The following is a 61,208-nucleotide window of genomic DNA, read 5'->3' on the forward strand; positions in this document are numbered from 1 at the left end:
AACACACTTACAATTTCATTACAACGAACAGAAGACATCGGGCTGTAAATTCTACGTGATCGAAATTCTCTTTCACTCAGAACTCTAATTGTTCTTCCTTTATCTCTGTCAAACTTCAATTACCGGGTCTCTTCTGCCCAGACGTCAACGAGTGTGAGCTTGATGCTCACGGGTGCAGCCATTACTGTGGGAATAATATTGGTGGATATCACTGCTACTGCCCAATTGGATTTGTGATTCAGAGCGACAAGCGGAACTGTAAAAGTAAGTTTGGGTGCATTTTGGATTAAATAAACCAAATCCGCAATTGTTTTTCACTTCTAATTCATGGCATTGTCAATCATAACACCCCTCGCATTAACTGACAGTACCCTATGATAAAATCTCTATTATCTGGATTTGAGAAGGATTAAAAAGGATTAGTTGTCACCTCCAACTATAACTTGTTTCCCATTGCCGCACTCCTCTTTAAGGACACTGGATGAAGCTGGGATACAGTTAGATGGGCATCAGCGTAAATCGCCCTCTAGATATGTAATTTTGCAGAAGTGACTTTAAAAAAAACAATAATTCTTTTTTATGGAATGTGGCCATCGCTGGCAAGGCCCAGCATTTATTGTCCATCCCTAATTGCCCTTGAGAAGGTGGTGGTGAGCCGCCTTCTTCAACCGCTGCAGTCCGTGTGGTGAAGGTGCTCGCTCCCACAGTGCTGTTAGGGAGGGAGGTCCAGGATTTTGACCCAGCGACGATGAAGGATCGGCGATATACTTCTAAGTCAGGATGGTGTGTGACTTGGAGGGGAACTTGGAGGTGGTGGTGTTCCCATGTGCCTGCTGCCCTTGTCCTTCTAGGTGGTAGAGGTCGCGGGTTTGGGAGGTGCTGCCGAAGAAGCCTTGGCGAGTTGCTGTAGTACATCTTGTAGATGGTGCACACTGCAGCCACGGTGCGCCGGTGATGGAGGGAGTGAATGTATAAGGTGGTGGATGGGGTGCCGATCAAGCGGGACTGCTTTGTCCTGGATGGTGTCAAACTGCTTGACACACCCCCACCTCCCCACACCCCTCTTCATCGCACCCCATCAACATATCCTTCTATTCCTTTCTCCCTCATGTGTTTATCTACTATTCGCCTCAACTACTCACTGTGGTAGCGAGTTCCACATTCTCACCACTCTCCTGAAGTCCCTATCGGATTTATTACTGAATTTACTGGCTAATGCTCCATTATCTTTTAAAATTATCTTTTAGAATCCCTACGTCAGGAGCATTGAAGCCAATTGTAACCCTGTTGGTCTTCCTGAAGTTATCCAGTTCAGCTTCACACTGACTTTTGACTTTACACAGTGAGGCAATGGCAGTGGCCTTTATTTCTTCCTTCCTTCCCTCTATCCTTCCTTTCTCACATAGATCTACTTAGCCTTCTGAGAACAATCATCTTATTAGGTCTTTCATTTCCCCTGTATCCGGACAAAGTGATTTTAAATATTCAATCATTTGTTTCCATTGCGTGGCACCGTGTTGAAATTCCCTATGATTTTAGTGTTGCGGTAAAAGTCCTAGGGGGTGATTTTGCCAGCCTTGGGGAGGCGGATTTGAAGGCGGGACTACTGGTAAAATGGCAGAATCTGGGGGACGGGTACTCATCCCACCCCGAATCCGCCTCCATGCCATCTTCCCAGGAGGTGGGTAGCCGACTTGCGCCAGGTCCTATCTCCTGAGGTGGGAAGGGGATTACAGTCACTTAACTGCTTGTTAACAGGTTGTTAACAGGCAGTTAAGAGGATTATCCCCATTTTTCCAAACATCGGGAAACCCCGCCAGGGTCACCGAGGTGAGCCGTGGGTCTGCGGGGGTCAGAGGGGTACAAAAGTGCGCTGTGGAGGTAAGTGGTGGGTGCAAGTGTGGAGCGGTAAGTGTGTGAGGTAAGTGCAAAGTGATAGAAAATGTTTGCTTACCTTTGTTTCTTCCTGCAGGCTTCAACAGTTGGGGATGCGGAGAGTCTCACATCTCACTGGCAGAGATGACAGATGGCCGCTGCATTCTCCGATGCAACAACCATCTAATTTCTGCTCACAAAAGTGGTTTGATGAGGTCTTGAATACAAGAACTCATCAAACTACAGAGACTGTCAGTATTTGACAGCTTCACAGAGCTGTCAAATGATGACAATTCATCTGTCAAAAGGTTTTGACAGATGAAACGTCACTCACTGACGTTCTCTGTAACCGGCTTCCCCTTAATTGGCCTGCTAAGCCTGCTGGGCGGGCTTAACAAGGTCAATCAAGGGAAAATAGCGCGGGTTGGCCTCAAGTCGATGGAGGCGGGACTAAAACCCGACAAGTGGGAGTCCCGCTTCCAAAAGTTCCCCATTGACAAAATTCAGCCCATAGTAAATGAGTAAATGAGTATTCTTTTGAGCAAAGCATGAAAATTCTATTTAATCGTATGAGGACTGCCTTTGCCTGTTAATCAGCACCAGCAAAACAGCTTTTAAAATTGAAAGAATGAATCATTTTAGCCAAGAGCTCTGTTGATTATATTTGGGTTTGCCTACAGAAGTGGAAACAACTTGCTCCAATCGAGTCTTACCGAAGAGCCTTCTGGAGCCTTCGTGGCTGAAATTCAATTTTAAAGACACAGTAAAGGTGACTTGTGTCCGAGGATATGAAATAGTTGAGGTGAGCATTTAACGTCGTCCTTTTATCGGGTTGATGCTGTATTCTGGGACAGCTGTGGCGCAGTGGGGAGCGCCCTCGCCTCTGAGTCAGAAGGTTGTGGGTTCACAGTCCCACTCCAGGGACTTGAGCACAAAAATCTAGACTGACACTCCCAGTGCAGTACTGAGGGAGTGCCACACTGTTGATGAGAGGTAAGTGATCCCATGGCACTATTCCAAAGGACAGCAGGGGGAGCTTATCCTCAGTGTCCTGGGGCCAATATTTATCCCTCAATCAACATCACTAAAAAGCAGATGATCTGGTCATTATCACATTGCTGTTTGTGGGAGCTTGCTGTGCACAGATGGCTGCTGCGTTTCCTACATTTCAAATTCATTGGCTGTAAAGCGCTTTGGGACGTCCAGTGGTCGTTGAAAGGCACTGTATAAATGGAAGTGTTTCAACTGAATGGTGTTTCTCAATAATCTGATGGGGTTGTCACTAAGCTGAGACGAATGCACAGCCAGTATCCCTGATCATGTGGATCAGAAAATGAGACACATACAGTAATGGGCCAGAACTTCGGGTCTCCACAGGTGAGTACGCGCGGGGTACTCACGCGTAGGCCCAACGAAAGTGCCGGTTTTGTGCATGCACTGCGCATGCGCGGGAAACCGGAACTTCCGTTCCCTTAAAGGAAGGGGTTCACAGGTCGAACGCGTGCGCTGGAGAGGCAGCGCGTACGCCTGGATCTTCCGTTTTTTTTTCCAGGTTTCTCCGGTAGGTTAAGTCTCCAGGAGCTACACTTCTAAAAAGCAGTCACAAGGCCTTATTTTTAACAAGGTAAGTGCTGAATTAAGTAAAATTAAAACATTTTTTCCACAGGTTTATTATTTTTAAATACTTTAAAGAAAGGTGGCCTAGAAATTGGGTTGGTAGCGCCAGCGCTGAGCGCCTAAAGAGACCTAGAATTGGGGCGAAGCACTATGTTGGGGCGGACGCTATGATGATAGCGCCAACTCAGATATTGACTATACATTTAGCGCCTGCGCTAAGTGTTTGCGCGCGCCCGCGAGCGCAAGCAGCTCATGAAGTCATTTCAGTGTGCAACGCCTTTCAGGAGCGCCTGAGCGCATATTGGGTGGCGCCCGGAGCCTTAGCACCCAGCACTATTAGTGACAGTTTGAGGGAGGGCTAACAGGCCCTTCTCGGAGTAGGGGGGCGCTATTTAAAGTGGACAGCTCCACTGCAGAATCTTCTGCCACTTGGCCTGCTCATTGCGATCGCTGCTAAAGAGAGTTGGTGAGCTAATGTGGAGCGGAGTTCTGGGAATTTAGCTTTACAGTACTTGGGACCTTCAACCCTGTCCGAAGCACTTGCAGCACTACACCTAAAAGCCTTTTGACCAACTGGCATCGGAATGGGAGCTTGTTGGGAGGGCGACGGCCTCATTGCCCAACACTGTGAAGGGGCAGAGAGATGGCGGGAGAGAGGGCCGGGATTGGCCAGAAGGAGGAGGGGCAATGGAGGTCGGCCAATGCGATGGGATGCTGCGAGGGTCTTTAGGCAGCAGGTGACAAGCCTTGACATGTCGGAGGAGCAGTGTTTGGAAAGGATCCGAATCTGGAGGGACATTGTTACTGATCTGTGCCACCTGCTTGGTCAGGATCTGCAGCCGCGTGAACGCTGCAGAACCTCTCTGTCCGTGATGGCTAAACTGACTGATGGCCTCCAGTTTTATGCCAACGGATCCTTTCAGTCAGCCATTGGGGACAATGTGACTGTCACTCAGGCTGCAGTCCACTGTTGCATCCGGCAAGTGACAGATGGCCTTTATAGGCGAACGCGTCATTTCATTACCTTCCCTTGGACGCTGCACAAGCAGGCGGAGGAGGAGGAGTATGAGGAGGAGGAGGATGAGGAGGAGGAAGAGCAGGTGGAGGAGGAGGAGGAGGAGGAGGAAGATGGAAGGGCTGCTGAAAGTGGAAGGCCCATACGTCAGAGGCTCCTCTGGACTCCTGTCGACACCCCTGTGGCGGAATGATGAGAGTCTTAACTCATGCGCACTTTGGATGTTTGAGGGCCTCTGAATGCCAGCATCACTGAAAGTGGTCACATGCACCATGCCACATTGAAACTTCTGTTTATTGGTACAAAATTCTTTCATTACAGCTAAACAACGTCATGTCAGCAGAAAGCATAACTTTCAAAATAACTGTTCGGCAAAGCCGCAAAACTCAACAAACCTTCTGCAAATATAACAGCATGTGAGGGTGTCCTTGAATTTGGACAAACAAACGTCTCAGCACCTCCCTCTACAACTGGCCCCTTGAGGGAGAATGACTTCTCTTTCGCGCCTGGCCCCTTTGCTCCCTGCTGCTTCTACGTAAGTGGACCCCAGTGGCGGGCTCAAGGCTGGGGGATGCATCCTGACTGTCTGGAAGCGCAGAAGCCCCTGAGGGACGGGCTAGCCGACCTCTGGGCTTGGAGGGTGCAGACGCAGGATGCTTGCTGTGACCATGGCTGGAAGCAGTGTGGCCTGCAGGTGGTGGCAGCTGCAATGCAGGCGTCCCAGCGCTGGCATGTGCAATGGTCTCCTGCCGAGAGAGGACACCTGCACCATGGTCGGACGACACACTGGCTATCTGAGGGGAGCGGCTCGGCTCATCCGCCACAGTCGCATGCTCCACTGATTCCTGGCCTTGTACGGGAGTGGAAGGGCCCGGGGTGATCCTGTCTGATGCAGAGAGGGTGGCTGCAGTGAGAGATCGCATTGCGTCAATCTGGCTGTGGAGGAGCCCAGCAAGTGACTGCGTGGCAACAGTGAGGACCTGTGTGCCAGGTGCCAGTGCATCGGAGAAGGCCTGGACAGTTCTTCCCATTGCTTCGGACAAGGCAGGTGCCAACCGCTCCACTGCCTCGGACAAGCCCTGCACAGACCTTTCCAGGGATTGTCCGAAACCCTGAACAGTCCTTTCCATGACCGACTCAAAGCCGTGGACAGTCCTCTCCATTGTTGGGCCGAAGCCCTGGATAGTCCTGTCCATTGTTTCCCCGAACACCTGGAGAGACCTCGCCATTGCTGCCCCAAAGCCCTGCAGAGTCCACTCCATTGTTGCCCCGAAGTCCAACATACTCCTAGCCAATGAATCTATTGACTCAGGCATCTTCTCCACTGCAGCCATCAGCTCCGTGTGTCTGAGCCGTGCCTGTTTGCTCATCTCAGCCAGGCGACGGACCTCATCTGCACTCTGTGCAGCAGTCATGACGACCTGCCTTGCCCTGCGGGGAGACGGTGGCCGCACTTGCCTATCCCCCGTGCGTGGCTGCATGCCGCTTGGTCCGGCAACTGCGTCATCCTCAGAGCCCCCCCCTCCCCTCCAGGGGACTACTATCCCCAGACTGTAGATGTGTCAGCTCCCCGGATTCTGCAACGGCTGGTCCGGATTCCTCCTGGTCCTCGCCTCCGGTGGCACTGGCACTGGCAGCTTCAACGCGTTGAGCCTGAGTTGGTGCTGCTTCATCTGAAAGTGGGAGGTGGAAGAGTGGCTTTAGCAAAAGGACAGCTTTGCTGAAAGGCATGCCAGATTGCGGCAAGGCTCTGACATGGCTGCACACTGAGGATGCATGCTGGCGGGGGGACCAAGTGAAAGGCAACAGGTGAAAAAGGTGAGAGTCTTACCCTCGCTGTCGGTAATGGGGTCGGCAGATGCAGTGGTCACAGGACCAGACAGACGTCCTCCAAGTATCTGGTGCACTCTCTCCTCCAGATCCGTGAGAGTGACCACTTGTGGAGGTCCGCCACCGGTTCGACACTGCTCCTTTCGAATCATCGCCAGCTTGGACTGCAGGGGAAAGAAGGGGAAGTTCTGTAACATGATGCCTTGAGATCTCATCGCATGCCCCCCATGGTGCAAGAGCCCTTACATGAGGCCTGGAGACCTCTTCGCATGCCCGCCATGGTGCAAGAGACCTTACTTAACGCCTTGAGACCTCTTCACATGCCCCCATGGTGCAAGAGCCCTTACATGAGGCCTTGAGACATCTGTCCATGTGTGTGGCCAGAAAGGGTCATGGGTGCTTGCTGACAGATGGCCATTGGGGCATCATGGCAACAGGGTGCCCGAAGTCAGCTGCAGATGGAGGGAAGCACAAGTTTGGTAAACCATCACTCACCCTAACGATCCGTGTGAGGTCGTTGAATTTCTTCCTGCACTGAACAGGGGTCCTGGTCGCCATGCTGCTGGAGTTGACCCTCACAGCAACCTCCCTCCAAGATCATCGGTAAGCCTTCTGATTCGGCCTCATGCCATTATCCGGATACAGGACCTCTCGACGGTATTCAACTGCAGCCACCAAGCGGTCCAGAGCCTAAGTGCTGAAGCACTCTGCTCTCTGTCTAACCTTCTCCATGATGAACAAGTTTGTACCGCCAGACAAGGGCGAGCGCCGAATCTGAGGCCTACAGGGCGTTAGGTGTTGATGCTCAGGCTGACTGACCCACCCCTTTAAGAGCCGGCCGGCGCCTGGAGGTCTCGTGCTTTCCCGTCATTGAGTTCACCTGCGCTGCGCCCGTCCGCGTCGATATTGAGTAGCGCCTGACCTTTTGCACCTTAAGAGCACCGTGCAACGGCTGATTTAGCGCCTGAATCCCCTCTGGGGGCGATGCAACCCAATATCGCGCCAGGCAGCGATAAGTTTCGTCTGGCTATAAACTTTGCGCATCACCAGTTCTAATGCCTCAAGCAGGGCTATACCCAATTTCTAGGCCGGTAAGTTTATTTTTAGCCCCATTAGAAACTGTAATTAATTTTTTCAAAAATTTAAATTATTGTTTAAAATAGTTATTTTATGTAATTTATGGTTATTTTAAAAATGTGATTTAAAAAAAAATTATTTGAAGTTTTAGTTATGTTTTGGGGCTGATCTCTAATTCATGGATTTGACAGGTCTTCCTGTCAAATCTATGACTAAAGATTCCCTGCTACCATTGGCTCCCCATGGCCCACGTGATACCAGGGGACGGTTTGAAATAACTGCGCCCCTGGGATATGCAAGCACTGCGTACCGGCAGTTGGAGCAGGCCCAGGATCGGAATTCCACGTGGGCCCACAGCACAACGGCCGGCGCGCTAGGTAAGTGCAGGACGGAAGCTTGCACCCGCGGGAAGCCCCCGACCCGAATTTCTGGGCCAATGTTTTCTGTACAACATGAAACTGAGCACTACAGGTCAGATAAACACAGGTTAGATACAAGCATAGCTCCCTTTGCAGTATACATGATGCTATCAAACACTGCCAGGCAGGTACAATACAACAGACACAAAGATAAATTCCCTCTGTACTGTCCATCACATCAAATACTTCCTCACTTTCCTGTGAAGTTTCTTCTTTCTGTCTTTTCAACCATTATATTTTCCTTCCTGCTATCCTTGCTCTTTGAGTGTCAGCTGTGGCTCAGTGGGTAGCACATTTGCCTTTGAGTCCAGATGCTTGAGGGTCCAAATCCCACTCCAAGGAACTTGAGCATATAAAGCGAGGCTGACACTCCCAGTGCAGTGCTAAGGAAGCGCTGCACTGTCGGAGTGTAACTTGAGCATATAAAGCTAGGCTGACACTCCCAGTGCAGTGCTGAGGGAGCGCTGCACTGTCGGAGGTGCTGTCTTCTGGATGAGACATTAAACCAAGGCCCTGTCTGCTCTCTCAAGTGGACGTAAAAGATCCCGTGGCACTATTTCGATGAAGAGTAGGGGAGTTCTTCCTGGGGCCAATATTTATCCCTCAATCAACATCACTAAAACAGATTATCTGATCATTATCACATTGCTGTTTGTTGGAGCTTACTATGTGCAAATTGGCTGCCATGTTTCCCACATTACAACAGTGACTCCACTTCATTGGCTGTAAAGCGCTTTCGGACATCCAGTGGTCATGAGAGGCGCTGTAGAGACGCAAGTCTTTCTTTCTTTCTCTTCCTCCCTCCATTTCTCCTTTTTCTTTTTCATCGATGTCAGGCCTCAGCTGGAGTATTGAGGACAATTCTGGACACCACATTTCAGGAAAGATGTAAAAGGCCTTAGAAAGGGTACAGAGGAGGTTTACCAGGGATGTCACCAGGGATGAGGGGCTTCAGTTATGAGGAGAGGTTGGAGAAGTTTGGACTGTTCTCCTTGGAACAGAGAAGGTTAAGAGGTGACCTAATAGAGGTTTTCAAGATGGTGAGAGGTTTGGCTCGATAAATAGAGAAAAATTTCCATCAGGTGAGTGAGTCGATAACCAGAGGTCACAGATTCAAAACCATTGGAAAAAGATCTGGAGGGGAGATGAGGAGAATTGTTTTCACTCAGAAAGTTGTGAGGATCTGGAACGCTGGATCTGGAAAGGCGGTGGAAGCTGATTCCATAAATCATTTTAAAGCAGAGTCGGACAGGCCCTCGAGATTGAGCAACTTACAGGGTTACGGACAGAATGCGGGGAGGGCGAGACTAAGCGTGACTGCTCTTTCAACGAGCCAGCACAGGCACGACGGGCCGAATGGCCTCCTTCTGTGCTGTAAGTTTATCTGCTTCGATGATGTTCTTTTATTTTTTTCTTCCCTTCTTTACATTTTTATTTTCCTCACCCACCCTCACAGTTCAGGAAAGCCAGTTACAAAGCAGGTCTGGGAGGAACAAGTCCAAATATGACTAAGATTGCAGAGTGGGGAGAAGTAGGCTGTATCAAAGGGAAAACGAAGTTAGCAGCAACTGCATTTGCCCATATAACATCTCAAGCTAGCCACTGAATCACAATACTAATGAGGCACAAAGGGTTAAAGAGTGCAAATATACAATAACAGCAACTTGTATTGACACAGCACCTTTAACATAGCAAAATCTCCCAAGGCGCTTCAAAGGAGCGATTATCAAACAAAATTTGACACCGAGCCACATAAAAAGGTAATGGCCCAGAAATTCTTGTCCCCACGGGTGAGTACGCACGGGGTACTCACGCGTAGGCCCAACGAAAGTGCCAGTTTCGTGCATGCACTGCGCATGCGCGGGAAACCGGAACTTCCGTTCCCCTGAAAGAAGCGGTTGAGAGGTGGAACATGTGCGCCGGAGAGGCAGTGCGTGCGCATCGAACTTACGGTTTTTTTTGCAAGTTTCTCCGGGAGGATAAGTCTCCAGGAGTTACACATATAAAAAGCAGGCGCAAGGCCTGCTTTTAACAAGGTAAGTGGTGAATTAATTAAAATTAAAACATTTTTTCCACAGATTTATTATTTTTAAATATTTAAAGAAAGTTAAGTTTATTTTTAGCCCCATTAGAAGATATAATTAATTTTTTCAAAAATTTAAATTATTGTTTAAAATAGTTATCTCATGTAATTTATAGTTATTATAAAATGTGATTTTTAAAAAAATTATTTGAAGATTTAGTGATGTTTTGCAGCTTATAGTATTTATAGGTTTGACAGCCCTTCCTGTCAAACTTATGAATGAAGCATTCCCTGCTACCATTGGCTCTCCATGGCCCACGTGATCAAAGGGGATGCATCGAACTAACTGCGCCCCTGGGATACGCAAGCACCGCGCGCCGGCAGTTGGAGTAGGCCCAGGATCGGAATCTCATGCGGGCCCACAGATCAATGGCCTGTGCGCGAGGTAAGTGCAGGTCGGGGGCTTGCACCCGCGGGAAGCCCCAGGCTCGAATTTCAGGGCCACGAGGTTAGGTGCTCAGTAAAAGAGGTAGGTTTTAAGGAGAGTCTTAAAGGACAAGAGAGAGCGAGTGAGATCGAGAGGTTTATGGAAGGAATTCCAGAGCTTAGGGCCCAGGTAGCTGAAGGCACGGCTGCCAATGGCGGAGCGATGAAAATCGGGGGTGCTCAAGAGGCCAGAATTGGAGGAGCGCAGAGATCTCGGAGGGTTGGAGGAGGTTACAGAGATAGGGAGAGGACGAGGCCGCGGATGGATTTGATAACAAGGATGAGAATCTGAATTAACATGGGTCATAAGGTGACTAATATGCGACAGATAGTTGTCGTGTAAAAATTATAACTCTGTTGTAACGTCTCTCTTAGCGCTTCAAGACAATCCCATATTTTTTTGCTGAATGTCAACAGGATGGGGCTTGGAAGACCCCCGCGTACAGATGTCAGCGTAAGTGGTATTACGCATTATTGGAACATTTTCTTTCTTAGTATTGAAATTGAATAGTGCGTAGCCGCGGTAGCATTGGAAAAATACCCGTTTAGAAATACTCTTTGCTTCCTGTCTGCCCACCCAGCTTTGTGTCGTCTGCAAACTTGGAGTTATTATATCTAGTTCAACCTTCTAGATCATTAATATATATTGTGAGTAGCTGGGGTCCTAGCACTTATCCCTGCCCTACCCCACGAGTAACTGCCTGCCACTTGGAAAAATACCCGTTTAGACATACTCTTTGCTTCCTGTCTGCCAACCAGTTGTCTATCCAAGTCATTACCTTACCCCCGATCCCATCTGCTTTAACTTTGCACACCAATCTCTTATGTGGGACCTTATCGAAAGCCTTCTGAAAGTCCAAATACACCACATCCACTGGTTCTCCCTTATCTATTCTACCAGTTACATCCTCAAAAAATTTTAACATTTCCATCTGACCTGGTACTGAAAGTGGAGACGGTTCCACAGTGTAGCTGTTATCACGTTTGCGGAACCATTTGGTTGGAACTTGCTCCTTCTGCTTGTCCAGGGGCGAGATTGCTCTCCTGTGTGAGGAAATAACAACTAAGAACAAACGAATTAGGAGCTGGAGTAGCCCATATATTGTGCAAAATGAGATATGGGTAACAGTTAACAGTTAACATGCAAAGCACAAAACCTGCTGACAAGGGTGGTGCTGTTGCTGTTTGGTGAACCGACCGCTACCTAGCAGAAGCTGTACGCCAACTCTCCAACACCTCCTCCTACCTCCACCTGGACCATGACCCCACTACCGAATATCAAGTCACCATTTGCAAGACTGTCACTGACCTCGTATGAGAAGAGATTGAGTAAATTAGGACTGCAGTCTCTTGAATTCGGAAGAATGAGAGGGGATCTCATTAAGCATGCAAAATTATTACAGGGTTTGATCGGTTGGATGCTGGGAGAATGTTTCCCTTGGCTGGGAAGTCTAGAACCAGGGGCCACAGCCTCAGGATAAAGGTTAGGCCATTCAGGACTGAGAGGAGAAGAAATTTCTTCACACAGAGGGTGGTGAATCTTTGGAATTCTCTACCCCAGAGGGCTGTGGAGGCTCAGTCATTGCGTATGTTCAAAACAGAAGTCGGTAGATTTCTGACTGGTAAGGGCATCAAGAGATATGGCAATAGGGCCGGTGAATGGAATTGAGGCAGGAGATCAGCCATGATCTCATAGAATCCCCTACAGTTGCTTAAAAATCTGTTCCATTACCTCTTTTTTCCAGTTCTGACGAAAGGTTATCGACCTGAAACGTTAACTCTGTTTCTCTCTTCGCAGAAGCTGCCTGACCTGCTGAGTATCTCCAGCATTTTCTGTTTCAATTCAGATTTCCAGCTTCTGCAGTATTTTCTCAGTTCGCATTTCTTTCATTGTGCAAAACAAGGTTATCGCTCAATTAATGACGCATTGAAAGCAACATAAAAGTTTAACAAATTAAATACCGCTCAACCTGGGAGCTCGAACCCACGTACTCTAAGATTAAGAGTCTCATGCTTTACCGACTGAGCTAGCCGGGCCTGTTAAAACTGCATTCCATTGTCGCTGATTGCAGTCAGGTACCTGATGGCTCCGGCCCGGTCACAACAGCATGTCTGAGCCGCATTTCTGCAAACTACGAAACAAGTTCTCCAGAAGCCCAAGGCTTATAAGGAACTCAAGCAGCAATAATCCCTTTCATTAACCACAGGGGTTCAGGCAATTTTCTGATCGCAAAACGCTTTAGTCCTTGTCAATATATCTTGTCTATTTCCCGGAGATTCCCGATTCTGTCTTTCTCTCTGGCTCTGTTTATTGTGTCTGTGGCCACCTGCGGGTTGATTTTGAAGGAATACCTGTGTTTGTGTCTGCTTGTTACGTTAAACAAATGAGGGCATCAGGCGCCTCTGTGCATGACACTGAGGAATCAGGAGAAGGCAGGAGGAATGAAACAGTGTTTGTGGAACGTGTGTATATAAAAACAGCGCGCTTTTGATTGTAGGACCTCGTGGCGCAACGGTAGCGCGTCTGACTCCAGATCAGAAGGCTGCGTGTTCAAATCACGTCGGGGGTCACTGTTTTTCCGGGTAATTCCAGAATTATTGTTTTCTTTGCCGTTTCACAATAACCAGACACTTGCTCCAAAGACTGTCTCACTCTTTCCCCAGTGTCAGGGAGAGAAGCGCCACAATTCCTCATTTATTTAATGTGACAAAACACAAGCACAGGTATTCGCTCAAAATCAACCTGCAGGTGGTCACACAGAATAAACAGAGCCAGAGAGACAGGCAGAATCGGGAAACACCGGCAAATAGACGAGAGATATTGACAAGGTGAGAAAGCGCTTTGCGATCAGAAAATTGCCTGAATCCCTGTGGTTAATGAAAGGGCTTTTGAAGCTTGATTTCCTGACACACCTTGGAATTCAGGTGAACCTGGTTCATGGTTTGCAGAACAAGTTAAACGCCTGGGTTAAACCAGAGGGAAGGAAATTCGACAGTTTAATGAGTTTGAAAGGAACATTTTTGACTTGTGCAGTTCGGTCAGAGAAATGCCAGTGAAAAGAAATCATTGCAGAAAGAGCGATTCTGTAGTGTCCCTTCTGTCTGAACAGTGCTTTCTCGATGCTCAATTCAGCAGAGGTTTCCGTAGTGTAGCGGTTATCACGTTCGCCTTACACGCGAAAGGTCCCCGGTTCGAGCCCGGGCGGAAACATTATCTTTCTGTGAAATAAATTTAACAGATTTCTTGTGTCAAAAGCAACGAACAATTTAAAGCAGACTCCAAAAATACACAGTGCGTAAATTCTGATAGGGTATAAATCTTCGTCAATGAATAAACTTTCACAAATTATTAACGTTAAATTACTCAACTTTCGACTGTCCCTTACTGTGAGCATTTATTTCATTCTGCAAAACAACGCTTTCGGTTAATGAATGTTGATTAAAACAATTAAACCACTAAACTGCCAGAACACACATTAAAGAGTTGATCACAATTGCTGATATTTCTTATCTTTTTTCTGGTGTTTTTTCAGCTCTTGGTCCTTTTCAGCTCCTGACTGCGGATATTCCTCTGATTAAACGTGAACAAACTGAAATATCGCACAGCCCCGGCCTCGGTTAATACCAACAGATCTAAGCCGCATTACAGCCCCGAAAACAAACCCATTAATTATTCGCTTCTTCCCAGCTCCAGAGCTCAGATTGATACTGCCCATCCCTGGAGCTGCAAGATAATAGGGACCCGGGACAAACCTCCCCATACACCGAGCACAAGCTCAGGAAAACCCCGGGGGAGATAATATCCCGGTCACTGAGCCTTCAACAGCATTGAACAAGCACCCGGACGGAAACGTTCTTCATGTGGAAGTGATGAGATGCAGAAACTAATGGAGCAAGTCAGGATGGCCGAGCGGTCTAAGGCGCTGCGTTCAGGTCGCAGTTTCCTCTGGAGGCGTGGCTTCGAATCCTACTTCTGACAGTCTTTACTTTTAATTACCAAGCGGAACTCATTTATTTTCACACCACTGTCAAGCACTTTGGGACATCCCTTAAAAGTGGGATTCAGCAGTTCACCTGCTCCATTCACATAGAAACATAGAAGATAGGAGCAGGAGTAGGCCATTCGGCCCCTCGAGCCTGCTCCGCCATTTAATGAGATCATGGCTGATCATCCACATTCAGTACCCTGTCCCTGCTTTCTCCCCATATCCCTTTATCTCTTTAGCCTTAAGAAATATATCTAACTCCTTCTTGAATATATTTAATGAATTGGCCTCAACTGCCTTCTGTGGTACAGAATTCAACAGGTTCACCACTCTCTGGGTGAAGAAATTCCTCCTCATCTCAGCCCTAAGTGGCTTACCCCTTATCCTTAGACTGTGGCCGCTGGTTCTGGATTCCCGCACCATCGGGATCATTCTTCCTGCATCTAGTGTGTCTAGTCCTGTTAGAATTTTGTAAGTTTCAATGAGATCCCCTCTCGTTCTTCTAAACTCTAGCGAATATAAGCCTAATCATCTCAATCTGTCTTCATACGTCATTCCTGCCATCCCATGTATCAGTCTGGTGAATCTTCGCTGCACTCCCACCATGGCAAGAACATCCTTCCTCAGCTAAGGTGACCAAAGCTGCTCAGAATACTCAAGGTATGGTCTCACCAAGGCCTTGTACAACTGCAGCAAGACACCCTTGCTCCTGTACTCGAAACCTCTCACTATAAAGGCCAACATTTGCCTTCTTAACCACCTGCTGCACCTGCATGCTTACCTTCAGCGATTGGTGCACACGGACACCCAGGTCTCATTGCAGTTCCCCTTTTCCCAATCTATTGACATTCTGATAATAAGCTGTCTTCCTGTTTTTGCCACCAAAGTTGATAACCTCACATTTATCCACATTACACTGCATCTGCCATGCTTCTGCTAAATCACCTAACCTGTCCATATCATAGTGGAGTTTCTCTGCATCCTCCTCACAGCACACGTGCCCACCCAGCTTTGTGTCGTCTGCAAACTTGGAGTTATTACATCTAGTACAACCTTCTAGATCATTAATATATATTGTGAGTAGCTGGGGTCCTAGCACTTGTCCCTGCCCTACCCCACTAGTAACTGCCTGCCACTTGGAAAAAGACCCGTTTAGACATACTCTTTACTTCCTGCCCGCCAACCAGCTCTCTATCCAAGTCAGTACCTTACCCCCGATCCCATGTGCTTTAACTTTGCACCGCAATCTCTTATGTGGGACCTTATCGAAAGCCTTCTGAAAGTCCAAATACACACATCCACTGGTTCCCCCTTATCTATTCTACCAGTTACATCCTCAAAAAATTTTGACATTTCCATCTGACCTGGTGCTGAAAGTGGAGACGGTTCCACAGTGTAGCAGTTACCACGTTTGCGGAATCATTTTGCTGGAAATTGCTCCTTCTGCTTGTCCAGGGGCGAGATTGCTCTCCTGTGTGAGGAAATAACAACTAAGAACAAAAGAATTGGAGCTGGAGTAGCCCATATATTGTGTAAAATGAGATATGGGTAACAGTTAACATGCAAAGCACAAAACCTGCTGACAAGGGTGGTGCTGTTGCTGTTTGGCGAACCGACCTCTGCCTAGCGGAAGCTGTACGCCAACTCTCCAACACCTCCTCCTACCTCCGCCTGGATCATGATCCCACTACCGAATATCAAGTCACCATTTGCAAGACTGTCACTGACCTCGTATGAGAAGAGATTGTGTAAACTAGGCCTGCAATCTCTTGAATTCGGAAGAATGAGAGGGAATCTCATTAAGCATGCAAAATTATTACAGGGTTTGATCGGTTGGATGCTGGGAGAAAGTTTCCCTTGGCTGGGCAGTCTAGAACCAGGGGCCACAGCCTCAGGATAAAGGTTAGGCCATTCAGGACTGAGAGGAGAAGAAATTTCTGCACACAGAGGGTGGTGAATATTTTGAATTCTCTACTCCAGAGGGCTGTGGAGGCTCAGTCATTGGGTATGTTCAAAACAGAAGTCGGTAGATTTCTGACTGGTAAGGGCATCAAGGGATATGGCGATGGGGCCGGTGAATGGAATTGAGGCAGGAGATCAGCCATGATCTCATAGAATCCCCTACACTTGCTTAAAAATCTGTTCAATTACCTCTTTCTTCCAGTTCTGACGAAAGGTTATCGACCTGAAACGTTAACTCTGTTTGTCTCTTCGCAGAAGCGGCCTGACCTGCTGAGTATCTCCAGCATTTTCTGTTTCAATTCAGATTCCCAGCATCTGCAGTATTTTCTCAGTTCGCATTTCTTTCATTGTGCAAAACAAGGTTATCGCTCAATTAATGACGCTTTGAAAGCAACATATAAGTTTAACAAAGTAAATACCGCCCAACGTGGGGCTCGAACCCCCAACCTGGAAATTAAGAGTCTCACCGCTTTATCGACTGAGCTAGCCGAGCCAGTTGGAGCTACATTTCATTGTCGCTGATTGCAGTCAGGTGCCTGGTGGCTCCGGCCCGGTCACAACAGCATGTCTGAGCCGCGTTTCTGCAAACTACGAAACAAGTTCTCCAGAAGCCCAAGGCGTATCAGGAACTCAAGCAGCAAAATCCCTTTCATTAACCACAGGGGTTCAGGCAATTTTCTGATCGCAAAGCGCTTTAGTCCTTGTCAATATCTCTTGTCTATTTCCCGGAGATTCCCGATTCTGTCTTTCTCTCTGGCTCTGTTTATTGTGTCTGTGCCCACCTGCCGGTTGATTTTGAAGGAATACCTGTGTTTGCTTGTTACGATTGCATAGTTACGGTGGCATCGTGGTTAGAACTGTTGCCTCACAGCACAAGGGTCGCGGGTTCGAATCCGGTCTCGGGCGACTGTCTGTTTGCACATTCTCCCCGTGTTTGCGTGGGTTTCCTCCGGGTGCTCCGGTTTCCTCCCACAGTCCAAAGATGTGTGGGTTGGGTTGATTGGCTATCATAAATTGATCCTTAGTGTTAGGGGGATTAAATACGTGGGGTTACGGGGATAGGGTGGGATATGTGTCGGTGCAGGCTCGATGGGCCGAAATGGCCTCTATCTGCTCTGTGGGATTTCTGTGAAATGAGGGCATCAGGCGCTTCTGTGCATGACACTGAGAAGGCAGGAGGAATGAAACAGTGTTTGTGGAACGTGTGTATATAAAAACAGCGCGATTTAGATTGTTGGAGCTCGTGGCGCAACGGTAGCGCGTCTGACTCCCAGATCAGAAGGCTGCGTGTTCAAATCACGTCGGGGTCACTGTTTTTCCGGGTAATTCCAGAATTATTGTTTTCTTTGCCGTTTCACAATAACCAGACACTTGCTCCAAAGACTGTCTCACTCTTTCCCCAGTGTCAGGGAGAGAAGCGCCACAATTCCTCATGTATTTAATGTGACAAGACACAAGCACAGGTATTCGCTCAAAATCAACCTGCAGGTGTTCACATAGAATAAACAGAGCCAGAGAGACATGCAGAATCGGGAAACACCGGCAAATAGACGAGAGATATTGACAAGGTGAGAAAGCGCTTTGCGATCAGAAAATTGCCTGAATCCCTGTGGTTAATGAAAGGGCTTTTGATGCTTGATTTCCTTACACACCTTGGAATTAAGGAGAACCTGGTTCGTGGTTTAGCCTGGGGCCGAGCCACTAGGCGCCTGGCTGCAATCAAAGACAAGAACGTATCAGCTTCTCCAGCCCGGCTAGCTCAGTCGGTCGGCACTCTTAATTGTAGGGTCGTGGGTTCGAGCCCCGTGTTGGGAGAATGATTTTTGTTCAACTTTTATGTTGCTTTCACGGAAAAGCATAATTAATTAACCGATAAAATTCTTTTGCACAATGAAAGAAATGACAACTGAGCGAGAGTCGATACTTCAATCACTTTATTTGTGCTTTGCATGTTAACTGTTACCCATATCTCATTTTACACACTGTGCTTTAGGAGTCTGGGTTAAAGTGCTCATTGCTGATGACACCAGGAATCTGGGACAGCATTTGTCATATTGCAGAGGAAAATAGAATCAGCAGTGAACATCAAACCGCATGGTGCTGATTTTCAGCTTCTACGCAGCTCGAATTGGAATAAAGTGATATAATTTTAACAGTGAAGATTTGGAAGTAAGTGTTCCTCGTATTTGTGCTTTTAATTAAAGTTTGTGGCGTCTGACTCCCGTTCATGTCACTGAATAAGAAAGGAGGGGCTTCTCGTTGCCCAGACTGCCCTGCGCCTGGTGTTTGTGAGCTCATCCTTTATATTGAGCGGTTTCTCGTTCTTTAACCGGTGTCAGCTTTCGATCAGCGGTTACTTCACAGCACCAACTGTTTTGTAAGTTCGAACTCTGTCTCACCGAGGGCGCAATCTGGGCTTATTATTGTCATTTTCAATCCCCTTCTTCAACACCGAAACACATTACAGCAGTGATTTTAATTTAGTTGTGTGACATTTTTCGAGGGCATCATTGAATGATTCAATAACTTATTCCTATCAGCGCTGCGAGATGGGTTCGATTCGCGGTTAGGGAAGAAATTTTGATATCACCGTTTTTTATTCATGAATGCGATGTAACTTTATTAAATTAATTACATGCATCTAATGTGAATAAATAAGAACTGCTTTAATCACCATTAATTAACCGGTAACTTTATTTTGCAGAATGAAAGACATGATAATATGGTTACTGAGGGACAGTCGAAACTTCATTCATTTATTTTGCTCTTTGCATCTCCTGAACTGTTAACCCATATCTCATTTTACACATTGCATTTTATGAGAATGGTTTAAAATGTTCATTGCTTGAGAGAGCAGCGATCTGGGGCAACATTTGTTAAATTTAACGGGACCGGCTATTTCACAGAAAAAAAACCTATTCTCTCACATGATGTTTTCAGACCACACACTGACTGATCTTTGCTCGGCCCCAAGTGGATGATCTGACACTTGCCCGCGTTGAACTCCATTAATCACTGGTCAGGGGAGATTTAATAGAGGTGATCAAAATTATGGGGGAAACAGTTTCCACTGGCAGGAGTGTCAGCAGGGCTATGGGGGAAGAGCAGCGGAGTGGGACTGATTGGATAGCTCTTTCAAAGATGCAACATCAATTGCTCATTTTAACCTGCGATTGATAGATTTTAGTTAACCAACGGTATTAAGGGATCATTGAAGTCTGTGAGACACTTCATAATTGTTTCTATTATCATTAATCAACCCACAACATTTTGTTGCGCACTGCAGGAATTGCTAACATGTATACCGGATGACAGACAAACTTTAATAGCATTTTATAGAATCATAGAAAATTGCCTGAACTCCTGTGGTTAATGAAAGGGATTTTAATGGTTGAGTTCCTTATACACCTTGGAATTCTGGAAAACATGGTTCGTAGTTTGCAGAAACGCGGCTTAGATCTGCTGTTGTGAACCGAGGTAAAGCTGCAGGATCCTTGAATAATCTTTCACAATTCAACTGAAAGCAGCCGGAATGTGCAGCTTTGAGAGGGGCTGTCTGCACGGTCAGGGCTGGAAACGGGAGTGAGCGAGCGAAACCGTAGTGTTTTGAGTGAGTGCAGAACTGTACAGAGAAACACAAATGTAACAGGACTTTGTTACATTGCATTAGAAATGCGAATTGTTCCATTTTTCCGAATATTTAAATGAACATGGTTTACAAAATGTTTGCGCCCGGTTTCGAACTGGGGTCTTTTCACGTGTTAATCGAACGTGATAACCAGTACACTACGGAAACGCTGGGTTGTATAATCGGCTTCTGTGGTAAATCTCTGATTCTATTAAAAAGTCGGCTTCTGTAATAAATCTCTGATTCTTTAAAAAAGTTATTAAAGTTTGACTGTCACCCGGCAAACATGTTAGCATTTCCTTCAGTGTGAAACACAATTCTTTGTCGGTTGATTAACACAATTATTAAGAGTCTCACAGACTTCAATTGTCTTTGTCAGAACTGAATTCCCTGACTGGGAATCAAACCTGATTGATTTCAATGATGATAGGGTTGTCCTATCAGGAGAGATTGAGTAGATTGGGCCTACATTCTCTGGAGTTCAGAAGAACGAGAGGTGTTCTAATTGAAAGGTCAAATTTTCTTGGAGGGCTTGAAAGGGTAGAAGCTGCGAGGTTGTTTCCCCTGGCTGGAGAGTCTAGAACTAGGGGGCAGAGTCTCAGGATAAGGGGCCGGCCATTTGAGACTGAGATGAGGAGACGTTTCTTCACTCAGAGGCTTGTGAATCTTTGGAATTCCCAACCTCAGAGGGCAGTGGAGGCTCAGTCATTGGGTATATTCAAAACAGAAGTCGATAGATTTCTGACTAGTAAGGGCATCAAGGGATATGGTGATAAGGCTGGTGAATGGAATTGAGGTAGAAGATCAGCCATGATCTCATTGAATGGCAGAGTAGGCTCGAAGGGCAGAATGGCCTACTCCTGCTCCTGCTCCTGTTTCTTTTGTTCTTATTTTTAAATGTCCTATTAATGCTCCTGATTCTTATGTAACTTATGTAACAGGGTTAGGGATTTGGGGTTAATTGGGGTAGGGCTTCCAGACGTCATTGGGACCCCGTTTTAAAGTCCCCACATTGTGGTTTGGGTAATATGCAAGGTAGCTACAGTGGGTCGAACCGGAGACTGGTGCACACTGAGAAGTTGGGGCAGGTAAACCTGTGCTGCTGCAGCGGCACCAAGTGGTGACATAAAGAGTTGCCATTATTATTACGGACAGACCAATTTATTACAGAAAAGTTGGCACAGAAGTGTGAAAAAAAAGTGAGAGGAAGTTTTGTAGTAAGGAACTGACGCAGATATAATGTTTTTATTACATTTTATTGAATCGATAAATATATGGAATGAGTGATAGAGTAATTTGATACAGTTCAACATTAATAAAGTGCAGGTGGGGACATTGAGAGTATTTGGATATTGTAGGAACGGAGGTTCCTATCGAAAAGACTGAGTTCGAATCAGGTAATTAAAACAATGAACTTTAATTGAACAAAACAGGTTTTAACTAGAAACTGCTGGAATACATCAAATACAGGTCTACTTTCCTTGAAGGCTCCATGAGGACTCATCCCCTGGCCTCAAGGCAGACGTCATGACGTCATCGTGATCTTCGCGCCATTGGGCAATCACGTGACTAACGGCATTACATCATCACGTTGAAACCGCGCTGTAAAGGTAACTGGACATTGCACAGTCAAACAGTGTAATTAAAGGTACAGGCACAGACAGTAACTACATTGCTGTTAAAGGAATTATGTACAACCGCTCTGAGTTCTTTGGTGGCTCCGCCACGATATAATCATTCTTGCATATTCCAGACTTTGTGCCCGGGTACGAGAACTAAATCAAGCAGTTTATAGTTCCTCAACATGTCAAGGAATTCTAATCTAATTAGTACTGCCTCTCGTCAGAAGTCAATTCAAAGTGGATATGTGTCATATACACGTGTGTATATATAAATCAATTAAATATTTACTTAATAGATGTTTCAAGCCCAGCAAAACACAGAAAACTGAGCAAAATGGCATGAGAACATGGGGCAACCTTATCTTACAGGATATAGTAGTTAACCCATCCTGGGAACACAGCCATCCAACATCTCTGCCCAGAACTGAATACAATACTCCAACTGAGGCCTAATCAGGGGTTTGTATAGCTGCAGCATAACTTCTACCCCCTTGTAGTCTAGTTTTCTAGATATAAAGGCCAGCATTCCATTAAACATTTTGATTATATTCTGTACCTGTTCATGATATTTTAATCATCTATGTACATAGACCACCCAAGTGTCTTTGGACAGCAATGGGATTTAAAGAACTTTGTAGGAAGGGAATACGAGAATATCCCTGTGAAAAGTTTTTACAAGTATATTATGGTAAAGAGGGAGGTGAAGGAGAATATGGGCCCCTTAAAGACAGAGCCATGTGTTACTGTAATTGGAAATAAGAACACGATAGGCATGCTTAATAATTACTTTGCATCGGTCTTCATAGTAGAGGATAATCCACCAGAGAAACGAGGAAAAGTGAAACTGAATCAAGGGGAGGGATTATCTAGATTTAATATGATGACTTCTAGCAGGCATCTGATAAGGTTTCGCACAAGATACTGTTAGCAAAAATGTAATACAGTGTTAAATCAGCAACTGTTAATAATATATTACATTAATAAATGTAATTAGGTACACCTTAGTCTTAATTTTCTGTAAAGTTAGTTAAGAGTCAAACAAATAAAGGCATGGCAGGGCAGCTCAGTGCCACGGAATGTGCATCCTGTGCCATGTGGGAAATCCAGGTGCTTCCCATGTCCTGGACAACCACCTGCGCAGGAAGTGTCATCAGCTGGAGGAGCTCGAGCTCTGGGTTTTGGAACTTGAGCAGCAGCTGGCGTCACTGCGGTGCATCCGCGAGGCTGAGAGCTACGGGAACAGCACTGTGGTGTATGTGCCTTTAAGAGCCCCTGTGTACTGTAATGCCGGTAATGGCCACTCGGGCTATATAAGCCTGTATAGTGTCTTGTATCTGTTAGTTCACCTCCAGACTTTGTTCAGTAAATAGCTGTGAAACCAACTCCTGCATTCCATGTCTCCATTAACACATAGATACAACAGTGGCGACGAATTGGAAACGGACGTACCTGCAATTCGGCAGCACTTCAAGGAGATCGATTCCTCAGACGAAAGTCGAAGAAAAACAAGAAAGAAAAAAAGAAAAAAAACTGTGGTTTCACCAGCTAGCCGAGCTGGTGGCAGGTACTGCAATAATCCTTCCTGGGCCGCGGGCTGGGGCTCCATTGGCTGGCTCTGCAGCGGGGCCGAGCAGCGAAGGCGGAGGCAAATGGAGACAGAGGGTGGAGCACTCAGGAGACGGCTGGCGCTGCAAAGCAGGTCGGCGTTCGGACCAAGTAGAGGGAGGGAAAAGTCCCAGAGGGTCCGGTGGGAAGGAGTCTCCACCTATTAAATATACCTATGTAAATAAAAACCGCGGAGAACAGTGTTGTCAGAAGCGGCAGCGGCGGGAAAGCGTGGGAGGTGACATTTTTTTTCTGCGGGGAAGAAAGGAAAGCGCGGGAGGCGCCATTTTTTTTCAGGATGCCTAAGACTGACAATATTACTGATTTCGATAGCAATATATAGGTTTGGACCACATATGTGGAAAGAGTGGAGGTATATTGCACAGCAAATGAAATAGAGGATGATAAAAAGACATCAGTACTTCTAAATCTAATGGGCACAAGGACATACGGGCTGTTACAAAACTTAATCACTCCAGCCAAACCGAAGGACAACAATTTTAAGGAGATTGTTGATACCCTACAGGAGCACTTAAACCCAACACTGCTGCTGATAGCAGAACGATTCAAATTCTTCAGGAGGAATCAGCACAAGAATGAAAGTAACGCTGATTACCTCACCGAATTAAGGAAGCTGTCAAAGCACTGCCAATTCGGGGCAGGACTGGCAGATTCTCTTCGAGACAAATTCGTCTCCGGTCTCCTAAGTGAAGGAACACAGAAAAGGCTACTTTCTGAGAAAGATTTGACACTGGACAAGGCTTTCAGTGTGGTTGTATCATACGAAGCAGCAGCAGGAGGAGCTGCAGAGATACAGCAAAAGCCACAGGACTGCAGCACCCATGAAATGACACAGGCTTTCGAGAGATGTTATCGCTGTGGCAGATCCACCCATGACCAGAGGGACTGCTGGTTCAAGGGCAAAGCATGCAGGCAATGCGGAAAGATTGGACACATTGCACGTGTATGTCGATCTGGAAACAAAAAATCCACGGACAGGAAAAAAATCAATAAGGAAAAGTACAGAAAGGTACAAATGATGACGGACAGTAGCTCCAAAGACCAGAAGAGTGATAGCGATTCCGGAAACAAGAGACTAAGCTGTCTCAAATTACATAATGTAATTGCCAAAGAAGATTACCAGACCATTTGGGTTACCCTCACGATAGCGGGGTCCCCAGTTAAAATGGAACTAGATACAGGATCGGCTCTGACCGTCATAAGTCGACGGGATTACGAGCGGCTATTTCCGCATATACCTTTGAAAGACACATCCATTATCTTGAAAACATATACGGGGCAGAAAGTATACCCCAAAGGGAAAATAAGGGTGCTTGTTGTATACAACGGCAAGGAAATACAGAAGTTGTATTTATACGTTCTGCAAGATGGTGGTCCACCGCTGTTGGGACGTGAATGGATCAGGAAGATGCGTTTAGACTGGCACTCCATTCAGGCACTGACGGTGACCAGTAAGAAAAAAAATGATGATGACGTCATACCTGAACGATTAAAAGACATCTTGGCCAACGCCAAGGAAGTGTTTCAACAGGAACTAGGAACCTTGAAAGGCAGCACTTCCTCAATAAAAGTGGAAGATGCGGCAATTCCCAATTTTTAAGGCAAGGCCGGTGCCATACGCAATTCGTCCAGCAGTCGAGGCAGAGCTGGAGAATTTGGAAAAGGCAGGCGTATTATCCAAGATAGATTGGAGCGAGTGGGCAACACCCATCGTCCCGGTCATGAAGAAAACGCTGAATAATGATAAATCTGAAGAACAGAGAAAAATTTGCATCTGTGGGGACTTCAAGGTGACTGAAAACCCGGTCCTTCACATGGTGCAGTATCCTCTTCCGAGCATAGAAGATATATTCGCCTCACTATCCGGAGGGAAACGTTTCACCAAAATTGACTTGGCACAAGCATATCTACAGATGCAGGTTGAAGAGGCCTCTAAAAAGTATCTCACGATAAATACACACAAAGGCCTGTACCAGTACAATCAACTGGTTTCCGGAGCAGCATCAGCTCCAGCTATCTGGCAAAGAGCTATGGAGCAAGTCCTCCAAGGGATTCCGGGGACTCAATGCTACCTAGACGACATCCTTGTAACAGGAGAAAACGACAACGAGCACCTTGCCAATTTGGAGCAGGTGCTCACTAGGCTAAAAGAACGGGGCCTACGAGCAAATCGCCCCAAGTGCGAATTTTTCCAGAAACTAATATGATATTGTGGCCACATAATTAACGAGGAAGGGTTGCATAAGTCACCTGAAAAAATTGAAGCGGTCATAAAAGCCCCAGCACCTGAAAATGTCTCACAATTAAGGTCGTTCCTGGGATTGATAAATTACTATCATAAATTTTTACCGAACTTGTCAGCTCTTCTGCACCCTCTTAACGAACTGCTACAAACGGGAGTTATTTGGAAATGGAGCGAAGACTGTAAATGTGCCTTCCATAAATGCAAAGGCTTGATCATGTCCAAGGAAGTTTTGGCTCATTACAACCCATCACTGCCAATCAGACTGGCTTGTGACGCATCCCCTTATGGCGTAAGGGTGGTATTATCGCATAGATTCCCTGATGGCTCGGAGCGGCCGATAGCTTTTGCGTCATGCTCATTGAACTCAGCTGAGCGTAACTATGCCCAGATCGACAGGGAAGCACTCAACCTGGTATGGGGAGTGAAGAAATTCAACCATTACCTACACGGACAAAAATTTACCTTGTTGACTGACCATCAACCCCTCGTCTCCATATTCAACCCTAAAAAGGGTGTTCCCATTATGACAGCGCAAAGGCTACAGAGGTGGTCCCTTTTCCTAGGGCCACACCAATATGACATAGAATACAAAGGATCAAAACAGCATGGGAATGCTGACGGTTTATCGCGCCTACCATTGCCAACGGTAGAAGAGACACCAACAGTGGACCCAGTGGAGATGTTCCACTCAACCATAGTGGAATGTCTACCAGTAACAAATTCTGCCATTGAAAGGGAAACGAGAAATGACCCGACTCTCTCACGAGTCTACGATTTAACGGTGAAGGGATGGCCAGCACATGGCGAACCATTGTTGCCAGCATTCTCGCAAAGAAGATAACAGCTGTCAGTGTGCCGAGGAACCTTGATGTGTGGATCCAGAGTGGTGATTCCACCCAAACTCCAGGATAAAGTGCTAAAGGAGCTTCACGAGGGGCATCTGGGTGGAGTGAAAATGAAGAGCCTAGCCAGAGCGTTTGTGTGGTGGCCAGGTATCGATGGAGACATCGAAGAAATGACCAAGAGCTGCCTAGGATGCCAGAAGGTCCAAAACGCCCCACCACAAGCCCCTCTACATCCATGGGAGTGGCCTTCATCTCCATGGCAAAGGGTACACATCGACTTTGCTGGTCCATTTATGGACTCAATGTTCTTAATCGCAGTTGATGCACACTCCAAGTGGCCTTGGTAATAAAAATGTCCTCCACCACCATGGATAAAACCATCACAGTATTAAGGACCATATTTGCAAGGAATGGGCTGCCTGAACACATCTGTTCTGATAATGGACCGCAATTTGTGTCCGAAGAATTCAGGATGTTCTTAAAAAACAATGGGGTTAAGCACTACACGTCCGCCCCATACCATCCCGCCACCAATGGATTGGCAGAAAGGTTTGTCCAGACCTTCAAGAAGGCCATAAAGGCCATGGGTAATGAAGACATAAATCTACAGCATAAGGTAGATAACTTCTTGTTTGCATACAGGAATGCAACACATGTGGTTACAAACCAAACTCCCGCCATGATGTTCTTCAATAGAAGCCTAAGATGCCGGCTGGATTTGATCAAGCCAAACATCAGAAGGGTCATGGAGAACCGGCAATTTCAAGGCATGAATGTAAGGCCAACTAGAACCTTCCAGATAGGTCAACAAGTTTTGGCCCGGGACTACCGTACCGTGAAATGTCAGCCTGGAACTATTTGCACAGGACTAGGACTGCTGATGTATACCATGGACATTGGGGAAAGCATAATAAGGCGCCATGCTGACCAGATCATAGAGTCATCCGAAAAGGGACAACCTACACCACAACTCTATATGCCTAATGATGAAGCAGAGATACCCATAGTATCTACCTCCGATCCGGTGATACTGGAACCAGATGAACCCGACACTGGCATTCAAGCCGAATCGACCTTGCCAAAAGAACCTACTACACCACCAAAAACTACTACACCACCGAGGCGTTATCCGGACCGAGTCAGGAAGCCTCCAGAGAGACTGACTTATAATTGATTTACTGCAGCAAATGTGTAGATTCTTGTTCCTGTAACATGTTAATTAATGATTACTTAAAATGTTATGTACTGGTTGTCTAATTGTGGTGTATGTGCCTTTAAGTGCCCCTGTGTACTGTAATGCCGGTAATGGCCACTCGGGCTATATAAGCCTGTATAGTGTCTTGTATCTGTTAGTTCACCTCCAGACTTTGTTCAGTAAACACCTGTGAAACCAACTCCTGCATTCCGTGTCTCCATTAACACACGGATACAACAAGCACGTTTCAGGAGGTGGTCACCACACAGCTAAGGAGTATGCAGGCAAAGAGTGAATGGGTGACCGTTAGACAGAAGAGGAGGACAGACATGACTCCAGGATGGTAATGTTGCCTCCCTGGTGCCAGGGTGAAGGATGTCACTGATTGGCTGCAGAATATTCTGAGCTGGAGGTGAAGAGCCAGAGGTCGTGGTCCATATGGATACCAACGACACAGGTAGAAAGAGGGATGAGATTCCTGTGGCATTGTTGCCAGTTCCGGGGGAGGTGGGTCCAGTACAGGCCGGGCGGGTTGCAATCAATCAAGAATGGCAGCTAACATAAAAGGTAATCCAAAAGTCTTCTATAGGCATATATTACCAAGTTTAACGACACTAAGTTAGTGGCAGAGTAAGTAATGTGGATGGCAGCAGAAAATTGCAAAGGGACATTAGTTGAGTGGGAAAACTAGAGGCATCAGATTCAGAAGATTCTGGGGGAAGGAAGTTCGGGAGTTTAGTGAGTTTGAAAGGAACATTTTGACTTGTGCAGTTCGGTCAGAGAAATGCCAGTGAAAGGAAATTATTGCAGAAAGAGCGAGTCTGTATTACACCTTCTCTCTGGACAGTGCTTTCTGGATACTTTGCTAAGCAGAGGTTTCCGTAGTTTAGCGGTTATCACGTTTACTTCACACGCGAAAAGTCTCCGTTTCGAGCCCGGGCGCAATAATTTTGTTTCAGTTTATTTTTTTCTCTGAAATAATTTTAACAGGTTTCATGTCAGAAGCAACGAACAATTTAAAACAGACTCCTAAAATACACAGTGCGTAAATTCTGATAGGTATAAATCTTCATAAATGAATAAACTTTCGCAAATTATTAAAGTTAAATTATTCAACTTTCGACTGTCCATTACTGTGAGCATTTCTTTTATTCTACAATACAATGCTATCAGTTAATGAATGGTGATTAAAACAATTAAACCACTAAACTACCAGAACACACATTAAAGAGTTGATCACAATTGCTGATATTTCTTATCTTTTTTCTTGTGTTTTTACAGTTGTTGGTCCTTTTCAGCTCCTCTCTGCGGATATTCCTCTGATTAAACGTGAACAAAATGAAATATCTCGCAGCCCCGGCCTCGGTTAACACCAACAGATCTAAGCCGCATTTCAGGCCCGGAATCAAACCCATTAATTATTCGCTCTTTCCCAGCACCAGAGCTCAGATTGTTATTACCCATCCCTGGCGCTGCAAGATACCAGGGAACCGGGACAAACCTCCCCATACACCGAGCACAAGCTCAGGAAAACCCCGGGGGAGATGATATCCCGGTCACTGAGCCTTCAACAGCATTGAACAAGCACCCGGACGGAAACGTTCTTCATGTGGAAGTGATGAGATGCAGAAATTAATGTAGCTAGTCAGGATGGCCGAGCGGTCTAAGGCGCTGCGTTCAGGTCGCAGTCTCCTCTGGAGGCGTGGGTTCGAATCCCACTTCTGACAGTCTTTACTTTTAATTACCAAGCGGAACTCATTTATTTTCACACCACTGTCAAGCACTTTGGGATATCCCTTAAAAGTGGGATTCAGCAGTTCACCTGCTCCATTCACAGAAACATAGAAGATACGAGGAGGAGTAGCACGGTGGCGTAGTGGTGAGCACTGTTGCCTCACAGCGCTAAAGACTACGGGTTCGAATCCGGCCTCGGGCAACTGTCTGTGCGGAGTTTACATAAATCACAGAAATCCCACAGTGCAAATATAAGGCCATTTCGGCCCCTCGAGCCTGCACCAACGCATATCTCACCCTATCCCCGTAACCCCATGTATTTAATCCCCCTAACACTAAGGGTCAATTTACCATAGCCAATCAACCTAACCCGCACATCTTTGGACTGTTTGCGTGGGTTTTCTCCGGGTGCTCTGAGTTCCCTCCCACCGTCCAAAGATGTGCGTGTCAGGTTGACCAGCTATGATAAATTGACCCTCAGTGTTCGGGGGATTAAATATGTGGGGTTACAGGGATAGGGTGGGATATGTGTTGTTGAAGGGGTGCCGGGATCGGTGCAGGCTTGATGGGCCGAAATGGCCTCTGTCTGCACTGTGGGGTTTCTGTGAGGAGTCGGCCATTCAGCCCCTCGAGCCTGCTCCGCCATTTAATGAGATCATGGCTGATCATCCACATTCAGTACCCTGTCCCTGCTGTCTCCCCATATCCCGTTATCTCTTTAGCCTTAAGAAATATATCTAACTCCTTCTTGAATATATTTAATGAACTGGCCTCAACTGCCTTCTGTGGTACAGAATTCAACAGGTTCACCACTCTCTGGGTGAAGAAATTCCTCCTCATCTCAGCCCTAAGTGGCTTAGACTGTGACCGCTGGTTCTGGATTCCCGCGCCATCGGGATCATTCTTCCTGTGTCTCGTCCTGTTAGAATTTTGTAAGTTTCAATGAGATCCCCTCTCGTTCTTCTAAACTCTCGCGAATATAAGCCAAATCATCTCAATCTGTCTTCATACGTCATTCCTGCCATCCCATGTATCAGTCTGGTGAATCTTCGCTGCACTCCCTCCATGGCAAGAACATCATTCCTCAGATAAGGTGACCAAAGCTGCACACAATACTCAAGGTATGGTCTCAGCAAGGCCTTGTTCAACTGAAGCAAGACATCCTTGCTCCTGTACTCGAAACCTCTCACTATAAAGGCCATCCTTTGCCTTCTTAACCACCTGCTGCACCTGCATGCTTACCTTCAGCGATTGGTGCACACGGGCACCCAGGTCTCATTGCAGTTCCCCTTTTCCCAATCTATTGACATTCTGATAATAAGCTGTCTTCCTGTTTTTGCCACCAAAGTTGATAACCTCACATTTATCCACATTATACTGCATCTGCCATGCTTCTGCTAAATCACCTAATCTGTCCATATCATACTGGAGTTTCTCTGCATCCTCCTCACAGCACACATGCCCACCCAGCTTTGTGTCGTCTGCAAACTTGTAGTTATTACATCTAGTTCAACCTTCTAGATCATTAATATATATTGTGAGTAGCTGGGGTCCTAGCATTTATCCCTGCCCTACCCCACTAGTAACTGCCTGCCACTTGGAAAAAGACCCGTTTAGACATACTCTTTGCTTCCTGTCTGCCAACCAGTTCTCTCTCCAAGTCAGTACCTTACCCCCGATCCCATGTGCTTTAACTTTGCACGCCAATCTCTTATGTGGGACATTATCGAAAGCCTTCTGAAAGTCCAAATACACCACATCCACTGGTTCTTCCTTATATATTCTACCAGTTACATCCTCAAAAAATTTTAACATTTCCATCTGACCTGGTACTGAAAGTGGAGACGGTTCCACAGTGTAGCAGTTATCACGTTTGCGGAATCGTTTTGTTGGAACTTGCTCCTTCTGCTTGTCCAGGGGCGAGATTGCTCTCCTGTGTGAGGAAATAACAACTAAGAACAAAAGAATTAGGAGCTGGAATTGCCCATATATTGTGTAAAATGAGATATGGGTAACAGTTAACATGCAAAGCACAAAACCTGCTGACAAGGGTGGTGCTGTTGCTGTTTGGCGAACCGACCTCTACCTAGTGGAAGCTGTACGCCAACTCTCCAACACCTCCTCCTACCTCCGCCTGGACCATGACCCCACTACCGAATATCAAGTCACCATTTGCAAGACTGTCACTGACCTCGTATGAGAAGAGATTGAGTAAACTAGGCCTGCAATCTCTTGCATTCGGAAGAATGAGAGGGGATCTCATTAAGCATGCAAAATTATTACAGGGTTTGACCGGTTGGATGCTGGGAGAATGTTTCCCTTGGCTGGGGAGTCTAGAACCAGGGGCCACAGCCTCAGGATAAAGGTTAGGCCATTCAGGACTGAGAGGAGAAGAAATTTCTTCACACAGATGGTGGTGAATCTTTGGAATTCTGTACCCCAGAGGGCTGTGGAGGCTCAGTCATTGGGTATGTTCAAAACAGAAGTCGGTAGATTTCTGACTGGTAAGGGCATCAAGGGATGTGGCGATAGGGCCGGTGAATGGAATTGAGGCAGGAGATCAGCCATGATCTCATAGAATCCCCTACACTTGCTTAAAAATCTGTTCCATTACCCCTTTTTTCCAGTTCTGACGAAAGGTTATCGACCTGAAACTTTAACTCTGTTTCTCTCTTCGCAGAAGCTGCCTGACCTGCTGAGTATCTCCAGCATTTTCTGTTACAATTCAGATTTCCAGCATCTGCAGTATTTTCTCAGTTCGCATTTATTTCATTGTGCTTTGAAAGCAACATAAAAGTTTAACAAAATAAATACCGCCTAACGTGGGGCTCGGACACACGACCCTGAGATTAAAAGGTCGCATGCTCTACCGACTAAGCTAGCCGGGCCTGGTAAAAGGGCATTTCTTTGTCGCTGATTGCAGTCAGGAACCTGGTGGCTGCGGCCCGGTCATAACAGCATGTCTGAGCCGCGTTTCTGCAAACTACGAAACATGTTCGCCAGAATCACAAGGCGTATAACTAACTCAAGCAGCAAAATCCCTTTCATTAACCACAGGGGTTCAGGCAATTTTCTGATCGCAAAGCGCTTTCGTCCTTGTCAATATCTCTCGTCTATTTCTTGGAGATTCCCGATTCTGTCTTTCTCTCTGGCTCTGTTTATTGTGTCTGTGGCCACCTGCCGGTTGATTTTGAAGGAATACCTGTGTTTGTGTCTGCTTGTGACGTTAAACAAATGAGGGCATCAGGCGCTTCTGTGCATGACACTGAGGAATCGGGAGAAGGCAGGAGGAATGAAACAGTGTTTGTGGAACGTGTGTATATAAAAACAGCGCGGTTGACAGTGTAGGATCTGGTGGCGCAACGGTGGCGCGTCTGACTCCAGATTAGACGGCTGCGTGTTCAAATCACGTCGCGGTCGCTGTTTTTCCGCATAATTCTGGATTTGATGTTTTTTTTGCTGTTTCACAATAACCAGACACTTGCTCCAAAAACTGTCTCACTCTTTCCCCAGTGTCAGGGAGAGAAGCGCCACAATTCCTCATTTATTTAATGTGACAAGGCACAAGCACAGGTATTCGCTCAAAATCAACCTGCAGGTGGTCACACAGAATAAACAGAGCCAGAGAGACAGGCAGAATCGGGAAACACCGGCAAATAGACGAGAGATATTGACAAGGTGAGAAAGCGCTTTGCGATCAGAAAATTGCCTGAACGCATGTGGTTAATGAAAGGGCTTTTGATGCTTGATTTCCTTACACACCTTGGAATTAAGGAGAACCTGGTTCGTGGTTTACCCTGGGGCCGAGCCACGAGGCGCCTGGCTGCAATCAAAGACAAGAACGTATCAGCTTCTCCAGCCCGTCTAGCTCAGTCGGTCGGGACTCTTAATTGCAGGGTCGTGGGTTCGAGCCCCATGTTGGGAGAATTATTTTTGTTCAACTTTTATTTTGCTTTCACGGCAAAGCATAATTAATTAACCGATAATGTTCTTTTGCCCAATGAAAGAAATGATAACTGAGCGAGAGTCGATACTTCAATCACTTTATTTTTGCTTTGCATGTTAACTGTTACCCATATCTCATTTTACACACTGAGCTTTAGGAGTCTGGGTTGAAGTGCTCATTGCTGATGACACCAGGAATCTGGGCCAACTTTTGTCATATTGAACAGGAAAATAGAATCAGCAGTGAACATCAAATCCCATGGTGCTGATTTTCAGATTCTACGCAGCCCGAATTGGAAAAAAGTGATATCATTTTAACAGTGAAGATTTGGAAGTAAGTGTTACTCGTATTTGTGCTTTTAATTAAAGTTTGTGGCGTCTGACTCCCGTTCATGTCTCTGAATAAGGAAGGAGGGGCTTGTCGTTGACCAGACTGCACTGCGCCTGGTGTTTGTGAGTTCATCCTTTATATTGAGCGGCTTCTCGTTCTTTAACCGGTGTCAGCTTTCGCTCAGCGGTTACTTCGCAGCACCAACTTCTTTCTAAGTTCGAACTCTGTCTCACTGCGGGCGCAGTCTGGGCTTTTTATTGTCATTTTCAATCCCCTTCTTCAACAATGAAACACATTATAGCAGTGATTTTAATTTAGCAGTGTGACATTTTTCGAGGGCATCATAAAATTATTCAATAACGTATTCCTATCAGCGCTGCGAGATGGGTTCGATTCCCAGTTAGGGAAGAAATTTTGGTATCACCGTTTTTTATTCTTGAATGCGATGTAATTTTATTAAATTAATTACATGCATCTAATGTGAATAAATAAGAACTGCTTTAATCACCATTAATTAACCGGTAACTTTATTTTGCAGAATGAAAGACATGATAATATGGTTACTGAGGGACAGTCGAAACTTCATTCATTTATTTTGCTCTTTGCATCTCCTGAACTGTTAACCCATATCTCATTTTACACATTGCATTTTAGGAGAATGGTTTAAAATGTTCATTGCTTGAGAGAGCAGCGATCTGGGGCAACATTTGTTAAATTTAACGGGACCGGCTATTTCACAGAAAAAAAACCTATTCTCTCACATGATGTTTTCAGACCACACACTGACCGATCTTTGCTAGGCACCAAGTGGATGATCTGATACTTGCCCGCGTTGAACTCCATTAATCACTGGTCAGGGGAGATTTAATAGAGGTGATCAAAATTATGGGGGAAACAGTTTCCACTGGCAGGAGTGTCAGCAGGGCTATGGGGGAAGAGCAGCGGAGTGGGACTGATTGGATATCTCTTTCAAAGATGCAACATGAATTGCTCATTTTAACCTGCGATTGATAGATTTAATTAACCAACGGTATTAAGGGATCATTGAAGTCTGTGAGACACTTCATAATTGTTTCTATTATCATTAATCAACCCACAACATTTTGTTGCGCACTGCAGGAATTGCTAACATGTATACCGGATGACAGACAAACTTTAATAACATTTTATAGAATCATAGAAAATTTCCTGAACTCCTGTGGTTAATGAAAGGGTTTTTAATGGTTGATTTCCTTATACACCTTGGAATTCTGGAAAACATGGTTCGTAGTTTGCAGAAACGCGGCATAGATCTGCTGTTGTGAACCGAGGTAAAGCTGCAGGATCCTTGAATAATCTTTCACAATTCAACTGAAAGCAGCCGGAATGTGCAGCTTTGAGAGGGGCTGTCTGCACGGTCAGAGCTGGAAACGGGAGTGAGCGAGCGACACTGTAGTGCTTTGAGTGAGTGCAGAACTGTACAGAGAAACACAAATGTAACAGGATTTTGTTACATTGCATTAGAAATGCGAATTGTTCCATTTTTTCTACTATTTAAATGAACACGATTTACAAAATGTCTCTGCTCGCTTTCGAACCGGGGAGTTTTCGCGTGTTAGGCGAACGTGATAACCCCTACACTACGATAACACTGGACTGAATGATCGGCGTCTGTCATAAATCTCTGATTCTATAAAAAGGTTATTAGAGTTTGACTGTCACCCAGCAAACATGTTAGCAATTCCTTCATTGTGCAACACAATTTTTTGTCGGTTGATTAAAACATTTTTTTTAATGATATAACACATACATTTAAAATTACTTTAGGTAAATTCTGGCCTGCTTTAAAATGTTCAAATTTATATTTCATATACTTCAATTATATTTTAAATCTTTAATTAATTTCATTACGTTTGAACAAGTGACCATTTATTTTTATTTCCGTGGTGTGAAATGTTCTTTATTTGGAGATTTCTAATATGCTTATGGGGATTCCGTACATTAATGGAATCCCAATTCGCCTCATAGGAATCCCCCTATTTGATTGGTTGACCTGCCCCATGTGATCCCAGGAATGAAACATGGAAACATAGAAGATAGGAGCAGGAGTAGGCCATTCAGCCCCTCGAGCCTGCTCCGCTATTCAATGCGATCATGGCTGATCATCCAATTTCAGTACCCGGTCACTGCTTTCTCCCCATACACCTGGATCGCTTTAGCCTTAAGAAATATATCCAACTCCTTCTTGAATATATTTAATGAATTGGCTTCTACTGCCTTCTGTGGTAGAGAATTCCACAGGGTCACCACTCTCTGGGTGAAGAAATTCCTCCTCATGTCTGTCCTAAATGGCCTACCCCTTATCCTTAGACTGTGACCCCTGGTTCTGGAGTCCCCGACCATCAGGAACATCCTTCCTGCATCTAGTCTTTCCAGTACTGTCAGAATTTTATAAGTTTCAATGAGATCCCCTCTCATTCTTCTAAACTCCAGCGAGTACGAGCCCAATCGTCCCAATCTCTCCTCAGATGTCATTCCTGCCATCCCACGTATCAGCCTGGTGAATATTCGCTGAACTCCTTCCATGGCAAGAACATCCTTCCTCAGATAAGGCGACCAAAACTGCACACAATACTCAAGATGTGGTCTCACCAAGGCCCTGTACAACTGCAGCAAGGCATCCTTGCTCCTGTACTCGAATCCTCTCGCTACGAAGGCCAACATACCATTTGCCTTCTTAACCGCCTGCTGCACCTGCATGCTTACCTTCAGCGACTGGTGCACAAGGACACCCAGGCTTGCGAACCGTGTGCGCCCCTGGGATCCATCGGCCTTTATGCAGGCGTATGCCAGCAGGCCCAGGGCAGCAAGAGTCCGAAGCTCTGGAGACACTAGGTAAGTCGTATTGGTTTTTTGATTCGAGGCGTTAGCCAGCGGCGAGTTTCCGATCGCTTTTTCCAGGCCGATTGTATTTCAGGAGTCTGGTTTAAAATGTTCGTTGCTTATGTCACCAGGAATCTGGGGCAACTTTTGTTTAATTTAATGGGACCAGTTATTGCACAGGATAAAATTTTCTGGAACACATAATTTCTGCAGTTGTGGCCGAACCAGTGTTTTATAAAGGTTCATCATAACTTCCTTGCTTTTGTACTCTGCGCCTTTATTTATAAAGCCCCGGATTCTGTAAGCTTTTTAAACTGATTTCTCAGCCTGTCCTGCCACATTGAACGATTTGTGTACATACACCCCCAGGTATCTCTGTTCCTGCAACCACTTTGGAAATGTATCCTTTAGTTTATATTGCCTCTCATCATTCTTCCGACCAAAATGTATCAATTCGCACTTTTCTGTTTTTAACTTCATCTGCCACATGTCCGCCCATTCCACCAGCCTATCCATGTCCTCTTGAAGTCTATCACTATACTCCTCACTGCTCACTATACTTCCACGTTTTGTATCATCTGCAAATTTTGAAATTGTGCCCTGGACACCTAACTCCAAATAATTAGTATATGTCAAGAAGGGCCGTAGTCCTAGTACCGACCCCTGGGGAACACCACTGTGTACCTTCCTCCATTCAGAGAAACAACAGTTTAGCACTACTCTCTGTTTCCTGTCACTTAGCCAATTTGACATCCATGCTGCCACTGTCCCTTTTATTCCATGGGCTTCAGCTTTGCTGGCAAGCCTGTTACGTGGCACTTTATCAAATGCCTTTTGGAAGTCCATGTCCACCACATCAACTGCATTTCCCTCATCAACCCTCTCTTTCACCTCATCAAAAAATGCAATCAAGTTGGGAAAAGACGATTTGCGTTTAACAAATCCGAGCAGACTTTCCTTAATTAATCCACACTTGTCCAAGTGACTGGTCATTTTGTGCAGGGTTACCCTTTCTAAAAGCTTCCTCACTACCGACGTTAAGCTGACTGGCGTGTAGTTGCTGGGTTGAGCCTTATACACTTTTTTCAACAAGGGTGTAACATTTGCGATTCTCCAGACGTCTGGCACCACCCCATATCCAATGATTATTGGAAGATTATGGTCAGCACCTCCGTAATTCCCACCTTTACTCGCCTCCGCATCCTAGGATGCATTTCAACTGGTCCTGGTACAGCCAGCTTTCTAGTACCTCCTCTTTATCAATTTTTATCCCATCCAATATTCAACTACAGCTCATTAACTGTAGCAGTGGGCCCGGGCGGCGCTTCAGTAGACAGTTCGAAAAGACAAAGTCACTGTTTCGGTCTTAAGTGCTCATCAAGAACAACCACACAAACAAAATGGTTTTACAATGCTTACCTCTTATCTCCAGTCAAATTTATCAGTTGGCTCGTTGGTATGATTCTCGCTTCGGGGTTATTGGTTGAAACTTGCGAGGGATCCCGGACGAGCCGTTATTTTGCCCGCGAATTATGAACTTGCTGTTCGAACTTTTGCAAAAAAAAACATTGGCTTTGATACAGAGCTTTTCACGAACTCAGGACGTCCCAAAGCGCTTTAAGCCCATTGAAGTCCCTTTGAAGTGTTGTAATGTGGGGAAAGATGTGCCCAAATCACCCCCACATGAATCTCAACTCTTTGGGAAGGAGTTCGGTGCAAAGACTCAGACGCCTCAATGATGTGAACTTTCTTTGAATGAGTTCTGCTTGTAACTGCACTCGAGCTTGAAACAGCTCCTGGGCCTCCATCTCACGGGAGCAGAGTGTGGTCGCTGTGCAGCGGTTAGCAAGTCGGTGACGAGCTTGGGGTTGAGAGGCGTCGCTTTCAATCTATGAAATTTCACCAAGGCCCAGAGAAAAATAATGCTGAATGGAACAGTCCCTGTGAGCGATGGATTGAAGCGGACGGCGCTCCGAGCACAGCTGGAGAACGCGCAGTGCAGCAAAAGTGTTCGCAGCATTAAATGTCAGATTTATTAATCCCGCAATAATTAGACATATAATTAAATACAGCTCTTAAACAAATCTTTGCGAATTTTAGCCGAGGAACTCCAACACGTTATAGTTCCGAGTTCGATATACAAGTTAATCAAACCTTTATCGAATTCTAAAGTATCTGTTCCAAACTTTTGATATATTTTCCTTACCTCTACTACGTGACAATTTGCACGTTTAATAGTGTAACCTAACACAACTGCCCACCTTCTGATGGAAGGTTTTCGACCGGAAACGTTAAATCTGCTTCTCTCTCCACAGCTGCTGCCTGACCTGTTGAGTGTTTCCAGCACTTTCTATTTTTATTACCCGACCTTGTTACCAGAGTATCACTTCCCTTATCTCCTTACCACACTCCTTCCTTACATGTAGCATTGTCCGACAAACAGGCTCCATTCGCACAACGGGATGTTCTGCTTCAGGCATTCATTGGAACTATAAGGGGAACCAGTGGAGGCAGCATATTTGGATTTCCAAAAGGCATTCGATAAGGAAACACGTTAAAGCTTGTTACACAAGATAAGGGCTCATGGGACTGGAGGTAATGTATTAGCAAGAATAGAGGATTGGTTAACGGACAGAAAATAGAGAGCAGGAATTATCGGGTGATTTTCAGATTGGCAGGCTGTAACTAGTGGGGTGCCGCAAGGATCAAGTGCGCATGCTTCAGCTATTTACAGTCTATATTACTGACTTAGATGAAGGGACAGAGTGTAATGTATCCAAATTTTCTGATGATACAAAGCTAGGTGGGAAAGTAAGCTGTGAGGAGGACACAAAGAGCCTATAATGGGATATAGACAGATTAAGTGAGTAGGCGGGCAATAAGGTGGCAGATGGAATATAATGTAGGGAAATGTGAGGTTATTCACTTTGGTAGGAAGAATAGACAAACAGAATATTTTTAAATGGTGCAAAGCTATTAATTCTTTTGTTCTGCAAATGAAAGTTATGGGGTAAGTAATGGTAATTTATACAATTCTAATTTTCTCAAATCAGCTGAATGTACTCAATTTCATCAGGTTGTGATTTAAAAACTGTGTTATAAAAGTCACTTTCCTGACCAGGAATCGAAACCGTGTGGCGGAGGTGAAAGGACTGGTTTTCTGAATCATTTAAAGGTGATCGCTATGAATCACGCAGCATAGGTTTAAAATCACGGCTACAATTTGTTTCGGTGTAGAAGAAGGGGATTGAATATGACAATAAAATCACCATATAGCGCCCGTTGTGAGAAAGAGTTCGAGCATACAATTAAATTAAGGCTGACGAAGTTACCGCTGAGCTAAACCTGACGCCGATCAAAGGATGAGAAACCGCTCAATATAAAGGATGAGTTCACAAACATCAGGCACAGTGCAGTCTGGTCAACGTCAAGCCTCTCTTTCTTATTCAAAGACATGAACGGGAGTCAGACGCCACAAACTTTAATTAAAGGCACAGATGCGAGTAACACTTCCAAATCTTTTCACTGTAAAATTATTTCACTTTATTTAATGGCTGACTGCATTGAATCTGAAAATGATCAACATGAGATTTTATGTTCGCTGCTGATTCGCTTTTCCGTGGACACTAACGCGTCGGTTTCCGTAGTGCAGCGACTATCATGTTCGCCTCCTACAAGAACAGTTCCCAAATCGAACCCGGGTGGATATGTTCGAGTGGAACATTTTTATTCTCTGCAATAACCGGTCCGGTTATATTGAACAAAATTTGTCCCAGATTCCTGATGTCGTAAGTAATGAACATTTTAAACCAGCCTCCTAAAATACGATGGGCCTTGAAATTGCGATCGGAGGTTTGTCGCCGGCTTACGCCTTCGAACTGAGAAACAAATCCCAATTAACTGGTGTCTCCGGAGCTTCGCGGTCTTGGGCCTGCTGGCGTACGCCTGCATAAAGGCCCACGGATACCATTGGCGCTCACGGTTCGGCAGCATCCGTTGGCCAGGCCAACCAATCACATAGGGGATTCCTAGGATGCTGTATGTACGGAATCCCATAAGCATAATAGAAATCTCCAAATAAATAACATTTCACACCACGGAAGTAAGAATAATTGGTCACATGTTCAAAATAAATGAATTTAATTAAGCATTCAAAGGTCTCATTCTGTGCCGTTATGACTCCTCTCTGCCCCACACAACAGTGAGAGGGAAATAGAGGGAGAGCACGATTCCAACGAGGAACAGGTGCAGGAAGTTTTTATACAGTTATTCATATGCCAGTAAATCTTTTTAAATTATTTCACTTGAACTTTTCCAGTTCAATTTTTCCAAGGAGCATTTCAAGCAGCTGGGAAGAAGTTAAAAAATTGGGGTTGTTAAAAAAAAACCTCCCCGTCGGGGAATTGAACCCCGGTCTCCCGCGTGACAGGCGGGGATACTCACCACTATACTAACGAGGAGCTAAAAAATGCAGTGTTTGATCAGAACTAGAATGGACCTGTGAACAGAGTGAGAAAGAGACAGGCAGACAGAGAGAGAGACAGGGACAATGAGAGAGGCAGAGACAAAGAGAGAGAGACAGATAGAGAGTAAGAAAGAGAGGCACGCACAAAGAGAGAGTGGTCCCAGGGATGAGTTGACTTCAATATAATTGCAAAATACTGCGGATGCTGGAAATCTGAAATAACAACAGAAAATGCTGGAAATACTCAGCAGGCCAGGCAGCATCCGTGGAGAGAGAAACAGAGTTAACGGTTCAGGTCTGGGGCCCTTCATCAGAACTGGAAAAAGCTGGAGATGTAACAGATATTGAGCAGGTGCAGAGACAGGGGGGCGGGGTTAGGAGGGGACGAAGAAATAGAAAGAACATCCTGTACTTTTGTAAGAGGCAGGAAAGATAAAATGTTGCAAATGGGAATGGCAAAAATCATACTGCATGAAAAATGGGGGCAGGGATAATTATGTGAAATTGTTGAACTCAATGTTGAGTCCGGCAGGCTGCAAAGTGCCCAATCGAAAGATGAGGTGCTGTTCCTCGAGCTTACGTTGAGCGTCATTGGAACAATGCAATAGCCCGAGGACAGAGAGATCAGAGTGGGAGTGAAGCGGTGAATTAAAGTGACAGGCGACCGGAAGCTCAGGGTCACCCGTACGGACTGAGCGGAGGTGTTCCGCAAAGTGGTCGCCCAATCTGCGTTTGGTCTCCCCAATGTAGAGGAGACCGCATCGTGAGCAGCGAATACAGTATATTAATTTGCAAGAAGTACAAGTAAATCGCTGTTTCAGTTATTTTGAGAGACTGAGAAGCTGCAATTGTTATCTGCAGAAGGTTAAGAGGAAATTTAATCGAGGTTTTTAAATTTACAAGATGTTATGATAAGAGTAAATAAGGAGAATCTGTTTCCAGTGGCAGGAGGGTCGGTAACTGGAGGACACCGATTGAACCTAACCGGCAAAATTACCAGAGGGGAGATGAGGAGTTTTTTTTTACCGCAGCCAGTTGTTGTGATCGGGAATGCGCTGCCTGAAAGGGTGGTGGAGCAGATGCAATAGTAACTTTCAAAAGAGAATTGAATAAATAATTGTAAAGGAGAAATTTGCAGGACTATGGGGAAAAGCAGGGGAGTGGGACTATTTGAAGAGCTCTTTCAAAGTGCCAGTGCAGACTCAATGGGCTGCATGGCCTCCTTCTTTGCCGTATCAATCTTTGATTCTATGAATCTATGATTTAAAATTCAAATTGAATGTTTTGAAATATAAATGTAACATTTTAAAACTTAACAAAATTTACCTAAACGAATTTTAATATTGATTTTAACCCTTACAATGGTAAAAGAAGGCCTTTCGCCTGCTATTACCAGGTGTAAGGGTTTCGTGGGAATTCGCTGGGCAGTAGTTAGCCCAACTCTGTGACAGCAAAAGTGATGTTGCAGCGGGTGCGGTGGATGTGTCCAAGCGAAACTTGACAGACCGCAATTTCTGGGCGTGCGGATACCTGGCACTTGTGTAGTCGTTCTGAAGGCGCACAATAGCCTATGCTGTGCATTCGCTGTCGGAAGCACCGTAAAATCCGGGCCATGGTGTAAAATGAGATCTGCATAACAGTTCATCACATAGAAAGCACAATATATGTTATTGAAGTATCTTTAGCATTTATGTCATTCTATAAATTAAGATTATCGGTTAATTAATAATAATTAAAACAATTTTCCACGTTAGATGCCTGTTAGAGTTGAAACAAAATTAGTTTAATTTAATAAAAAACTGTTATAAAAATGACATCCCTGACCGGGAATTGAACCCGGGCAGTAAGAGTGCCGAATCCTGATCACGAGACTACCAGGGAACACTGAAGTAAAGTGACGCAATAATCGTAATTAGAATGAGTCAATCTGTATTGGATACAAATTAATTTTGCGTGTTTACATGTAAAGCATTTCATGACTCTGCGGCTTACAGATCTATTTACATTGTATCTGAAATATTTTGTCATTTATTGGGGTGCATCTATCTTCATTGGAAACCTCATTAAAGTGCTCGAACCTCTTCGATTTCCCTCAGACCGGCTGTACAACAACCACAGTCTCATACCGTGCACTGGCATCTTCCAGTTCTAGATATGTATATAGAGAATTAATGGTGAAAGGTCATCGACGTAAAGGTTACACATACATGTAAAAATACTGGAGTCAGTTGTAGATTTATTTTCTTTATTTTTATAACATTCTTCAGGATATTAATATATAAATATCTGTGTTTGAAACTGTGATTCTTCTAAATGGATTTTGGGTGTATCATTGCGTTGCTGATGAATAAATGTGAATGTATCTGTGTGTTATTGATCAATGTATTTGTGTGTATCGGTGTTCTGTATAAAGTCATTTGCGTGTAATTTAAAAGTAAGACAGAAATAAATAGCCAGAACATATTTTTGAATGAGACAGATTCACCCAAATAAATGAATAAATAATACCGATACATGTAAATATTGGATATGTAACTGAAGGAATAAAGTGTGCAGGCCTACGGGGAAAGGGCGGGGGAGTGGGACTAGCTGAAGGGCTCTTGCAGAGAGCCGGCACGGGCTGGACGGGCCGAATGGCCTCCTTCTGTGCTGGAACCATTCTATGATTCTATGATGTAGATCTGTAAGTGGTGAAAGGCGACTACAGTGTCTCACCACCACCCCAGGGATGGGCAATAAATGCTGGCCTTGCCAGCGAGACCTACATCCCTTGAGCCAATATAAAAAACGCATCTAATGCAAGTTCTCATTGTTGTGAGATAATAATTAATATATTAATTATCCAGACTCATATGAGCTGTAAAGGAACCGTGACCCCGACATCATTTGAACACGCAACTTCAGGATCTGCAGTCAGGTGCACGACCGTTGCGACATGAGGTCTAGACAGCTTCCTAGTCATATTCAGGTTGATATATATATTATATCTTATATATATACAGGCATCATAGCTGGACCCTGGTGGTCGACTGGAACGCATCCGGTTACGATTCTTACTCAAGGAATTCAGCGTGACAAAAGATTGTATAAAGCACTGTATAAAAATAATTCAAACCTGTGAGACGAGTAATAATTGCTTGAATCACCGTTAATAAACCCAGTACTTTCTGTTACAGATTTAGGTTACTGACTCTCTTTGCGGGGCACTTGTTCCGGGTTTAATATTACAAACTGGGTGACATCGCTGATCGTGATGAGGCAAGGGGCGTCTGAGCGGCCCCACTGTGTGGGTGCGGAAGAGAACACGTTAGGGGTGTGCGGGGGGAATCAGTGACATTTTTTGCAAAGGGCAGCGGAGAAGAAGGACTGAGAAATTTCAGTGTGGGACAGAAGTTGTTTAAAGTGAGGCAACACATTGCCGATCAGCACAGAGGGAGTTCACTGAGTCAGGTCCCCTCTGCTGCTGCTATAGAGCCGGGGGTGTCCGCAGTGTCGCGGTTGTCACGTTCGAGGTTTGGCGAACAATCAGAGGCGAATTTATTCTCCTGTCAAAAGGGCCACAGCGGCTTCTCCCTTGTTCTTTAATTGTTCTTTATTTCACTTCACTGAATAGATAACTTCGAGTGAGGGAAAACTGATCCACAGTGAGACCCATTTCATCTTTTGTTCACTTTTAAGCACTGGAATCTCCGAATCGCTGAAGTTCAGAAATATAATCCATTAATCTGCAGGGTGGCAGTCAGTAAGAAACCTTTTCTGTCTGGATCCGGGCGAGGAGATGGCTTCAGGCTCAAGATTGCCGATACTGGCGATAGATTTTTGTTGGGTAAGGGTATTCAAGGTTACGGAACCAAAGCGGGTAGATGGAGTGAAGAACAGATCAGCTCTGATCTAATTGAATGACGTATGAGGAGAGATTGGGTCGATTGGGCTTATACTCGCTGGAGTTTAGAAGAATGAGAGGGGATCTCATTGAAACTTATAAAATTCTAACAGGACTAGACAGACTAGATGCAGGATGGATGTTCCCGATGGCGAGGGAGTCCAGAACCAGGGGTCACAGTCTAAGGATAAGGGGTAAGCCATTTAGGACAGAGATTAGGAGGAATTTCTTCACCCAGAGAGTGGTGAACCTGTGGAATTCTCTACCACAGAAGACAGTTGAGGCCAATTTATTAAATATATTCAAGACGGAGTTAGATATATTTCTTAAGGCTAAAGGGATCAAGGGATATGGGGAGAAGGCAGGGACAGGGTACTGAATTTGGATGATCAGCCATGATCTCATTGAATGGTAGAACAGGCTCGAGGGGCCGAATGGCCTACTCCTGCTCCTATCCTCTGTCTTTCTATGATTTGAGGTGCTATATTAGTTTGATGCGATGTATTAGTTTGAGGTGCTGTATTAATTTTATGTGCTGTATTAGTTTGAGCCGCTGTATTAGTTTGAGGTGTTGTATTAGTTTGAGGTGCTGTATTAGTTTGAGGTGCTGTATTACTTTGCTGTGCTGTATTAGTTTGCTGTGCTGTATTAGTTTGAGGCGCTGTATTAGTTTGAGGTGTTGTACATTACACATTACAGCTGACTGAATCCGAGGTCCGGAGAACCTTCAGGAGGGTGAAAGCACGGAAGGCAGCCAGCCCAGACGGGGTTTCACCCCATATCTTCAAGACCTGCGCCGACCAGCTGGCTCCTGTGTTCACGGACATTTTTAACATCTCATTGCAGCAGTCTGTTGTACCAGTGTGCTTCAAGGAGACAACCATTGTGCCGTTAGCTAAGAAGACCAAGGTAACAGGCCTCAATGACTATCGTCCCGTGGCTCTGACATCCATAGCCATGAAGTGCCTGGAAAAGCTGGTCATGACACACATAAGCAGCGTCATATCCGATTCCTTGGACCCGTTCCAGTTCGCATATAGGGCGAACAGGTCTGTTGACGATGCCATCTCCCTAACTCTACACACTGCCCTGGAACACCTAGACAGGAGGGACACTTACGTCAGACTGTTGTTCATTGACTACAGTTCTGCATTTAATACTATTATGCCCTCCAAGTTGGTCCTAAAACTGAGGGACCTAGGCCTGGGCACCCCCATCTGCATTTGGATTCTGGATTTCTTGACTGGTAGGCCTCAAGTGGTGAAAATAGCAAACAACACCTCATCCACTCTGGTTCTCAACACCGGAGCGCCACAAGGCTGCTGCCTCAGTCCTTGGCTGTACTCTCTGTTTACATATGACTGTACAGCCATACACAGCGATAATCGGATTATCAAGTTTGCCGATGACACCACAGTAATTGGCCTGATAAGCAACGATGACGAGACGGAGTACAGAGATGAGATAGTCCAGCTGATGAGATGGTGCAATGACAACAACCTTGCCCTGAACGTTGGCAAAACTAAGGAGCTCATCGTGGACTTCAGAAGCCACCGAGGGAACCATCGCCCCATCAGCATAGACGGGACACCAGTGGGAGTCATCAGTTGCTTCCGATTCCTGGGTCTGCAGATCTCTGATGACCTGGCCTGGAACCATAATACTGAGGCTATGCTGAAGAAGGCACACCAGCGCCTTTAGCCTCTACGGTGCCTGAGGAAATGCAGCATAAGCACACAGTGGCTTGTGAACTTTTACCGTGGCACCATAGAGAGTGTCCTTGACGAGTGGTGTCAATGTGTGGTATGGTAACACCACTGCACAGAACAAGAAAGCCATCCAGAGAGTTGTGAATACGGCAGAAAAGATCATCGGGTGCGCACTTCCGTCCATCGAGGAGATCTTCCAGACCAGGTGCCGGAACAAGGCCCGCTCCATCATCCAGGACCCCAATCACCCTGGGCACAAACTGTTCGCCCTCCTGTGGTCTGGACGTCGGTACCGCAGCATCCGAACCAGGACCAGCAGGTTTAAGAACAGTTTCTATCCACAGGCAGTGCACCTACTGAACTGCTAATCGCACTGCCCCATATATTATAATTATATGTTTATGTAAATATATATATTATACTTATATTACCATATATTTATCATATTACATTACTATTATTTCCAGTGGTAATTGAGGCTTTTTTGCACTATTCATCATATCCTGCAACTTGGACTGTTATTGCTATACTTTTTGCTTATTTGCTTATTGTTTTTATTTAAACTTGTTTTTATTTTTTTGCTTTTATATTATACTAGCTGGGGAGCCCAGCGTTGCCGGGGCTGTTTTGGGGCAGGCGGTTTAAATCGAGTGCCAGGCTTTGGGGCTCTGTCTGTGTCCCTTTGTGAATCTGGTGCTGGGCAACATTTTAAATCGAGTGGCAGGCTTTAGGGCCCTGTGTGTGTCCCTGTCTGTCTACCTTTTAAAAGGTTGAAAAATGAAAGTGAAACTACTTATGGCTTTGGGGCCCTGTCTGTGTCCCTTTGTGAATCTGGTGCTGGGCAACATTTTAAATCGAGTGGCAGGCTTTAGGGCCCTGTGTGTGTCCCTGTCTGTCTACCTTTTAAAAGGTTGAAAAATGAAAGTGAAACTACTTATGGCTTTGGGGCCCTGTCTGTGTCCCTTTGTGAATCTGGTGCTGGGCAACATTTTAAATCGAGTGGCAGGCTTTAGGGCCCTGTGTGTGTCCCTGTCTGTCTACCTTTTAAAAGGTTGAAAAATGAAAGTGAAACTACTTATGGCTTTGGGGCCCTGTCTGTGTCCCTTTGTGAATCTGGTGCTGGGCAACATTTTAAATCGAGTGGTAGGTTTAGGGCCCTGTCTGTGTCCCTGTATGTCTACCTTTTAAAAGGTTGAAAAATGAAAGTGAAAGTACTTATAAAACGTTTTTGGTAAATCTTATGTCATTTTTAAAAGAGATACTAACTTGGAAAGTCGTTTTAGCTGGAAGCTGAAGTCATTTGGGCTGCAAGCTGAACAGAGCTGGTAGTGAAACAATGGCTGGCAGCTCCCCGAGATGAAAACGAATAGTCCCGCCCACACACACACCGATTGGCCAACCATCAGGGGACCGTACTGTAGGATTGGTCAATCGTGACGAAACAGGATTGGTGGAACCTTGATGTCAGTCAATCAATGCTAGAAGATAATGAGTTTAATTTGGAAGGTTTTTTGCATAAGGCGCGAATAATTTTCGTCCGACCGAAAAGTAAATATGCTTAAAACCGTCTCTGAAGCATAAGCTTTCTTTGGAGGTAACGCGCGCGTAGGTACGCCCTGTAACATTCGAGCGCATAGCCCGACAGATGCACAGGAAATGACAGATAGACAGAATGACAGAATGACAGACAGAATGACAGACAGATCGACCGATTTATATATATAGATGCTTGTATTGTGGGAGTGAGTGGGGAGTAAGCATTCCATTGTACTAGTTACATATGGCAATAAAATGATCTTGAATCTTGTATTAGTTTGAGGTGCTGTATTAGTTTGAGGGGTTGTATTAGTTTGAGGTGCTCTATTAGTTTGAGGCACTGTATTAGTTTGAGGCATTGTATTCGTTTGAGGTGCTGTACTAGATTGAGGTGCTGTATTAGTTTGAGGTGCTTTATTAGTTTGAGGTGCTGTATTAGATTGAGGTGCTGTATTAGTTTGAGATGCTCTATTAGTTTGAGGCGCTGTATTAGTTTGAGGCGCTGTATTCGTTTGAGGTGCTGTATTAGAATGAGGTGCTGTATTAGTTTGAGGTGCTTTATTAGTTTGAGGTGCTTTATTAGTTTGAGGTGCTGTATTAGATTGAGGTGCTGTATTAGTTTGAGGTGCTGTATTAGTTTGAGGTGCTGTATTAGATTGAGGTGCTGTATTAGTTTGAGGCGCTGTATTAGTTTGAGGTGCTGTATTAGTTTGAGGTGCTGTATTAGTTTGAGGTGCTTTATTAGTTTGAGGTGCTTTATTAGTTTGAGGTGCTGTATTAGTTTGAGGTGCTTTATTAGTTTGAGGTGCTGTATTAGTTTGAGGTGCTGTATTAGTTTGAGGTGCTTTATTAGTTTGAGTTGCTGTATTCGTTTGAGGTTGTGTATTCGTTTGATGTAGTGTACTATTTTGAGGTGTATTATTTTGAGGTTTTTCATTAGTTTGAGGTGCGATATTAGTTTGAGGGGCTGTATTATTTTTAGCTGTTGTATTATTTTGACACAACGTATTAGCTTGAGGAGTTGTATTATTATGACATCGTGTATTAGTTTGAGAATTTGTATTAGTTGGAGGTAGTGTATTATTTTGAGGTGTACTAGTTTGAGGTGTATTGGTTTGAGGTGCTGTATTAGTTTGAGGTGTTGTATTAATTTGATGTGCCGTATTAGTTTGACCTGTATTAGTTTGAGGTGTTCGATTAGTTTGAGGTGCTGCATTAGTTTGAGGAGCTGAATTGGTTTGAGGTGCTGTATTAGTTTGATGTGCCGTATTAGTTTGACCTGTATTAGTTTGAGGTGTTCGATTAGTTTGAGGTGCTGCATTAGTTTGAGGAGCTGAATTGGTTTGCGGTGCTGTATTAGTTTGAGGTGCTACATTATTTTGAGGTGTTGTATTAATTTGAGATAGTGTATCAGTTTGAGAATTTGTATTAGGTGAGGTGATGCATCCATTTGAACAGCTGTAATAGTTTGAGGAGCCGCGTAGAAGAGGAGAGGAAAGGATGTAAAAGTGACGTTTGGAACAGATACTTTAGAATCCGATAAAGGTTTGATTAACTTGTATATCGATTTCGGAACTACAACGTATTTGAATTCTCCGGTAAAATTCGCAAGGATTTGTCTAAATACTGTTGCTAATTATAAGTCTAATTATTGCATGATTAATTAATCTGACATTTAATGTTGTGAACCCTTTTACTGCACTACGCGTTCTCCAGCTGTGCTCGGAGAGCCGTCCCCTTCAATCCATCGCTCACAGGGACAGTTTCATTCAGCGTTTCTATTCTCTGGCCCTTGGTGAAATTTCATAGATTGAAAGCGACCGGTCTCGCCCCCGAGCTCGTCACCGACTCGCTAACCGCTGCACAGCGACCACACTCTGCTCCCGTGAGATGGAGGCCCAGGAGCTGTTTCAAGCTCGAGTGCAGTTACAAGCAGAACTCATTCAAACAACGTCCACGTCATTGAGGAGCCTGAGTCTTTGCACCGAACTCCTTCCCAAAGTGCTAAGATTCACGTGGGGGGAATTTGAGCACATCTTTCCCCACATTACAACACTTCAAAGGTGCTTCAATGGTTGTAAAGCGCTTTGGACTGTCCTGAATTCGTGAAAAGCGCTGTATCAATGCAAGTCTTTCTTTGCAATAGTTTCAACTGCAAGTTCAAAATCCGCGGACAAAAGTAGTGCACGTCCAGGATTTCAACCCAGGATATCTCGCAAGTTTTAAGCAGCGAGAACCATACCCCTAGACCAAAGAGACAACTGATTGGCGCTAGTGCAGATAAGAGGTAACCATTCTAAAACCATCTTGTGTGTGTGGCTATTCTTGATGAGCAGAGCACTTGAGACGAGACAGTGACTTTGCCTTTTCGACCTGTCTTCTGAAGCGCCGTCCGGTCCCACTCCTACAGTTAATGAGCTGTTGGGATGTTAATGTATCCGGGCTGCAGGAGGCCACTCCAGGCGCAGCAGAGGAGTCTCTGCATTAGTTCTCCGTGGAAACAGTATTTTCCCTCTTCTCTCTTACTCTTCTCTATATCACTCTGCTTTTATGTCTCTATTTCTACCCGCTGTCTCAGTTTCCTGAATCATAACACGGTGTGGGACATTTTTGGAGACGCACTTTCTTTGTTTCTTATTGAAAGGACACCCAGACAGCCCGATTGAAACTGCACTTTGAATCCCGTCGCTGACCCTGTGTTTTCCTATTAATCTGTGTTGTTTTGCTTCCACATTCTCAACCTCTTTCATGTAGCGACACGCGAGGGGGAGATTCCCTAAATCATGCCAACTTTCCCCAAATCCTGCTTAAAGTACCGCAATCCAAACTGTGACCGATATGGGAAATATCATTCAGAATTACTTCACTCACTGTAACGGTGCCATTTGAAAGGTATAATTCGCCTGACAATGCGTGTTTTATTTGTACTTAAACAAGCATATAAATTATTCCTGTTTTCATATTTAATAAACTTGAATGGAGAAAAGGCATTAAATTGCCTCTACCCACTTTCGAACCATTGAGTTTTCGTGTGTTAGCGGAATGCGATAACCATTACACACCAGAAACCGTCCAGCACTCGGGTACATTGTATTGCAGCGACTCCATAGGAACAGGAGGAGACCATTCATTCCCTCAAGCCTGTTCCGTCATTGAATTAGATCAGGGCTAGTCTGTATCTTCACTCCCTCTACCCGCTTTGTTTCCTTAACCCTTAATACCCTTACTCAACAAAAATCTATCGACAGTACCGGCAATCTTGAGCCTGAAACCAGATCCGCTACCGGATCCAGAGAGAAAAGGCCTCTTACTGACGGCCACCCTGCAGATTAATGGATTACATTTCTGGATCCGTTTTCTCTCACTCAAAGTTATCTATTCATAGAAACATAGAAACATAGAAGATAGGAGCAGGAGTAGGCCATTCGGCCCCTCGAGCCTGCTCCGTCATTCAATGAGATCATGGCTGATCATTCAAATTCAATACCCTGTCCCTGCCTTCTCCCCATATCCCTTGATCTCTTTAGCCTTAAGAAATATATCTAACTCAGTGAAGTGAAATAAAGAGCAATTAAAGAACAAGGTAGAAGCCGCTGTGGCCCTTTTGACAGGAGAATAAATTCGCCTCTGGATGTTCGCCACAGCAAGTTTAAAAAATATATGTTTCCACCCGGGCTCGAACTTGATAACCGCTACAATGTGGAAATCACCGACTCTGAAGCAGCAGCAGAGGGCTACTGAGTCAGTTAACTCCCTCTGTGCTGATCGGCAATGGGTTGCCTCAATTTAAACAGCTTCTGTCCCACACTGAATGCTCTGTCCTTCTCCCCCGCTGCGCTTTACAAAAAATGTCACTGATCCCCCCACACACCCCGAACGTGAATCCTTCCACATCCTGACAGTGGGGCCGTTGAAGCTCCCACTGTCTCCCCGCGATCAGCGATCTCACCCAGTTTGTAAAATTAAGCGCGGAACAAATGTCACGCAAAGAGCGTCTGTAACCGAAATCTGTAACAGAAAGTAATGGATTTATTAACCAAGATTAAAGCAATTATTACTCGTCTCACAGACTTGAATTATCTTTCTGCAATTTACTGTTCCCAAATCTTGTGTCAACATAAATTCTTTGATTGAGAATCGAAAGCGGGTGAGTGTCATTCGACCACCAGGAACCAGGTATGATACTTCTGTATATATGAACTTGAATACACAACAAAAACTGTCTAGACCTCGTGGCGCAACGGTAGCGCGTCTGACTCCAGATCAGAAGGCTGCGTGTTCAAATCACGTCGGGGTCACTGTTCTTTTACAGCTCATATCAGTCTGGACAATTAATATCTTATTTGTTAACTCACAACAATGAGTATTAGATATATTTTTTATATTTGTTCCTGGGATGTAGGTCTCGCTGGCAAGACCAGCATTTATTGCCCATCTCCGAGGTGGTGGTGAAACACTGTAGTCGCCTTTCATCACTTACAGATCTACATCATAGAATCAGAGAATGGTTACAGCACAGAGGGAGGCCATTCGGCCCGTCCAGCCCGTGTCGCTCTCTGCAAGAGCCCTTCAGCTAGTCCCACTCCCCCGCCCTCTCCCCGTAGCCCAGCACATTTTATTTCCTTCAGGCACTTATCCAAGATTTACATGCATCTGTGTTATTGATTCATTTATTTGGGGGAATCTGTCTCATTCAAAAAGCATGTTCTGGCTCTTTATGTCTGATACACCCAAAATCCATTTAGAAGAATCTCACTTTCAAACACAGATATTTATATATTGATAACCTGATGCATATGATAAAAGTCAAGAAATTAAATGTACAACTGACACACAAAGGGAGACTGGATAGGCACTTGAGGGAAATAAACTTGCAGCGCTACGGGGATAGAGCGTGGGGAATGGGACTGACTGGATTGCTCCACAGAGAGCCGGCACGGACTGGAAGGGCCGAATGGCCTCCTTCTGTGCCGCTTAGACTCTATGACTCATTGACATGCAAAGGATCGCATCAGAACACAAACACTCGCTTGATACAGAAACAGGCCACCCATGTACACACACTCACAGCTCATATTGTCACACGAAGCTGGTTCCATTTCTATGAAAAGTCCACACGCCAAAAGTTTAATTGTTTTTCACAAGCTGCCCGCCCTGTTGTGTATTTCGAGCAGTTTCCTACTTTCACAGTGGCGATTCTGGGGCTGGGTGCATGTCATGAACACTCAACATTTTAAACCAAGGCTCCTAAAATACAATGAGATAGGGATAAAGGTTCATCGCATGCTGAGGGCTAAATAAATGATTGAATTTCTACAAAATAAGTTTATGAATTAATAAATGATGTTTAAATCAATTATTCTTTTTTCCACATGAAAGTCATGTAATTCATTTTAATCAGGTCTCGAAGTAAAAACTGTTACTCCCCTGACCTGGAATCAACTCCAAGAGAACGCTGAATCCTACCCACTAGGGAACGTTGCATTGCACCGTCACAATATTTATCAATGCATTTGAGTCTATTCGGAGTAAAGTATGCAATAGCGAAATACTGCAGAGGCTGGGAATCTGACATAAAAACAGAAAATGCTGGAGGTACTCAGCAGGTCCGGCAGCATCTGTGGAGAGAGAAACAGAGTTAACGTTTCAGATCGATGACCTTTCGTCAGAACTGGGAAAAGTTAGAGATGAAACAGATTTTAGGCAAATGGGGGAGAGGAGGAAACAGCAAGAGGCAATATTAGTGATAAGGTGGAAGGCAGGAGAGATTAAACGACAAAAGGGATGAAGGTGCGAGGCAAAAGGAGATGGTAATGGGACAAGTAAAGGAAGAAGAGATGGGACCAGAGGAGGTGTAAATGGGAATGGCAGAATCATGAACAGCTGCCACCTGAGAAAATAGGAGCAGAGGTTATGGTCTGAAATTGTTGAACTCGATGTTGTGTCCAGAATGCTATAGAAATAGAAATACAAGTATGTTTCTGACTTGTATTACATGTAAATGAAGTTCATGGCTCTGCTGCTTATAAATATTTTTACATGTATGTGTAATCTTTAGGTCGATGACCTTTCGTCATTAATTCTCTATATACACATATAGAACTGGTAGAGGCCAGCGCGCCGTGTGAGATTACATTTGATTTGTGGATGTTGCACAGCCGGTATGAGGGAAACAGACGAGGTTGGAGCATTTTACTGAGGTTTCGAATGAAGATAAATGCACCCCAATAATTGAGAAAATATTTCAGGTACATGTAACTAGATTTGTAAGCCGCAGAGTCATGAAATGCTTTTAGATGTGAACAATCAAAAATGAATTTGTATCCAATACGGATTGACCCATTCTATGTACAATTATCGCATTCGACTTCGGTGTTCCCTGGTAGTCTAGTGGTTAGGATTCGGCGCTCTCACCGCCGCGGACCGGGTTCGATTCCCGGTCAGGGAAGTAACTTTTGTAACAGTCTTTATTTAATTTAAACTAACTTGTTAAAATTACTTACATGTATCTAATGTGAACAAATGTTTTAATTAGCATTAATTAACCGATAATCTTAATTTGCAGAATGAATTAAATGCTAAAGATGCTTCAATAACGTGTATTGTGCTTTCTATGTGATGAATTGTTATGCATATCTCATTTTACACCATGGCCCGGGTTTTACGGTGCTTCCGACAGCGAATGCACAGCGTAGGCTCTCGTACGCCTTCAGAACCACCCCGCAAGTTCCAGGTTTCCGCACGCCCGAAAGCCCAGAACTTGTGATCTGTCAAGTTTCGCTTGGACAGATCCACCGCATCTGCTACAACATCACTTTTGCTGGTGCAGAGTTGGGCTAACTACTGCCCAGCGAATGCCCAGGAAACCCTTACACCAGGTAATAGAATCAGAGAAATTTACGGTACAAAAGGAGGCCATTCGGTTCTTAGTGTCCACATTGGTCGAAAGAGCGATCCAGCCTAATAGCAGGCGTAAGACCTTCTTTTGCCAGTGCACGGGTGAAAATAAATGTTAAAATATTTTTTTTAATGATATGAACATACATACATTTTAAATTCGTTTAGGTAAATTCTGGCCCGCTTTAAAATGTTCAAATTTATATTTCATAAAATTAAAAATTGTATTTTAAATGTTTAATTAATTTCATTAAGTTTGAACAAGTGATCATTTATTTTTATTTCCGTGGTGTGAAATGTTTTTTATTTGGAGATTTCGATTGGGGTTTTGAGGATTCCATACATAAATGGAATCCCCATTAGCCTCATAGGAATCCCCTTTTTGATTGGTTGGCCTGGGCCATGTGACCCCAGAGATGGTTGCGAACCTTGTGCGCCCCTGTGATCCGTGGGCCTTTATGCAGGCGGACGCCAGCGGGCCCTGGGCGGCAAGAGTCCGAAGCTCCGGAGACACCAGGTAATTCGCATTTGTTTTTCGATTCCGAGGCGTTAGCCGGTGGCGAGCCCCCGATCGCAATTTCCAGGCCCATTGTATTTCAGGAGTCTGGTTTAAAATGTTCATTGCTTATGTCACCAGGAATCTTGTGCAACTTTTGTTCAATTTAACAGGACCGGTTATTGCACAGAATAACATTTTCTGGAACATGAATACTGCAGTTGTGGCCGAACCAGTGTTTTATAAAGGTTCATTGTAACTTCCTTGCTTTTGTGCTCTATGCCTCTATTTGTAAAGCCCCGGATTCCATAAGCTTTTTAAACTGATTTCTCAACCTGTCTTGCCACCTTCAATGATTTGTGCACATATACCCCCAGTTCTCTCTGTCCCTGCACCCACTTTGGAAATGTATCCTTTAATTTATATTGCCTCTCCTCATTCTTCCAACCAAAATGTATCACTTCACAGTTTTCTGCATTTAACTTCATCTGCCACATGTCCGCCCATTCCACCAGCCTGTCCATGTCCACTTGGAGTCGATCACTTCACTCCTCACTGCTCACTATACTTCCAAGTTTTGTATCATCAGCAAATTTTGAAATTGTGCCCTGGACACCTAACTCCAAATAATTAATATATGTCAAGATGGGCCGTGGTCCTAGTACCGACCCCTGGGGGACATCTTCCGCCAGTCAGAGGAATAACCGTTCACCACTACTCTGTTTCCTGTCTCTTAGCCAATTTCACATCCATGCTGTCACTGTCCCTCTTATTCCATGGGCTTCAACTTTGCTGGCAATCCTGTTATGCGGCACTTTATCAAATGCCTTTTGGAAGTCCATGTTCACCACATCAACCGCATTTCCCTCATCAACCCTTTCTTTCACCTCATCAAAAAATTCAATCAAGTTGGTAAAAGACGATTTGCCTTTAACAAATCCGTGCAGACTTTCCTTAATTCATCCACACTTGTCCAAGTGACCGGTCATTTTGTCCAGGATTATCCTGTCTAAAAGCTTCCTGACTACCGACGTTAAGCTGACTGGCCTGTAGTTGCTGGGTTGAACCTTATACACCTTTTTGAACAAGGGTGTAACATTTGCAATTCTCCAGACGTCTAGCACCACCCCCGTATCCAATGAGTATTGGAAGGTTGTGGCCAGTAACTTCACAATTTCCACCTGTGCTTCCCTGAGCATCCTAGGATGCATTTGATCTGGTCCTGGTGACTTATGGACATAAATACAGCCAGCTTTCCTGGTACCTCCTCTTTAACAATTGTTATCACATCCAATACCTCAACCACAGCTCATTAACTGTAGGAGTGGGCCCGGGCGGCGCTTCAGAAGACAGGTTGAAAAGGCAAAGTCACTCTCTCGGTCTCAAGTGCTCTGCTCATCAAGAAAAGCCACATACACAAAATGGTTTTTACAATAGTTACCTCTTATCTCCACTACTTTTAACCAGTCGGCTCCTTGGTTTTCAGTATGTTATGGGAAAAAGAGAGCGGCAGCTAACCGGCGTCCAGAAGAGAATATAAACAAAAGGTTTACAGCCAGACTTTCTAGTACCTCCTCTTTATCAATTTTTCTTCCATCCAATATCTGAACCACAGCTCATTAACTGTAGGTCTGGGACCGGGCGGCGCTTCAGAAGACAGGTCCAAAGGGCAAAGTCATTGTCTCGGTCTCAAGTGCTCTGATCATCAAGAACAACCACACAGAAAAAATGGTTTTACAATGGTTAGCTTTTATCTCCAACAATATCTGTCAGTTGGCTCGTTGGTCTAGAGGTATGATTCTCGCTTCGGGGTTATTAGTTGAAACTTGCGAGAGGTCCCGGGTTCAAATCCCGGACGAGCCCTTATTTTGCTCGCGAATTATGAACTTGCTGTTCGAACTTTTGCCAAAAAAAAACACTGGCATTGATACAGAGCTTTTCACGAACTCAGGACGTCCCAAAGCGCTTTATAACCATTGAAGTACCTTTGAAGTGTTGTAATGTGGGGAAAGGCGTGCCTAAATCACCCCCACATGAATCTCAACACTTTGGGAAGGTGCAAAGAATCAGGCGCCTCAATGACTTGGACTTTCTTTGAATGAGTTCTGCTTGTAACTGCACTCGAGCTTGAAACAGCACCTGGGCTTCCATCTCACGGGAGCAGAGTGTGGTCGCTGTGCAGCGGTTAGCGAGTCGGTGACGAGCTTGGGGTGAGACACGTCGCTTTCAATCTATGAAATTTCACCAAGGGCCAGAGAATAGAAACGCTGAATGGAACAGTCCCTGTGAGCGATGGACTGCAGGGGACGGCGCTCCGAGCACAGCTGGAAAACGCGCAGTGCAGTAAAAGGGTTCGCAACATTAAATGTCAGAGTTATTAATCCCGCAATAATTAGACTTATAATTAACAGCAGCATTTAGACAAACCCTCGCGAATTTTAACCGGAGAACTCAAATACGTTATAGTTCCGAGTTCGAGATACAAGTTGATCAAACCTTTATCGGATTCTAAAGTATCGGTTCCAAAGGCCACTTTTACATCTTTTCCTCGCCTCTTCTACATGACACAACTGCCCACCTTCTAATGGAATGTCATCGACCGGAAATGTTAACTCTGTTTCTCTCTCCACAGATGCTGCCTGACCTGCTGAGTGTTTCCAGCATTTTCTCTTTATATTACCCGACCTTGTTACCAGAGTATCACTTCCCTTATCTCCTAACCACACTCCTTCCTTGGATGTAGCCCTGTCCGACAAACAGGCTCCATTCGCACAACGGGATGTTCAGGCATTAATTGGAACTATAGCTTCTTAAGGATAACAACAACAAATTGAAAATGTATGTAGCTTCTCAAACTAATACAGCACATCAACCTTATACAGAATCTGAAACTAATATAATGCCTAAAACTAATTCAGCACCTCAAACGAATACAGCCCCTCAAACTAATACAGATGTTAAAACTAATGCATCACCTCAACCTAATAAAAATTCTCAAAATGATACACTATATGAAATTAATACAATAGCTCGAAAAAATCTAACACCTCAAACTAATACAGCACCTCAAACTAATACAGTACCAGAAACTAATACAACACCTCAAACTAATACAGCACCTCAAACTAATACAGCACCTCAAACTAATACAGCACCACAAACTATTACAGCACCTCAAACTAATACAGCACCTCAAACTAATACAGCGCCTCAAACTAATACAGCACCTCAAACTAATACAGTACCACAAACTATTACAGCACCACAAACTAATACAGCACCTCAAACTAATACAGTACCACAAACTATTACAGCACCTCAAACAAATACAGTACCACAAACTATTACAGCACCACAAACTAATACAGCACCTCGAACTAATACAGCACCTCAAACTAATACAGCACCTCGAACTAATGTAGCACCTCAAACTAATATAGCACCTCAAACTAATACAGCACCTCGAGCTAATACAGCACCTCAAACTAATACAGCCCCTCAAACTAATACAACACATCAGAATAATACAGCACCTCAAACCAATACAACACCTCAAACTAATGCAGCACCATAAACAAATTCAGCACCTCAACATAATTGATCACCTCAAGCTAAATACCTGGAACGACCTGAAAGTAATGCAGTAAATCAAACTAATACCGCCTCAAACTGACACAGTAGCAGCAACTAAAACTAGATAAGTGTCTCAAACTTGTACGGCGGCTAAAACTAACCCAGTGCTATAAACTAAAACATCACCTCAAACTAGAACGGCACCTTAAGTTAAAACACACCCTCCAGCTAACCCAGCTGTTAATTAATATAATTAGAGAAAACAGCTAGGAATTAAGATTCTAAATGCAGAGTCTTAGTTTTAGAGATGTTATTATAGGAATTGATACAAGGAACACGCAGGGCTTCAGGAGACCACTCAGTACAATTATTGATCTCAAGCTACAGGGTGGCCGAACCTCGATCTCCCTAAATAGCGTGAGGATAGTACTCAAATATATACTCCGATAAACTGCTCTGTGGGCAGCTCAGTCCCGGATGCGATTAGCACTTGAATTTAATGGAATCTATACTTTATAACCCTCAGCACAGTGAATGCAATTTAACTATATATACCGTTAGTTTTATCTTACTACAAATCAATCAAAATCTCCCGCAAACAATTCTTAGGTATTGTTGACTCTCCACTGCTTTATGTTTATGTATCTCTCTATCCCTAAGAAAGTATCTATCTATCAGCTATCTATCTGTCTATTTATCTGTATGCCTGTCTATCTATCTATCTATCTATTTATTTCTATCCATCTATCTATCTATCTTTCCTTCTATCTATCTATCTATTAATTTCTATCTATCTATCCATCTATCTATCTCTCACTCTCTCCCTCTATCTATCTATCTCTCTGTCTATCTATCTATCTATTGATTTCTATTTATCTATCTTTCTATCTATCTATCTGTCTATCTTTCTATTTCTCTATCTATCTCTCTGTCTATCTATCTATTTCTATCTATCTCTCTTTCTATCTATTTCTATTTATCTCTCTATCTATCTATCTCGATCTCTCTCTATCTCTCTCTATCTCTATCTGCCTGTCTATCTATTTCTATTTATCTATCTATCTATCTGTCTATCTATCGTTCTATCTATCCACCTAGCTATTTCTATCTATCTCTCTCTATCTCTCTCTCTCTATCTATCTCTATCTCTCTATCTGTCTGTCTATCTATCTGTTTCTAGCTATCCATCTATCTATCTTTCTATCTCTCTATCTATCTCTCTATCTATCTCTCTATCTATCTCTCTATCTATCCATCTATCGCTTTCTATCTATCTATCTTTCTATCTATCTCTCTATCTATCTCTCTATCTATCTCTATCTCTCTCTCCATCTATCGCTCTCTATCTATCTATCTTTCTATCTATCTCTCTATCTATCTCTCTGTCTATCTCTCTATCTATCTCTATCTCTCTCTCCATCTATCGCTCTCTATCTATCTATCTTTCTATCTATCTCTCTATCTATCTCTCTATCTATCTCTATCTCTCTCTCCATCTATCGCTTTCTATCTATCTATCTTTCTATCTATCCCTCTATCTATCTCTCTATCTACCTCTATCTCTCTCTCCATCTATCGCTCTCTATCTATCTATCTTTCTATCTATCTCTCTATCTATCTCTCTATCTATCTCTATCACTCTCTCCATCTATCGCTCTCTATCTATCTATCTTTCTATCTATCTCTCTATCTATCTCTCTATCTATCTCTATCTCTCTCTCCATCTGTCGCTCTCTATCTATCTTTCTATCTATCTCTCTATCTATCTCTCTATCTATCTCTATCTCTCTCTCCATCTATCTATCTCTATCTATCTCTATCTCTCTCTCCATCTATCGCTCTCTATCTATCTATCTTTCTATCTATCTCTCTATCTATCTCTCTATCTATCTCTATCTCTCTCTCCATCTATCGCTTTCTTTCTATCTATCTTTCTATCTCTCTTTCTATCTATCTATCTATCTCTCTCTTTCTCTCCATCTATCGCTCTCTATCTATCTATCTTTCTATCTATCTCTCTATCTATCTCTCTATCTATCTCCATCTCTCTCTCCATCTATCGCGCTCTATCTATCTATCTTTCTATCTATCTCTCTATCTATCTCTATCTCTCTCTCCATCTATCGCTCTCTATCTATCTATCTTTCTATCTATCTCTCTATCTATCTCTCTATCTATCTCTATCTCTCTCTCCATCTATCTATCTCTATCTATCTCTATCTCTCTCTCCATCTATCGCTCTCTATCTATCTATCTTTCTATCTATCTCTCTATCTATCTCTCTCTCTCCATCTATCGCTTTCTTTCTATCTATCTTTCTATCTAT

At 44.5% G+C, this 61,208-nt stretch overlaps 8 non-coding genes across 8 annotated transcripts; all 8 read left to right on the forward strand.

Annotated features, from left to right (window-relative positions):
* Nucleotides 1-12,840: 12,840 nt before the first annotated feature.
* On the forward strand, nucleotides 12,841-12,913 carry trnaw-cca (transfer RNA tryptophan (anticodon CCA)). Its single transcript has one exon. It is a non-coding gene; the product is annotated as a tRNA-Trp (tRNA).
* Nucleotides 12,914-13,480: 567 nt separating this feature from the next.
* On the forward strand, nucleotides 13,481-13,553 carry trnav-uac (transfer RNA valine (anticodon UAC)). Its single transcript has one exon. It is a non-coding gene; the product is annotated as a tRNA-Val (tRNA).
* Nucleotides 13,554-14,238: 685 nt separating this feature from the next.
* On the forward strand, nucleotides 14,239-14,321 carry trnal-cag (transfer RNA leucine (anticodon CAG)). The gene has a single exon. It is a non-coding gene; the product is annotated as a tRNA-Leu (tRNA).
* Nucleotides 14,322-17,527: 3,206 nt separating this feature from the next.
* trnag-ccc (transfer RNA glycine (anticodon CCC)) lies at nucleotides 17,528-17,600 on the forward strand. The gene has a single exon. It is a non-coding gene; the product is annotated as a tRNA-Gly (tRNA).
* Nucleotides 17,601-29,095: 11,495 nt separating this feature from the next.
* On the forward strand, nucleotides 29,096-29,178 carry trnal-cag (transfer RNA leucine (anticodon CAG)). The gene has a single exon. It is a non-coding gene; the product is annotated as a tRNA-Leu (tRNA).
* A 22,964-nt stretch (nucleotides 29,179-52,142) lies between these two features.
* On the forward strand, nucleotides 52,143-52,214 carry trnaw-cca (transfer RNA tryptophan (anticodon CCA)). The gene has a single exon. It is a non-coding gene; the product is annotated as a tRNA-Trp (tRNA).
* A 2,078-nt stretch (nucleotides 52,215-54,292) lies between these two features.
* On the forward strand, nucleotides 54,293-54,364 carry trnae-cuc (transfer RNA glutamic acid (anticodon CUC)). Its single transcript has one exon. It is a non-coding gene; the product is annotated as a tRNA-Glu (tRNA).
* A 2,720-nt stretch (nucleotides 54,365-57,084) lies between these two features.
* trnap-cgg (transfer RNA proline (anticodon CGG)) lies at nucleotides 57,085-57,172 on the forward strand. The gene is given in 2 exon segments: nucleotides 57,085-57,120; nucleotides 57,137-57,172. It is a non-coding gene; the product is annotated as a tRNA-Pro (tRNA).
* Nucleotides 57,173-61,208: the final 4,036 nt, after the last annotated feature.

The sequence above is a fragment of the Somniosus microcephalus genome, unplaced genomic scaffold (genome assembly GCF_052327205.1).
Source record: "Somniosus microcephalus isolate GS21.2 unplaced genomic scaffold, FLI_Smic_1.0 unresolved_chr4, whole genome shotgun sequence".
Classification (NCBI taxonomy): domain Eukaryota; kingdom Metazoa; phylum Chordata; class Chondrichthyes; order Squaliformes; family Somniosidae; genus Somniosus; species Somniosus microcephalus.